General features: G+C 33.1%; 5 protein-coding genes and 1 long non-coding RNA gene across 7 annotated transcripts; 3 read left to right on the plus strand and 3 right to left on the minus strand.

Moving 5' to 3' along the window:
* Nucleotides 1-314: 314 nt before the first annotated feature.
* Nucleotides 315-4,391, minus strand: LOC122579151 (30S ribosomal protein S6-like). Its single transcript, XM_043751263.1, has 5 exons — nucleotides 4,076-4,391; nucleotides 3,124-3,178; nucleotides 2,949-3,005; nucleotides 1,678-1,755; nucleotides 315-955 (listed from the first exon to the last, which is right to left on the minus strand). Exons 1-5 carry the CDS (start codon nucleotides 4,352-4,354, stop codon nucleotides 510-512), a joined length of 915 nt encoding a protein of 304 aa, XP_043607198.1. The 5' UTR covers nucleotides 4,355-4,391; the 3' UTR covers nucleotides 315-509.
* A 5,670-nt stretch (nucleotides 4,392-10,061) lies between these two features.
* On the minus strand, nucleotides 10,062-18,165 carry LOC122579226. Its single transcript, XM_043751348.1, has 10 exons — nucleotides 18,043-18,165; nucleotides 16,752-17,696; nucleotides 15,946-16,075; nucleotides 15,406-15,857; nucleotides 15,204-15,284; nucleotides 14,980-15,078; nucleotides 12,882-13,040; nucleotides 12,711-12,797; nucleotides 12,554-12,625; nucleotides 10,062-10,555 (listed from the first exon to the last, which is right to left on the minus strand). The coding sequence occupies exons 2-10, from the start codon at nucleotides 17,571-17,573 to the stop codon at nucleotides 10,238-10,240; spliced, it is 2,220 nt and encodes a 739-aa protein (XP_043607283.1). The 5' UTR covers nucleotides 17,574-17,696; nucleotides 18,043-18,165; the 3' UTR covers nucleotides 10,062-10,237.
* Nucleotides 18,166-20,560: 2,395 nt separating this feature from the next.
* Nucleotides 20,561-28,024, plus strand: LOC122578298 (26S proteasome non-ATPase regulatory subunit 2 homolog A-like). Its single transcript, XM_043750227.1, has 25 exons — nucleotides 20,561-20,808; nucleotides 20,898-20,998; nucleotides 21,911-22,031; nucleotides 22,116-22,175; nucleotides 22,404-22,471; nucleotides 22,636-22,678; nucleotides 22,860-22,925; nucleotides 23,049-23,087; nucleotides 23,169-23,251; nucleotides 23,407-23,521; nucleotides 23,975-24,049; nucleotides 24,149-24,307; nucleotides 24,447-24,554; nucleotides 24,634-24,738; nucleotides 24,835-24,975; nucleotides 25,063-25,167; nucleotides 25,307-25,528; nucleotides 25,619-25,732; nucleotides 26,146-26,361; nucleotides 26,588-26,647; nucleotides 26,731-26,844; nucleotides 26,936-27,021; nucleotides 27,109-27,217; nucleotides 27,307-27,485; nucleotides 27,565-28,024. Exons 1-25 carry the CDS (start codon nucleotides 20,689-20,691, stop codon nucleotides 27,638-27,640), a joined length of 2,685 nt encoding a protein of 894 aa, XP_043606162.1. The 5' UTR covers nucleotides 20,561-20,688; the 3' UTR covers nucleotides 27,641-28,024.
* Nucleotides 28,025-28,620: 596 nt separating this feature from the next.
* Nucleotides 28,621-30,099, plus strand: LOC122609892. The gene is made up of 4 exons (XM_043782843.1): nucleotides 28,621-29,262; nucleotides 29,358-29,450; nucleotides 29,821-29,888; nucleotides 29,973-30,099. Exons 1-4 carry the CDS (start codon nucleotides 28,621-28,623, stop codon nucleotides 30,097-30,099), a joined length of 930 nt encoding a protein of 309 aa, XP_043638778.1.
* A 4,159-nt stretch (nucleotides 30,100-34,258) lies between these two features.
* On the minus strand, nucleotides 34,259-35,478 carry LOC122580668. The gene is made up of 3 exons (XR_006320834.1): nucleotides 35,251-35,478; nucleotides 34,880-34,925; nucleotides 34,259-34,455 (listed from the first exon to the last, which is right to left on the minus strand). It is a non-coding gene; the product is annotated as an uncharacterized LOC122580668 (long non-coding RNA).
* Nucleotides 35,479-37,312: 1,834 nt separating this feature from the next.
* LOC122579698 (2-hydroxy-6-oxo-2,4-heptadienoate hydrolase-like) lies at nucleotides 37,313-40,854 on the plus strand. Of its 2 annotated transcripts, XM_043751919.1 has the most exons (5): nucleotides 37,313-38,036; nucleotides 39,898-39,990; nucleotides 40,193-40,260; nucleotides 40,349-40,479; nucleotides 40,602-40,851. In XM_043751919.1, the coding sequence occupies exons 1-4, from the start codon at nucleotides 37,320-37,322 to the stop codon at nucleotides 40,473-40,475; spliced, it is 1,005 nt and encodes a 334-aa protein (XP_043607854.1). In that variant the 5' UTR covers nucleotides 37,313-37,319; the 3' UTR covers nucleotides 40,476-40,479; nucleotides 40,602-40,851. The 2 variants fall into 2 exon arrangements, with proteins under 2 accessions (XP_043607854.1, XP_043607855.1); XM_043751920.1 differs by lacking the exon at nucleotides 39,898-39,990 and having other exon boundaries at nucleotides 40,602-40,854.
* The last annotated feature ends 11,171 nt before the right edge of the window (nucleotides 40,855-52,025 follow it).

Consider the following 52,025-nt stretch of genomic DNA (forward strand, 5'->3'; position numbering starts at 1 on the left):
ACGTACGTAAAGACGAGACTATGAGAATTTGAAAAGGATGGTTGAAAAATGATTGGTTTAATATCTCATTATGCAAAAACTATCCTGATATAGAATTCCTATAGGTTGGTGAAATGGTACTATAATGAAAGTGATGCTTATTGATGGGGAGCTATGAAATATGAACATACGTAAATTCCATTATAATTTTTACTAAAATAGTAAAAGAAGAAAATTAATATATCAATAGTTTAGCTTCACCTCGTGAAGAAAGACACCCTCCGTTTACCTTCGCCATGTGAAAGGGGATCTTATACAGATGTACAAATCAGAGAAACTTCAAACATATCTAGTACATTCTATTTAAACACAAAAACATAGGGTCTCAAACCTGAATAGTTTGCTAGTTCTTTGATTAGTACATTCAACTTTTTTTTTTCCTGAACGTCAAGTACATTCGACTTAAAAAGGTCATAAACATAGGGTCGCAAATTTGATTGATGTTACAATACAATAACCAAAATCATCAATCAAAATTTGCGAACCTTTTCCAATTTTTTTCTTCCGCCAATCTTTAAATCCTCAGGTTTACGATCTTTATCGTTATCTTGATCCTCATCTGCATCGACGTAAATGATACCAGGATCATCACCATTGTCAACAATTTCATCACTCTCATCGTCATCATCATACTCATCATCATCATCATTGTCATCCATGTCTGCACGAAGTGTGTGGAACTCAGGAGGAGGGGTGCACTCTTCAGTGATGGCCTCGTCCTGTTTCATAACTAGGTGTCGAATAATTCTCTCATCTTTGTCTAGCATACTCTTGAAATCATTTATCCATTTTGCTTCAATCTCAAAGTTCATCAAAATATAATGTGCATTTTTTGCTTTTTGTATTTTGTAAGCCAGCCTTCGAAGCCCCCAATCACTGAATCTGTGGACTCGGCCCTTTTTCTCGCTTAGAAACTCTGTAGAAATAGTCAGCAAAGAATGAATGCAACCATAACTTTCATAAATAAAAAAATTGTTATCTTTAGTTTTTGCAATAAGAAAACCTATTACTATGTTGCATAAAGAACGATATGTATTTTGATACAAATGTTGATAATTTATAGTTAGCAAACAATCTCTATGCATGTCAAAGGTATCGGACAGGGCTAAACAGGTCAATAATCACTATACATGTAGTCAAGTTCTTACTACGTATAATTATTTAAAAACAAAAAATATGGACAAAAATCATGTGGCAGGTTGACTCAACCTACCCTAACCCATTTTTATTATTATCCAACCCACCCATTTTTGCCATCTCTATGTGACTTTGACACTAATAGAGTCCATTGCAGTGATGCAGAAATTGCGCATAATAATCTCTGTAAAGAAAATAATGTAAGAGGTGCAGGCGTTCAATAGGTTAAAACACTTGATGTCAAACCTGCTATGCCACAGATTCAAAATATGTTAACGACTTTTTAAGGTAACATCAAGATATAGGTACTTCCCCGATATCTGCAAAGCTTAATTTAGACACGATAAAAAAGGAATATCATGTATTAGTCGATGCCCAAAGCATGTATTTTCACTTTTCAAAGTCATCACAACGTGCAGAGTTTTATTTAGCTAATATATACAGCGTTCATATACGAGTAACTTAATATAGAGATTTGAGTCCAATGAGACGAAGGATCACCTTGAATTTTAAGATTTACTTTCTCAACTTCTTCTTCGAAGTTCTCATGGATCAAATAGACCACTTCATAGTGACGATCTACAAGAATAAGGCAATAACATAGTTAGACACAATTATGTGAAAATTTCTTATGAATTTTTAGCAATAAGATAAAGATTTCTCGCATTTAATGGAAGATATTCGGGAAATTAGTTGTTATAGTTTGACTTTTAAAGCCAATATGCATGCTCAATCTCTAAAGAAGACTCAATAACTACACCAAGAAGTACAAGTAACTGGAAATAGAAAACATAACATAACTATACATAGTCTAAACATACTTTTACAATCAAAAGTATAGATTACCCTTTCACAACGAACATATATCAGTAGAACTAATAACTTGCTACAGGTGTTAATATCTATCCAATTGCTTATAAATCGGTTGCTTTGGTTGTGATTCATCTCAAATGATTGTAATTCAACATTTCATTCTATGTAATCAAAATGTTGTTTTTGTGAAAAGAATTAATGCATTAGTTACTTCATCTATATTGCTGAAATGTACAACATATGTTTTACGAGTCAACTCAACCAACCGGGCTTGTAGTTGACCCTTACCAAGAAAATGAGCAGTTCCAGCCCCAACCCATTTGGATTCATTACACAACCCCACATTTTTGCTACCTCAAATAACTTGTAACGAGAACAATCAAAAAGGGGGAAATGGTCAAATGCAGCAAATGGGTCGCAAACTGCCAAAATTTTGTTTATAACGCATACAACCTATATTGTAGTTCAAAAATTCAGATCGTGTCATAAAAAATTTATTTTCTGAAAAAAACTAATGCGTTAACTAACGGATGATGATAAATCAACCTAAATTATATGTCTAAAAATCAAACTAATTATAGAATGATAACATTTGGAAGAATCAAAGGATAAGATTAGGTTAGAGACTTAGTGAAATCCACGTGATTATTAAAGTTATAGGTTGATTTTTAGGCATATGAATTAGGTTGATTTATCATTTTCCATAACTATATTATCTATTTCATGAAATGTACAAGTGTTTAGTCAACTGAACCTGAACCAATGTTGACTCGTACCCAACCCACACATCTTGCCATCTCAAATAACTTGCAACAAAAACAATGAGGTCGGTAAAAATTAGAAGAAAAAAAAAAAAAAAAAAAGCACAAATGTTTCAATTTCCTTTGGACAGAGAAGGGATAAAAATTATGGAGTTCCAATAATTAAGATAATGTAAACCAAAAGAAAAGAGAACATACTCTGTTCAGCATCCAAATCGCTTTCCAGCATTAGATTTAGAGCTTCATAGAGTTCCTCTACAGGTAACGAAACATTACAGTTAGGCCTAAATTCACTTCATGTTGCAAAAAATTACAAATTTAAACTGATAATGGTGAAAAACCATGCTATAGTCAAAGCATAGTTTAGACTTACGCTCATCAGCATCTGCAAACTCAGGAAGAAGTTGACCATCTTCTTGAACTACTTTCTGAGATAATAATCAGCCCAAAGATTTTAACTTTATCATTATGATCTAGATTCATGTAATGCTGGTCAATTAACTTAAAACAGAAGATAATTCAACCTAAAGAATGAATGAGTGCACCTATATTACACAAAAGAATAGATGCATACATTTTATAAGAAAAACTGAAAATCAATCTGTAAATGATCGGAATCAAATAGTCAGCTGTATATAGATAACATCACACAACTAATTTCTTGATGTATCAAAAAATCTAACTATATTCACCCTAAATAAGCATAACTTCATAATCATAATTACGCCTACGCAAACACTCGAACCAAATTATTAGTTCATACACACATCCAAAAACCTCCGTAAACGACACTGTTATAGAAAATTGTTCAATTTTCTCTCATACAAAAAGAATGTGCAGCCACATGAATGCAGAAACCATTATAAACTACTACAGTTTACTCTCCTTAAAATCATAAAACTGGTTTAAGAAATAGTTGAAATTTATTCATTCTAAAGAATGTGTAACCAACTTAATCTAGAAATATCATAGGAAAATGTTCATGAAATGTATCATACTTGTCGCACTTTCCTACACTATATTACTATGCATCAAATTCTCAAAACCTCTAATTTATGTATCAGACTTTCAATTTTTCCTGTTGTGTATGTATGTATGTATGTAATCTCTCAAAACTTCTATTTTTATGTATCAGACTTTCAATAAAATGACTATTTTTTATGAACTTTATCCACCGTATACAAAAAATTAGTCTCAAAAACCAACTATTCCACCACAAGTATAGCAATTAAACAAAAAACACAAGTTAAAAAATCACAAGAAACATAAAATACAAAAATAAAAGACACCAACCAAAAAAAACAAGAAATGAAAATAAAAAGTACCTGTTTGAGTAAAACTGATTCAGGGAAAACACCAGTAGTTTCATCTGGTTTTGCCACAAAACTATGTCTATCTTCTTTCTTTTTTTCATTATTATTATTATTTTTCTTGGAAGCCATGATTACCATTGATGATGATGGTTTTTTACTGAGGTTAAAGCACAAACTTTGTGAAGAAAATGGTAAAAATAAAGTAAACCCATTTCTTGAAAATGAATTTAATTTGTGCCCACTAAGTCTGATTGTAGAAGAAGAACAACATGAAGAAGATAGAGTCTCCATTGAGGTTTTAGAAAAACCTTTTTATTTTTTTATTTTTTTGTCCAAAGATAACGAAGTAGCTAATTTAACATTTTCTTTATTTTATATCTCTATAATAATATAACTAAAATACGGTTGGGGTACCCTCGGTATCCTTAATTTTCCTCATTTAGCCTAATCTTCTATTCTTATAAATTCTTTAATTTTTTAATATTAATGTAAATTAATTTTTTAACAATAAAAAATATGACCACATTAGTTCATATTAAAAATCTTAAGCCAACACATATTAACCATCATTTAAGACTCCATGTTGTACATGTATGGACTGTTTCGGGATGGATCAACCCGAAGAAAATCAAAACGTTCGAGATGGTCTTTGTTGATGAATTAGTATGTATTTTTCAAATTATATAGTTTACACTTTTAGAGTATAAGAAACTGTAAATTTTTTATTTAACTAAAGTTGGAAAAAAAAAGGGGTAAATTGGAATCAATATTTATATGGAATTAATTTTCGTATATTTTTTCTTTAACTTTCGTATCAATTAAGATGTGATATATGACTTAACTAATCTAAATATTATATATTAAATTTTGTATTTGTAACCTATATTAAGTCTTAGGATTTACGATTATATCTTTTTATAACCTTTTATATATAAAGTTTAAATTTGCTATAAGTAGGGTTTTGATTACTTTGAAATATTGATTTTGATTATTTTGATATCGTTTTGAAAGTAGTTTATTAATGGTGTATACATAAGACTTACAACGTAGAAGAGTTGGCCACCAGTTGCCACTTTCTAGGAGCAACCTATGTTCGAATCTTTCCAGAGGCAGAATTAGATTTAAATGGTTGACTAACCTTGACATTATCCCTGCTGGGGGCTATGTGGGTACCAATTCGGTACATCGGATCAAACGGCTCCTATCGATTTACCTTTTTTAAGCTTTTAGATAAAAAGTCAAATTTTGCTATGAGTAAGATTATGATTACTTTAATATATCGACTATGATTATTTTGAACTTGTTTTGAAACTAACTCATTAATGGTGTAACTTTTAGCCGATCTTATTCTATCAGGGGAAAATGCTACATATTGAGATGATGTTGAATGTTTTAGTATGATTATTTAGCATGGTGGAACAATTCATCATTATAGTTTGTGTATGACAGATATACTTCGGATCTTATGAAAAGCATGATATCAATTTTAAATAATACTTTATATAAAAACCTTTGAACCACATTATGTTTAAGATTTAACTCAACAAGAGATAGCTTTGCAAGGTTTTTTACTCGACATTTTTTTTTATCAAGAATTTGTTTCCCTGTCTTTCTTGCATTAGCCGATAAAATCATTTGATCCACGTTTATAATGTCCTTGGTTGGGTTCGTTTTTTATCCTGAATAATTTTCCTGGATCTGTATGCAAAGATGTTTATTCGATTTTTATGGTTAATTTGTTTGGGGTCTATTTTTTAAAATTGGATTAAATACATAGAAACACACTAAGAGAACTTACCAGTTTTTTCATTTTTTTTGTTATTTGCAGGGTTCTATCATACATGGCTTGGTCAATGGTGAATGGACGAAAAATTTTAGGAGTATTTTAACTGATGGAGTGGCTATTCAACTGGCAAATTTCCAAGTTGATTTCGGTATGTCTATTTAATATATTTGAATTCTAATTTTTTAGCTTTGATTAATATATTTTGAGACTACCCGGACGCTTTATATTTTCTTATGTTAAGTATTATGGGCTTAAGAAGACAGGCCGTGGGCTCATGGCTCAATTTTATCATTTGATTTGGTGAGTCATATTGGCCCAATTTCGCTAATCTTCAAAAGCCAAGACAATGGAATTGTTTCTAGGATGGAAAATAATATCTCTCTTCTAAGATCAGCCTAATTATTCTTTTAACAAATTTATTATATGATAATAATGATAAGTGTAATTCATTAATTTTCATAGGTTTTCTTTAACATTATTAAGTGTTTGATCAAACTATTAAACAATCATTAGACTGATTTGTTAAAAATATATCATTTTTTGAATCATATAAAATACTTTCTAAGTTTGTCTTGTGCACGTACTAATCATTATATATGTGTAGAATAGCAGGACAGTAACCTTATCATGGATAAAAAGTTATGTATTAGGTTTGTCCTACTCCTAAGAGGGAGAACATTTGTTATGGTAAGTATTAACTATGTCATGTAAATCAGAACGGGTATAGTAAGGACGCATATCGGATTAATTATGTTATAACTAAATCAAATTAAAGATAAAACTAAAGAATAGCTGAACTGTATAATAAATCGCTTCTAGAAATTGAAAGTTAGGTTTCAGCGCAGAGATTGGGGGAAGACATCTACGTGACTACGTGTATTTTTTATTTTTTTGTGGTGAAATAGTGAATACATCAGGCGGACCAGGTTTTGGACTATAAAATTGGGCTAAACCAGATAAAAGTTTTAGTATTTTAGTTAGGCATTTTTTTTCTCTAGTAAAAAAAAAGAGGGCAAAATGCCCAGAAACCCCTTAGTCCCGTAGAAGAATTTTTTCTCTAAGTTAGCGACCCTGCAACACTGCCTGAGGGTAAGTCCCTAGAAAATTCTTTGGACCCGGTAACCAGTGTCGGAAACAAGAATAAAAGGAAAAAAAGAAAAAGTTATATCACTAACCTTATGTCAGCGTAAAACAACGATCATCACTAGATAGTCATGACTTTTTTCTTTTTACAATATTTAAGAATTATTAACGATCTTTAAAAGTTTTTTGCACTTTGCTAATTTACATTTTTCTCATTTGGTTGCACAAATACGTCTTTGAAAGTTTTGACTTCGATAGTGATTAGAACATTAGTCTTATCATGGATAAAGAGTTAGGTATTAGGTTTGTTATCTTACTCTTAAGAGAGGCGTACCATTTCTTATAGTAACGACTAACTATGTCAGATTAATCAAGACGGGTATAGTAGAAACGCATATCGGATTAACCAGGTTATAACTAATTCCAATTAAAGATAAAATTAAAGTATACCTCAAATGTATAAAATGAATCCCCATCTGAAATTGAATATTAGGTTTCAGCGTAGAGATTAAGGGAAGACATCTGCGTGACTAGTATTTTTTGGATGTGAAATAGTGAATACATCAGGTGGGCCAAGTTTTGGACTATAAAATTGGGCTAAACCTAATGAATATTTCACTATTTTAGTTTGACATTTTTTTTTCCTTTAGTGAAAAAAAAAAGCAAGGGGTCTAAATACCCAGAAACCCTTTAGTCACGTAGAAAAAACTTTCCTCTCAACGTAGCGACCCTGCAACGCTGGCTGGCAGTGAGACCCTAGAAAATTCTTTGGTCCCCATAATTAATGGCGGAAACAAGAATAAAAGGTGTTGGGGGGGGGGGGGGTTCATTCTTCTTTGGCGACAAGGAAAGCTACCCCTGGCTAAAAGTACGCGAACATAATAATTTCTGGTTGACCATGTTCCCAGAAAAAAATATATTTTCGAGGGGGGGGGGGGGGGGATTATATCACTAGCCTTATGTCAACGTAAAATAACGATCAACACTAACTTGTTGTGATTTTTTTTAGATTTTTAAGAATTTTTTAACGATCTTTAAAAGTTTTTTGCACTTTGCTAGCTTACGTTTTTCTCATTTTGCTGCATAATACGTCTATATAAGTTTTGATTTCGGTAATGAATAAAACGGTAGCCTTATCATGGATAAAGACTTAGGTATTAGGTTTGTTATCCTACTCCTAAGAGAGGGAGAACGTTTGTTATAGTAACTACTAACTATGTTACGTAAATCAGGATGAATATGGTTGGGCCGCATATCGGATTAATCAAGTTAGAACTAAATCAAATTAAAGATAAAACTAAAAAAACGTGAATTTTGTATAAAATGAATCGATTCTCGATATTGACAATTAGGTTTCAGCGCAAAGATTGTGATGGTATGAGCACTTACGGTAATGGGTAAAAAAGCACTCAAGCGACTGACTCAAGTCACTCAACTATATATCTCGATCTCGTTAAGCAAATTAAGCCAGAACGATTGGCCAATAGAGGTTTATCCATAAGTCATGAGTTCGAATCATAATGTTGATATGACTGAATTTTTTCTTTGGACAGCTACTATGCAGTTATGTTGACCCATTAAAAGTTGAAACAATGTGTATTATCTTGAATTACGTTCACCCTTTTATGGTGGGTTGACGAAAAATTGAACCACACCATTTCAAAAAAAAAAAAAAGAAGTTAAAATTAAATAAAATCCACAATGAAACAAATCTCACTATACAATGTCTCCCCCAATTTAAACTTCATATTTGCCACTAAGATGGTGAGGGAGGTTGGTAAATGTTATATATTTCATTTTGATGAAATTTGATTACGACAAGAGGCAAATTTCTGGTCAATTTGTGTGTTTTTGTCCATCTGATTGCAAATTGTGCGTTTCTCCCGCATCTACATCACTTTGCCATAAACAAGCAATTTTACAGAGATAAATACAGAAGTCGTAGTTTCTTTTGAATGATCTGTAACTAACTATCATTTGTCGCACTTTGTGTCGGGAGAAATCTTTATACAATCTTATATTGTCGTCACTCGTCAATTCATATATGTTTAATTATTATAGTTTAAAATAAATTAAAACTTGCTTTCTATGAACAATAAATAAAAACTTGCTACGAACAGTAATTGTTATACTAACCTTAATATGTTTTACGCACTAAACCACCAATATTCTGTTTGTTGATTTAGATTGTCTTGGTTTGTAATTTTGCATATATAGAATGGAAGGTTAGAAAAGTCCAAGAAGTTACTGCTAGTTTGCTTTTTGATATCTAAGGGTAACTAGCACGATATCCGAACAATGCGACGGTCGTGGCCGTAACATCAGTCTGGTGGGGTGGTGATTGCGGCAACTATTAGTGGCGGTGTCGATGTCGAGTGGTGTAAGTTGATATAAACGTAACTAATGTAAGGCTGGTGGTGAAAATATTTCAAAAGATAAAAGGATAAACGCACAAAGCGACAGTGATATGGTGGAGGCAGCACCGGTGGTGATGGTGACAAGTGGTGATGTCAGCGGCAGCGAGTGGTGGAAGTAATGATGTAAAGGTAATTGATCTAAAGAGGTAGTGGAAATATTCTAGAAGACAAGGGACTCATTGTGTGAATTAATTCATCAAGAGTAGAATGGTCATTTTATAATTATATTTTTCAACAGGGTGCATAATCTTTATATAGTACGAGTAGTATAGATAGATGAAAATAAAGTAACTAGGGGTTTAAAGTCTAAACCGTCCGAGTTGTGGGTTGGTTCCTTTCAAAAGACGTGCTTATGCTAGTCCAAGCCCGATCGCAACCATGTTGTAAAAGTAAAACATTACCATGCTTACTCCAAAACCTCAAACATCAGCCTAAAACAACAGCACGAACTCACTAACAGGTCAGACAAGTAACTTTTAGTCAGCATCAGTGGTTCGGGGTTGACTAAAATACTTCTTAACTAGAAAAAAATGCAACTTATTTTCTGATGAGGTATTGTCTATCATGACACAAACTACATTATTACAGGGAGAATATAACCACCTTTGTTCACTGTATTTGGGTAACTTTCGGGCTGTTCTACCTTTTTTTCAACTAATCTTTTTTCACTGTCCTAGCAATGTTTAGTTAACAAGTGTAACACGTATCGACATATCGAAATTGCCAACTATATCTCGGAGACATCTACAGTCAGAATCCCTTTTTCAAGTAATATAGTTGTCAACTCAGTTAACAAATGTTGAAAAACGAAACTATTACCTGTGACTCAGAGCTCTCATTTTAGTAAAGTTAATTCATGACCATATACATTACACCAATTTAAACCTCTCACCATTTCTTACCTTTCTTCTTTTTTTTATTGCCATTGCTTCCACCAGCGCTGCCACTGTTACTAGAGCTCCCACTCTTGGAGCTATTCGAAGGGATATCTGAGCCACCATTGGCTGCAAAATTTTCAAACATGCCTGATTGAACCGCGTTTTGTAACCACTCCATGAATTCCTCTTCAGTCATAGTTTCGTCCATATTTGGCATCCCGCCACCTCTATGACTTGAGCTTGGTCCCTTCCCGTTAGTGTGCTTTGACATTACAGTCGTGTTTACATGAAAGCTTGGTTTATGAGTGTTTGCTGGACATCTCATTCCCTGCAACCAAAATAGTCAACAATGGATCACGTAACAGCATCTATAAAATAACCTTTTTGTCAATAACACCAAGTAACGCAGCGACTTGGGCGGGTTGGAATAAGTCATTCTTTATTCCCAGTTTAAAAGATCCAGGCTGACCGACAAACATGTTTTTTGTCATATCTTTTATAATAATGAATGGGTTTTTTAATTCTAAAGAAAATGTTTTAATAATAATGCTAATAAACCATTCACTAAAACGATCTAAAAGGTTGTATAGCATTTGAACCATAGATAAAAACAATTTATCTGAATCGACCAACTCATAAGTAAATGGGTCAATTTACCATCGAGCAAAAACTAAAAATCTTCTTTGGTCATCTTACTACTAGTCTACTACAACTATTAAACTAGCCACTGTGTCTCCTTTTTGACAACTTCTGGACACCAGCCCTACGTATTGGCCAATAAAAGTCAGTTGACAATTTGATGGTTTTAAGTTGAAATGTGATTAACTTGACCATTTTGTTGGAAAGCAAGGGCAAACAAGACTATTTATGCCACTTCAAACAAAAAATGAAAATCAAATAAAACTGATGATCAATAAATGATTGGAATATTAGCCTCTTAGAGTAGCAGTAGCATATAAGTTGAAATAGTAGCAAAATAACCAATACATGGTCCAACAACTATTTTCTTTCAGAATGCAAAATGATGATGCTTCTTTTATTCCAAAAGAAGTTACGGTACAAAACTTTAGGTCAAATCAACTTTTTACAGCTTTACCAAAAAGAGAACATTTTTGGCCAATATGAGTGTTAAGACATTTATACCCTCACATTTTGTTTGATGTGTATGAAACAGCATGAGGGTTAAAATGGCCAAACACATTAATGTGAAGTGTATGAAGTAAAAAGGTCCATGTACAAATCACCTTTCTTTTGCAATTATTAAAAACGTACTTCATATATATCACTAAAAGATTATTATAAGTCAAGTAAAGCATTGCAATCCCATGAAACTGAGAATATCAAAGTTGATATACATTCCAAGTATCCAACTCCTTAACCTGGGTGATACCGATAGACTCTCTTTAAGAGTATACTCCTGTCTTTAGTTTGATTTCTTCTGAGTTTTTAGCCAAATGTGTGAGCCTTACAAACATTATTGCTAAAACCTTTTGTCCTTAGAATTTTATCCATACATTCTATTTTTCTATTTTATTCAATAAACTTGTAAAATATAAAACAAACTTTATAATGTGTTTAACGCAGATAGAAAAAACTGTCATGAACCCAAACTTTGAAATTCACCTTATGTTTTTACTGATTTTAAAATTTCCTCTCCTATACATAGGGGTGATAATTTCTTTTATCCATATTAATTTGGCTTTTCTAGTTTTAGATTTCAATGTCAATTTGGTTATTTCAATTTTAGTGACATCCAAGTTCTTTACAGAGTTGTAGATATCCTTCGAGGTATCAAAATCAGTGTTGTGAGTAACATCCAAGTTCTTTTCAATAGCTTATATATAATTATAGTTTTAGTGAAATAGAAAACTATTTACATGTGTTCTTAAGATGATAAATGTTAACTTAGTTTCATAATTAGTTTTTAGTGATATGTGCGTCTTAAATAAAGAAAAACTGTGTTTTCATAAAATAAATGACAGATAAACTAATTATATTATGTAATCGTGTATTAAAAAGGATCTGTTGAAAAACTGCACAAATCATTTGTGAATAGTTCTTATGGTTTTTAATATATGAAGGCATGGAGTAAATTAGAAGTAAAAAATACTGCAATATTAGAGAGTTGAAATGGGTTTATTGTTTATAAAAAAAATAAGAGAGAGAGAGAGAAATTAAGGATATATATATATATATTTAGACACAGCAAATTGGTATTTACTTTTTTTAAAACACTGGTTTGAACAAAAACTCGATATTTCACCGGTATAAATGATATAACATCTTGTTTTGGAACATCAATTCTAAATAAAGCTGGTATATTTACCTGGCACATATACCATTCTGTAGCATCATATATCTTGCTATCTGCACAAACATATGCCCGTGGGAGATCTACCTGCATATTATTAACAAAAATAAAAATGAGTAATTTTCCGTACAAAGATGCTAAACGCAAACACTAACAAAGGATGCTCACATACCTTCTGAAACATTCCAAAAAGAAGCGGTTGGGATGATTGTTCAACCCACCCGTCCCCATCTTTGGCTGGATGAAAGTCTTTACAGTCCTTCACGGTTAACAGAAACAGAAAAAAGATTCAAGCAATGATACATCTAGATCATAACTAAACTAAATTGTGGTAAAGAAATACCTGGCACGATCTGGCTCTAGATTTTGTCTTTTTGGTGTAAAACCACATGTGAAAACTGCCACAGTTTTGGCATGCAATTCGCCTAGACTCTCCTGAGGGATCATCCACGTGAACCTCCGTGCCTCCAAATGTAGATCCAAAAAATCCATGTCGTTTGTTCTGAAACACATGTTTTTTGTCAGATTAACAAGTTAGGAAGGGTTAATTGACCGAGAAAAACTGCATAGCAAGAGATGCTTAACAAAATCAAACCTTTTAATCTTTTATAATGTCTTCAATTAAATAATTTCAATAAGCAGCAAGTCAACAGCGCGGTATAGTTCAAAAAAAATAATGAAAACAAATACTATATAGAAACAAAGTTCCATGTACCTAGGTTTTGGTTATAATAGCAAATATAGTACAAATATTACATCATGGTCACAGCCTTCATATTGTGTGATGATTATAGGATAGTAAAGAATTTTAACATATGAAAAAGGAGACTGCAAAATACAATTCCAATACATCTCCTTTAATGAATAAGTATAGTTGAGCTACTCTTTGTCACATGCTTTATATGTTCGTTGTGAAAAGTTTCAACTTTGTAACATATGAAGATGACAATGTTGTCGCAAAGTATACAGGTCAACTATTTCCCCATTCATTTACTTTCTTTTATCAGATCTTTAAAAATGATAAAAGCACAAGGATTGAGGGTTTTATTGAGCAGAAATTGATGAGACTCTAGTGCTTAACCTAATTCTTAGTAAAGTAGTCCATAAACGGTCTACAGATGCACAGAAAAAAGGCATATAAACAAATACCTTTAATAGTGTATACCAAGCTTTATACAGTTATAACATCGTTGAAATGGTATTGAATATAAATGTGACAATGTCAATGATAAGCACAGTGACATACATAATTAGCCAACACTCTAAATATTGGTCTTCTCTAACACAGTTATGCTGTAATGTTTATTAGGAATCATTGTTTTTTTTTACTTTTTCCAGCACTTGCAATGGCATGGTAACTAACACTCCTATCCCAAAAACCATGAGCATATCCTATTTAAAATTACCTTAAATATACGACACTCCCGTTTTACATAGATTCCGGTCATAGTTCACCTATTTGCCATCTTTTTACATAATACATGTATATTGATTCGGCTATATAAGTTTTCTAGGCTTTGTCTTGTTACAGATTATTTATAGGTATGTGATCATTAATCAAAGACTCTTCTTAAACTATGAGTCAACTCGGAACTTTCCTTTTGGGAGCGTAGGGACTAAATTTTTGATAAAACATATGAACTTGAATGCAAGTATTAACCAGAATTATTAACAGCAATACTTTGCCACTTCTTGATATTTTTTGAATTTTTGAAGCTATATGCATACAACTTGTCTTTAACATACAAACATATATACAAAAGAGCAAGTGTAGCCTGATATTACACCCTGCACTTGTTGTTCCTTGTATACTTATAATACTGTAGGACTTCTGGAAAAAAATTATAGAGTCCAGTTGCCATAAAGTCGATAAATTCTTGTATGCTTAATATGGTTAGTTACACATATCATAATACCAATATTTTATGATTATTGTATCTAACCATAAACATCCTCATAATGGACTCATCCAAACAAGCAAGTGGAATTAACTTCTGTAGGTGTGTGAACTTTGCCATGTGCATTAAGAGAACTTTTACAAGGAATAACATTACACAGATTTATGATTCCAGGAAAGGACTGCATGCAGGGCACAAGTTAACACCTATTTGCTTAGAGAATCAAAATAATTACTTATATAATTATGTAGCTTTTCAGTAATAAGAAGTTTGCATATTCGGTACACTTCCTCGAAAACTAAATCAAGGATTCTACAGTTAGATAAATGCGACTAAAGGAACCAAAGGGTCTTTGACCGAGTTGTATTGGGGTGGCCCATCAACTTAGAGGTGGTGGGTTCAAATCTCTTTTGAGGCGGGTAGTGTAATATCAGGTTTTAGGTGCGTAACTCTTTGCCTTTCCAGAAGAAAGTAACAAAAGGTTTCATAAGGACAATTAACTTAAGCAGACCACACATAACTATAAAGAATAGATAATCACACCTTTGGAGTAGCATCTTGAAATCTTCGGAAATAATTTAATAGATCTTCCCTTCTCAATTCATCATCATATGTTTTTTGCTTAGAAGTATCTAACAAAACCTTAAGAAAAAATAAAGAGTTCCAATATAGTCAAAAAAATTAAAAAGAAGAAATAAAAGAAGGCATGCACGTGTAGCAAGATAAAAATAGCCGTCGAGAGAAAAGTTGGAAACAAGAAAAAGTACCTCGTATGCGTTTTGGAGTTTCTTAAAAGCCTCTGCCGCTTTTTCATTACCCATATTTTTATCAGGATGGACCAGCATTGCCTAACATCAAGAACCAAGAGGGGAAAGAGAGTTAACAAATCATCTTATTTTCCTTCTATATGTTAATAATACACACCAAATGGGACTCAGCCAAAAAGTGACAGCATAATATTATATGAACCTTTTTTCTGTATTCCCTCTTGAGAAAAGTGATATCTATTTCTTGGAATCTAGATAAACCCAATGCTGAATAGTGATCAGCTGAGTTTAACAACCGAACAACTTCTTCTTCCGATGTTAATTCAGCATCAGACCCACTTGTTGAAGGTACCCCAGAGCCACGGTCAGCTTGTGGATTGGTCCCACCATCAGTGGATGAAGCACGCGCTTCCTCACCATTGAACACACCTGTTCCACCTTGCATCCCAGCTGTTTGCTCAGGGACACTATTGGATCTTCTATGCTCACTCATGTTATTCTTCAAAAAGTATATAAGAGCGTCACTTGAGAAAAATGATAAATTCAGAGTTACAATAATGCCAAGCCAGCCAGTCAGTGTCCATGCAGAATATACAGAATACACAGTCATGATTAGCAGTGCCACGCGCTCACGGCTAAATATGAATGTCGCTCCTGCACATTACAGTATCAATGATATTAAACAAACACATAAAAAACATCTATATAAAAACAATGTAGAAATAAAGTGTTAAAGACTGACCACTGAGGGAGAAGACAATTAAAGTTGTCCAAAAGCTTCCATACATCCACAAGAAAACAATTCCAGAGATAGCAAGCAACAAAAGACCAATGGTGAACCCTACAAAAAGTGCTACCAAAGCAACTATGGCCTGTAAAAATAACCATGAAAGTTAATTATCAGAAGAGCAAGAATAAATCTTTATTGTTGATATGCATAATAAGAAGTTAAAGAACATTTCCAAGCACAGTTGCTTAAGTAAATACTGACCCAGGTTGATGGTATTTGATAAACATAAATGACAATTCCTTTCGATAGCATATTGGCATTTAAAAACCAGTAATTAGTAACCATTATGAAATTACTGCATAATAACCCTATCACTCTCACACCCATTAGGTGTCTAATATTTATTCACATATAACTGAAACTTCTCGGAATGTTTAGTCGATGTTCATATACCGGTTATGTTAAAACTAACAGCTTTGAGTAACACCTAGTCACCTTACTCAATCTTAGTGTCAGTGCTGCAAAGATTAACCCATCTATACTTACTAGAGCCACTACAAACACACAAGTAGTCGAGTTCCTGGTTAGATTGTAACCTATTGATCTAGATAAGTTCACTGTAACTACTCATGGATGGAACACTTACAAGACAGATACTTAACATGACAGAGCTGTATGGGACTTATAGAAAACACACTGTATATTTCTTTTTTTTTTAAAAACCGGCAATTATGAACAAACTATATATAAAAAGTAAAAGCCAAGAAGGAAAATAAAGATGCATGATAAAGGAAAGCTTACAAGAGCAAGTAGCTTACCCCAACAGTAATAAACTTAAGTATTCCCATCATTGCAACTACCGAAAAGATGCTGCACCAAATAACTGTGAAAACTGATGTTGTCCCCATGCGTATAATAGAGTCTATACCTCTAAGGGAGCAATCTAGCCAAACCATAAAAAGGACAAGCAATATGCTGGTGAATTGTATAAGCCATTTCAAGACAATCGGGTAAGCACGCTTGATTTTCATTTTAACATAATCACGAGATCTCAATATGTTGGTTACTACAATATCAAACAACGGCTTGTGTTTGTGCAACCATTCAGTTGAGGCCTGCGAGACAGATGACACAAATGTTTTCAAGTACCTAACAACCAAGGTTTCCGGAAGCTCTACAATTTCAGGTAGGCCATCCTCATCAAATCCATTTAAAGAGGGGGCAGACCTACGTTTTCGATTCTTAAATCCAGATGTACCATTAGCTGATGCCCACTTCTCCTCTTCCAATCTAGAACTTCCAGTTGTTGACATATTATTACTGCAATCTTCAGAAGTACCGTCACGAGGTTCTGACTGCTCTGCAGTAGATGTACCTCGAATATCCACTTTATTATGTTTTCCAGATTTGTTTGTTCTTTTCTTCTCATCTTTAATATGATCGAATTTGTGAACGGGCTCCGTCACAGGTACGCTTTGTTGCGTATCACTAAAAAGTTCTTCCTTCACGACCTTCACATTGTTTACACTTCCTTTTCCCTTTTTATGCGGCATTGCTGACCCCGATTGGATACCTCCTTTCTTGTGAGTTGATGGGCTTCCATCCAAACCATTCTTCTGATGGTTCCCTTTCCGGGCCATTTTAAATTATGATACCAAACCAATCCAAACCCAGTTTCTAAACAAGTGAAAGCGAATCGATTTCTAACTGTTTACGGTCATCAGAGTCTTGAAACGCAGATGATTTCGCGTAAACAATCAGAGCTGTAAATATAAATAACTACCATATGTAAGACTTGGTAAGCAATAAGGATAATAACACAAGTGGATCAGTCTATGCTCTTCATACCAGGGAATATGACATTATTAGTTATATACATACATACACACATACATATATATAAATATATAAAGATCACATAAGTGAACAACAAATAAAATTCCCAGCTGAGTCAGAATGAAAACCCTAAAGATTACATTAGATTAGACTAGATTGGCAGTAAATCATGTGGTTTAGGGGGCATGTATAAAAACAAACAAATTGTATTATAATATAGATATATAGATAGATAGATATAGAGATAGAAGGAAGGGGGATATATGAGCTGACCAGTAGATATGAAGAGGAAAATGGAATGAAAAGATACGCGCTGCCGAGTGTTGAAGAAGTGTTTATATTTGATGCTTCGTATACATACATGAATCGAATGAATTTAGTCTGGGTGGGGCGGATGTTGGGTTATTATGGGATAGGTATCCGATGTGGTCTTTTTATTCCCCCATTACCCAAGTACCAACATCATCATCATCATTCATTCATATGTACTTTTCTTACCATAACAAACATAATTTTGTATTCACCTCCTTTTTTTGTTTTTTTTTTTTTACGATATAATGGTGAAACCTAATACATACAACAACAAGATAATTACCATGGGTCATAACAAGTATTATATCGAAGGAAAAAACCCTAAAATTTGTTATTCCTAAGGATCAAACTCAAAACCTTTTAACTAAAAATAAGAGTATTTTTAAATTTTTGACCAGTTAGCTAGTCATCATTTATTTTACTTTAGTGTTTTACATACAATAAACATTATTTTCGAGTTGTTTACATACAATACACACAACTTTAGTTATTTCCTACTATAGACATTCGTTCAAAATTTGTTACATTCCAAGATACTTATCCCTATACAAAACATAAAACTTGGAAGCATATTAGAACATATTAAACATCACAACGTGCATTTATATCAAGCATACACAACTATCATGTTAGTCATACAAACCACTTCTTACCCTCAAGCATGATATATAAGCATATAGGAATCACATCATGCACACATATATATAAGCAAATACAATACTTAATAAACATAAGATCTAATTAACCCATATCGAATAAAGATTGTTAATCTACCGATGTACAAAGTAACATAGGGTACATGCTAGTCCTAAGTTATTCGAGGACAGAATAGTCAAAAATTGCCCACTATCAAATTTATAGTGAAATGACCTAAAGACTTAAAACATTATCAAGTTATAAGTCAATTCTTATTTAATAAATTTAATGCTTTAAATTTAAAAACCGAGGAAATGAACTTCTAATAAAAAGTTTCATGTTGCCCGTCACCTTAAATGAAAGATTTGTACAAAGATCATAATAGTCAATATTAGCTAAATTGCTTAATTTTCTAAAAACCTCTTTAATTACAAATAAGTATTTTAAAATCATATTAAAAGGATTATAATATTTAAAAATGATGGGTAGTTAACAAAAATTTATACATTCATAGTGAAAAAAACCAGACCTAAACCAGGGTTAGTATATTGAACGATCGACCGGTGCCCGATTTTACCGGCAGAATTGGCTGATACGTACCGATTTTTAAAACATTGATAATAATATAAAATACTTATATTACTATTTATTTATTATGTGTTTTATTTATATCAGTGTGATCTTTACTTTACTACTATATAAAAATTAACCGCTCTTTTATCTTTAAAAATAGTTATAAAAAAGTTAGTTACAAATTAATCAAACTACCTTATATGAACCCTCTTTAGAAAGGGAATTGATATTCGTACCACATGTTGTGATAAATCTACCACACATGTGTTTTAATAACTTGTACAGTGCATTCAGAAAGTTGTACTGTGTGGTAGATTAATCAAAATTTATGGTACGAATATCATTACCCCTTTAGAAATGATTAGAGGTAATGGCGGCACCACATATGGGGCAAAGGGGCCAATTCCTCAAAATTTAAATTTTGCTATGTTTTTTAGAATTTTTTTAGCGACTTTTAATAATTTTCTTTAGGTTTATAACATTTTGACCCGCTTTATATATATATATTTCACGAATTTTTTTATTTTGTCTTTTTTAGATTTTTTTTTTTTGTACCGCCTCTAATTAGATGGTAAATGATTATTTTGCCATTCATAAATTAATTTACACCACCACTCTTTTATTCTTTAAGATATTCCTCTTTAGATTAATTATGTTTATTTCGATTATCTACACCATTAGTCACCACTACCATCACGAGTCGCTGCTACTATGTATGAGCAAATGAGCCAGAAACCCGAGGCCTGACTCAGTCCCGCCCGAAAATAACCCAACCGTCTAAAAGTTTAACGGGTCGGGTTTCAATTATGTTTTTTATGCATCACCGGTTTTTGGGTTTTGTAGGTCAGGCTGAGTTTTGATACGCGATGCAAAACGATGAGCTGATATCCCAAAAACCAGACACTTGAACCGATCCGCGCAAGAGCTCAACGAGTTAGGCATCAATTATGATTTTCGTGCAGCTTCGGGTTTCAAGTTTTGTCGGGCCGGATTTTGAACCATCAACATATGTAGCCGTTACCATCACACCACCGTTACAGTTGAATTACGTGGATGTTATGCTAGTTTTTTAATACCGGGGGCATAAATGTATAATACATACAAACGAAATAAGGATCCAATAAGATATGGACTTGTAAATTTCAAATATATATAGCTCCATGAGTCCATACTTTTCAAGTATTGGGCCTTTAGCTGCTTTTCAGACTTTTCTCCATCTCCAATAATAATAATAAATATAAAATAAAAAAGTAAATAAATAATTAAATATAATAACTGTGCTGGGTTTCATCGTTTCGCTTGCTTGCTTGGAGAGAAAGACTAACAAAACCCTCCATTAATTAGGTTTTATCATCAAGGTTTCAATTTCCATTCTTTTCATTAATATTTTAATAAACTATGGATCCAGAACAAAACAACAACGTTAAAAATAATGGTGCTGCTGCTGCTAATGGAAGTGTAAAAGCTCCTACCAAAGATCCCAAGAATAAAAAAGATGACAAGAAGGATGAAGATCTTGTAAGTATTTTGAAAAAAATTATACCTTCTTTGAAATTTGTTTCTATTACTGAAAAATAATGTTTTGATTTTTTAAAAAATTATTATAGTCAGAAGAAGATTTGGAATTGAAACAACAATTAGAGTTATATGTTGAAAGAGTTCAAGATGTTGATCAATCCTTACAAAAAGTTGCCCTTGAAAGCATGAGGTAATTTTTTTTTTTTGTATTATTTTTTTTTTTTTAGTATTTTTGTAGGGATAATGCTAAAAAAGTAGGGTTTTTTTTGTTGATAGTATTGTGGGCTCTGTTTTATTGACATTTGTTAGCTTACAGTAGTTAAAAGTTTGGATTTTTAGGTGGTTACTAAAGAATGGTTAGGGTTCCTTGTTAGTTTTGGTCAAGCAACAATGGTTTATAGTGAAAAAGGGAGATTAACCAGGTAGATGGAGGGTGGGCGGCTTTTCTGTTCAGGTTACCCGAAAATTTGCAAACTACATATATATTAAAGTGTACCCGGATGTTTGTTTGAATGGCAAGGTGTTGTTGGTCACTGTGACTCACACACACACATTAAAGTGTACCCGGATGTTTGTTTAAAGTGAAAGGTGTAGTTGGTCACTGACGTTATGTTTTTAGTCGTTCTTTGTTCATTGTATGTGTGTGTGTTCTTTGATATTTTTAATGGTTTTGATCAAATATCCTTGTTTCATTACAAGTGCATCATGCATGTTCTAGATTGTTTCATATAGTGATTTGTTATTCATATATGCTCTTGGAAATTCGCATAAACTAAATCTTGAGTTAAATTTTGATAAAGATGGATCCATGAGTGGATATATGGGGAAATATTCGTAACTTAGGTGCTGAGTCCTTTTGTCAGCTTACTTGTGTAACCACTTTCCTCTAGTGATTCTTTGCATGCTATAGACCAGGAGGCCTGCTCTATTACAAGCTAGTGAATCTGTGATATGAATTCCACATTACAGCTTGTCATTTTAGCTCATTTGTTGTTTCATTCAATGTTAGTTTTCCATTTTTATGTGAAACCAGTTAGACATGTATATCCAATAAAAGGTAATTTAGGTTATGATTCTGACAATGTATATTATGTATTTGTAGGCAAGAAATTAGGACATCTACCAGTTCTATGACTTCGGTTCCAAAGCCATTGAAGTTCTTGCGTCCGCATTATGGAACTCTAAAATCATTTTACGAGACAATGCCAGAATCAGATATGAAGGTCCTTTTTCTCTATTTGGAGCATCGTACATCTTTACTTTTTTTTTTCTTAGACTTTCTGATCGTTGTTAATTTTTTAATGCAGAAATTGCTTGCTGATATTCTCTCAGTGTTGGCTTTGACAATGTCCGCAGAGGGTGAGCGGGTAAGTGAACCATGCACGTATAGTAATTTCTATATTTTCAAGAATCTATTAGAAATCATCAGTGGTTGGTTTAATTTCTGATACATGTTTCTAACCTTTTCAAGTAGTTTCTGCTATCTGTTGGTATATAGTGATCATTTTGCTTGCAGTTTTGAAAGTGTTCTCACTTTACGATATATTGCTCTTTTACTAATGCCTTTTTACATTTTTTTTTTTTTTGTATTTCAGGAGAGTTTGAAGTATCGATTGCTGGGTTCTGAAGGTGATATTGGTTCCTGGGGTCATGAGTATGTTAGGTAAGCACTTGTCCTTCGTATCTAAACCCTAGTAATCAATTCATTATTTACGACCTCCATAAATAACAAAAAAGGCAAGAGAACCGATATGTCCTTGCTTGCTCTACTATCATAAATGAAATTTTTTGGGCTCATGTTATTACACGATTGTCTCGTCTCTTCAGGAATCTGGCTGGTGAAATTGCACAAGAGTATTCTAAAAGAGTGGTACCTTTTCTTCCTTAACTTTATTTATTATTATTTATATCTTCTATGAATGTTGGGCCTTTGTGTCTTTTGAGTTGATAAGGATGCTTGCTCTTAATTGTATTTGTTTTGTGTTTCGGAACTCCATTATATATATGTGTGTGTGTGTGTGTATAATATTTATGACTTTGTGGCAATTCAGAATGAGGAATCACCCGTTAATGAAATCATAGAGCTTGTGGAACAAATTGTAGCTTTCCACATGAAGGTATGGCTTATTTGACATTGTATTTGTAATGTTGCCTAATTTTTACATTTGCCATTTTCACCTGTTTTTCTTCATGTTAGTGTATTTTATAAACATTATATACCACTTATTTCTGTATTGCAGCATAATGCTGAACCTGAGGCTGTAGATCTACTGATGGAGGTATTCCACTTTACAGTTCTTGACATACTTGATCTATTGGTTATAAAGATGAATAAGAATTTTAATCTCGATTAAATTCAGGTTGAATATCTTGATCTACTAGCAAAGCATGTCGACAAAGCAAATTACAGAAGGACTTGTCTGTACCTAACAAGTTCAGCAAGGTAAATTACATATTATGGATTAATTGTTTTCTATGTTCGGCTTAAAATTTATTCTTGTATATTTATGTGTAGTCAATCCTTCTCTGCTTTTATATATCATAAATTAATGTACTGCATTTAATTGTATTCACCTTTTATTATCTAAAATTGTGTAGATACCTCGCTGGACCAGATGACATATCAGTATTGGAAATCGCATATGCAATCTACACAAAATTTGAAGAGTACCCTAGGGCACTTCAGATTGCACTTTATCTTGACAACATGCAGGTTAGGAATCCAGGTTTATTTTGATACATTTTTTCAATAGTATGCATGATAATATAAGCTTTAGATCAACAGATTTCTAAGCTTCCATGATGTGGTGTTGTCCTTGATGAAGTGTTGTGGTTTTTGTGGGTTATATTATTTGAACTATGATGCTTCCTACAGTTTGTGTCCGCCCAACTTCAGTATTATACTAAATTAGGAGCTTACTAAATATTGATATATCCATGAAGTTCAGATAGACGCTATTATGTTATTGCTATTGTTAAGAAAAGCCCTAAAGAGGATTCACAATCTTGATAATTTTAGTTTAAAAGAATATTAGAGCAGGAGTCGACATAACCTTTTGCTTGTATATTGGGATAAATTTGAATAACTTCATGCCGGGTTTGACTGGTTTTTTTTCTTCTTTGGTGTATGATTTCTGTTCTAATACGACATTGGATTTTTTGGCAGCATGTGAAGCAGATTTTCACTTCTTGTCCTGATCTTTTGCGGAAGAAGCAATTTTGCTACATTCTTGCTCGTCAGGTAAGTTGTGATCCTTTTTCCCCCTTTTCGTTTTACCATCATCTAAAGCTACAAATGATGCATGGCGTTTTTAATCTTATTGGTACTCTATATATGTAGGGAGTAAGTTTTGAGCTTGATGAAGAGATGTGTAGTGATGATGAAGACAGGGAAGTCTTGCAGGAGATAATCAACAATACTAAGTTAAGTGAAGGCTTTCTTACCCTTGCGCGAGATATTGAAGTCATGGAGCCCAAATCTCCTGAAGATATATACAAGGTTTGGATCATTAATGATGAAGTCATGATATGAGAATAAAATTTTAGTTATGAATTAATCTTATTTACAAGTCATAAGAGCATGTTCATGATTTACCATAACTAAAGGTCATCTGATAGTTCAATCTTTCATCATCTAGGCACATCTGCTTGATGGCCGGGCAAGTGCGGGTGCAAGTGTTGACTCAGCCAGGCAAAATTTGGCAGCGACGTTTGTTAATGCATTTGTGAATGCTGGTTTTGGTCAGGTAGATTGTTTGCTGAATATGCCTATTCAAAGTTTGTGTGCCGTTTTGTGTAATGCCTTTTCTTTTTATCTCTTTAAAGGATAAATTAATGACGGTCCCAGCAGAGGCTGCAAGTGGAGGCTCTTCTGGAAATTGGCTTTTTAAGAACAAAGAACATGGGAAGGCCAGTGCTGCTGCAAGTTTGGTGTGTAAAGCTGTTCTAGCTCTCTTGTTCAAATGTAAGATGTATATGTTCAGATCATTTGTTAAGCAGCTGAAGTTTTTGTTTGTATCGCTTTAGGGAATGATTGATCTTTGGGATGTTGATGCTGGACTTGCCCAGCTTGACAAGTACTTCCATAGCAATGATAATCACGTAATATCTGGTGCCTTGTTAGGAGTTGGGATTGTAAACTGTGGTATCAGGAATGACTGTGATCCTGTGAGTACCCCTGATCTTTAAATGTTTATAGCAGATTGACTGTGAAATTCTTTTTTTTTTTTGAATAAAATATTGTTTCCCTTTTAGGCTTTGGCACTTCTTGCTGATTATCTCGACAAAGAAGATTCTTCCATTAGAATCGGCGCCATAACTGGTCTGGGCCTTGCATATGCGGGAACTCAGAATGAACAGGTTTTCCTCTACTCGTTAAGAGGACAACTTATGTTTTCTATTTTCTACATATTTGGTTAAGTAACTTGAATTTATAATTACTGCTTCTCTATAACATTTATCTATTCACTTTATGTTAACTAGATCAATTCTTTTTCAGATTCGTGACAAATTGACTCCCATTCTTGGAGACCCGAAAGCACCACTAGATGTTATTGCCTTCACGGCAGTTGCATTAGGTTTGGTATACGTCGGTTCTTGTAACGAGGAGGTTGCTCAGGCAATTATCTTTGCACTCATGGACCGAAGTGAGTCAGACTTGGGGGAACCACTCACCCGACTATTACCTCTTGGCTTAGGTCTTCTTTACCTTGGAAAACAGGTAAGAGGAATCACAATCAGTAGATGAAAAAAATCTGTTTTTGTTGTAAAATATTAACAAGTGGTAAATTTGAATGTGGTTGAGTAACAGGATAGTGTGGAAGCTACCGCTGAGGTATCAAAGACATTCAATGAGAAGATCAGAAAGTATTGTGATATGACCCTGTTATCTTGTGCCTATGCTGGAACAGGAAATGTTTTGAAGGTAATATGCGCTTAAAGATATCGGTGGCAATTTAGTTCCGTTCACTCATGGTTATGGATTATGTTATTTATCTCAATCGGATTAAATTTTAGTTTAGCTAAAGGGGAACTGGTAAATGGGCTAAAGCTATTTTTACTACATACAACATCCAAATTTTATCTAATTTTTTTAAAGATTTGAATAATTCATGTAACAATATTGGTTCTGCAATCATAATTAACGTAATCTTATGTAGTATAAAATCATAAAACTGGAAAAATAATTTGGCTTGGCACACTATGAATAAATACATTGTATCAACACAATCCTGGTTTGAACCGTTGCAGGATTACCCAACCACCCTACCCACAGTCTTACTATGAAGTGCAATTCCTGCAAAGTTATCACTGATGGTTTTCCTTTTTTTTCCATAGGTTCAACACTTTCTTGGTCAATGTGCCCAGCACCTGGAAAAAGGTGAAACATTTCAGGGTCCAGCTGTGCTGGGTATAGCCATGGTTGCAATGGCGGAAGAACTAGGCCTTGATATGGCAATCCGTTCATTAGAACATCTTCTACAGTACGGAGAACAGAATATTAGAAAGGCGGTTCCATTGGCTCTTGGTCTTCTCTGCGTATCAAATCCAAAGGTGATTAATTATGTGACATGCTTGTAGTGTTAGTACTTTTTGTTTGTATGTGAATCTTCATAATAAATTTAATTTATTTATTTTGAATGGCATATCTAGTCTACTTAAATTTACCCATGCCAGGGATTGTACCCTGGACTTCACCCCAAGAGGCAAAAACCTCCTATGAAATGGTCTACATTGATGAATCTTCATAATTATGGGTACTGTTTCTTTTGGATTATAGGTTCATGTTATGGATACGTTGAGCAGACTCAGTCATGATGCTGATACAGAAGTTGCAATGGTAGGATATTAGCTATTACTTGCTTAAATGTCGCATATTTTTTTGTCAACTGCATGACTAACTCGACGTGTTGTGCTGTACAGGCGGCAGTCATATCTTTGGGGTTGATAGGCGCAGGAACCAACAATGCTAGAATTGCTGGCATGCTTCGGAATCTTTCAAGTTATTACTACAAAGAAGCCAGTCTTCTCTTCTGTGTAATCCTCTCTACGCTGATCAACATACACTCTTCACTTCTGACATTTTAGGATGTACATTATTTAAGTCTTGCACCTTTGAATGTTTCAGGTACGAGTTGCTCAAGGTTTTGTACATATGGGGAAGGGACTGTTGACTATTGCTCCTTACCACTCTGAACGCTTCTTATTATCCCCGTATGTAGAAGTTATACCTGTACCCTGTATATGAAAAGCATCATCATTTCAGATGTGCCGTATTCATGTATCCACCTTTTCCTGCAGGACGTCCCTGGCTGGACTTGTAGTACTTCTGCATGCATGTCTTGATATGAAAGCTATCATTTTGGGGAAGTACCACTATGTTCTCTACTTTGTAGTATTAGCAATGCAGGTTTGTCATCTGTGTCATTAGCCTATCTGCTATTCTTGTTTCCTATAACACGAGTTGACTAACATAACATTTGTTATTTTACTCAATAGCCTAGAATGCTGCTGACTGTTGATGAAAACCTGAAACCATTGTCGGTGCCTGTTCGAGTGGGTCAAGCTGTCGATGTTGTAGGCCAGGCAGGTCGACCCAAGACAATCACTGGGTTCCAGACCCATTCTACTCCCGTTCTTTTGGCTGCTGGGGATAGGGCTGAACTCGCAACAGAGAAGTATGAGAACGATCACTACTTTTTCTTTCCAAGATTATTCAAGAATTTTCTTTAAATCTTCCAATTTCTTTCTATGCAGGTATATTCCCCTCTCCCCAATTTTGGAAGGATTTGTTATTTTAAAAGAGAACCCAGATTACAGGGAAGAAGCCTAGACACTTGGATCAGTTCTGGGTCAAGATTTATGGACGTCTAAAGTAATATGTCGCCTTTAACCCGAGTTTGAAGTTACATCTTGTTTTATAACCGGTGCTTGGGCTTTCGCTTTCTAGGCGTTTCTTGACATGTTGGTTATGTAGCTTGTGGATTTTTTATATATTTTAGTTTCAACCTTATGTTTGATGTCGATGTTAAAATAGACGTACGTTTTGTTCACGACTGATGGCGGGAAAGCTGTTCGATTTATCATGGACTTGTACAATGTACACTCATTTTAAATAGTTCTCCCACAACAAAGGAGAAGATAGACCCTCTAATTAACCATCTGTATTAACATCAATTACATTTTTTTTATGAAGTTATTTTTGATGTTGGACGTAGACCCTAGTAAGTTCCGGTTAGACGACCATATGATTGATTTTTAGGTGTATGGTATTCCATGGGAAGTGAATTTGGCCAATGAAAACTTCTGTTTGTAGCTTGTATATTCGTGATCAATGTCAATTCATTAAGGCAATCTAACATAAATAGAAAATAGTTAGCGTGAAGAAACCTTGTATGATTACTTCGCTACTCGTTTGAAACACATTCACCGACAGCTTTTATCAGTTAGCACCCTGAAAGTCAACTTGTGTCGATCAAACACATTACATTACATATATAATATAGATATAAAAATTATTTCGTTCATATTCAGCTACGTATATATGTAAGAAAATATACTACTTAAAAGTCAATAGCAAGATTGTACCACATAATAAAATTGCAAAACGTGTATAACTAAATTATCTTAACAATAAATTAATGTTTACATCAACTTCGAATTTGCTTAAGTCAACAAATTGATCGAGGAACTAGATCCTATCATTTACTTATCGGTATAAAATAAAATATACCTATATGTTTTTTGAACATTATTCATTGCAAACATATATCACCATTTCATTTCAGCTATTCAAGGTTCAAAAGAAGAGAAATGGGAAATGTATTTATGGTGTTAATCCCTTTGGTTCACGCTCTCGTGAAACTAGCAGGATTAACACCACAAACCATAGAAATAGAGCCCGGAACCTTGATGAATATATGGGTTCCTAAAAATATTGTCACAAAAAGTGATGGAAAAACTGTTTACTTGCCACCCACCAAGCCTGCGGTTGTACTCCTCCATTCTTTTGCATTGGACGGTATTTTAACATGGTTTTTACAAGTTTTTGCTTTGACCAAAGACTATTCCGTATACGTGCCAGACTTTTTGTTCTTTGGTGGCTCTATCACGGATAAACACCATATTTCGTCTAGTTTTCAAGCCGAGTTTGTGGCCAAAGGGTTGGAGAAGCTAAAAGTGGATAAGGTCACATTAGTTGGGTTAAGTTATGGAGGGATAGTTGGGTTCAAGATGGCCAAGTTGTACCCGCAATTGGTCAAGTCCATGGTGTTGTCTGGAACTGTCATAGAGCTCACTGAATCCATTAGCCATGACTCGTATAAGCGAAATGGTGTCTCTAGTTGGTCGGATCTTGTACTCCCCACTACCTTAGAGGAGTTGAAGAGAATGTTTTCGGCTGGCTTTCATAAAGTCCCATGGATTCCCGATTTTGTTTATCGGGACATGCTTGAGGTTGGTTTTTCTTTCACAAATTTTTACATATTTAAAATCATTAGTCTTACAATATACACATATTGATTTTTTTTTAACAACTTTGACATTTGTAGACTATGTTTTCTAACCGAAAAGAGAAGAAAGAACTACTGGAAGAATTGGTTGTTAGTGACAAAGATGCAAGCTTCGATACAAACTACCCTCAGGTAGTTAAAAGTTCTAATCCCAAACCGATGATGATAAATTTACAACAATTTGTGGCCACATGCAATAATTAGTGTTTTAAACGGTCGTACATTATGCAGTAACATGTTTGTAATTGTATATGGAAAGAAACAATTGTAGATTTATCATTAGCTATTTCAAACAAATTCATGCTTAAAAGCGCGCTTACTTTTTCAAATATTTTTGACACTTGTTACCTATCTTTAAACAAAGTAAAACAAAAATGGTAGCTAACTATATTAAAATGGGAGTATATACCAACACAATGACTCTTATTGTAGATTTTTGCCACAACTATATATCGATCACCCAAATGTTTTATAAATAACTTTAGGTATATTTTCTTTGTAGACCATACAATTGTTGTGGGGTGCTAATGACAAGTTCTTCGATCTCGGCCTTGCTACGTCCATGAAAACGTAAGCATCTTTTCCTCAAAAAATTAAGGAAACATGATCTCATACGCTTAATATTAATTTTATGATTAACCTTTCTTTACTTAGGCAATTGGGCGAGAAGACAACGTTGGAATCGATAAAGGATGCAGGGCATTTAGCCCCGATAGAGCAATCATCTGCATATAACAAACGCCTTAAATGTGTTCTTGAGCGTATGACGAAAGATCAATGAATTGGCAATACGCGAACGTATAAGTGCATTAAGTGTTCATTGTCATATCTTCGATCGTTTATTTGCTCAAAGAAGATCGATAATCGAATGCTTTAATAAAATTGCGCTCCTAATAGCTATTAACTTTGGTTTCATAGTATTCAAACAGCTCTGTCCCGTAAATCCTGGAGTCATAATTGCAAGTAAACTCTATATTAATTTAATTCAACTTTAGAGATACCTTTTGACTTTTTAAACTTTAGAGTCCTTAAACTAAAATTGTAAATGTCCAACCATATTAAAATTTAAAATGTCATATTGCAATGTTTATTCTATTTAAGAACACATCATGATTCGAGTAACAAAAACTTATATTGAAAATTTTGGGCAGGTTTGTCATTCTTTTTGGTAGTATTTTAAAAAAGGTTTTAGCCGGAGTTTTATATGCTAACCATTTTTGGTCAACTGAGTGGTGCTCACAAAAAGGGAATATTGGATATGTGTACGTTATAGAAAATGAATCTATATCATCGTGTTAAATAATAGGGTTTTGTTGCTGACAGCCCTTAAGGTTGTCAGTAAAAACTAATTGGGTGCATTAAAATTTGTACTTTGCTGTTAGAAAAATTATGGGGCGGTTTTTAATATATAATGTACAAGTTTTTAAGCATGTAATATGTTGTTAGTGACAGCCCTAAAGGCTGTCATTATCATTTTCTAAATAATAAATATCATACAATTATTACAATATTATGATGATCGGGAAAAATGCTTTTTTGAAAAAAACTGACTGGGGATAACTTTTGCTGGATATACTACGGTTTGTGGATTTCAAACACATAGCTATCCGTTAGTTACAATACAATGTTGAAGATTCAACCACCACCAACATGATTAGTCTTATATAAGGTTTTTCTTGAAAATCTTACCCTGCGGTAGACAGAACATGATGCTCGTGTTTACTAGTAGTAGGTGTTCATTAAAAGGAAAAAAATAAAAATAAATAAAATAGTTAGTGTGAATTGGAGCTCTTGACATGCATGCATATATTCTAACTAGAATGATGGATGGAAATGTATCAAATGCATGTCAAGAGCTCCAATTTACACTAACTATCTAGTAAAGGTCCTCACTTTTGAAGTAAATACGAAGGTTCAATTTTTCGTAATAAAATAGTTTAAAAGTATTTGTTGTATTTAAATTCAAAGTTTGTTGTAAAAAAAAACTAGAATGATTGATCATCATAATAGAATGAGTAAATTTTATCTATACTACTATATAAAATTTATTAGTCTTCAGCCTCGTCCAATGAACGGGTAGTCTCAAATTCTCAATAATATATATATATATATATATCAAAAGAAATCATGAAAATTGGACGAAAATCGTGTGAAATGCATAAGGAATAAATAAAAACTTACAGATTAAAGAACGAAACATATTAAGATTAACTTCATATCAATATTGATTTCAGTTAACCTCTTTTTTCAACTTCTTTTTTATTGACAAATTTGTTACTTTTGTTTATTAATTTGTAATAATTAGTTGAATAAAAAATTTGCAGTTTGAAGAAAGAAAGAAGAAAAGATGTCAGATGATTGAAAAGGTGAAGAAAAGCAGTTGGATCTTTCGATCTTTTGAAGTTGTAACCAATACAAATTCTTACCATTTTTTCTTAAGTTATATATTTATATGTGTGTCCAAAGAAAGTATAGAAGCCCAAAAACAAATATGTTTTCATAGGTTGTATATATATAAAAAATTTAGGGAAAGTTCTAAGGATAAAAAGATTTGTTTTTTTATTTTTTAATAGAATAAGTATATAGGCTATAAATTTTAATTAAAAATTATAAAAAATTAGCGGATTAATTAGGTTGGAGATTTAGACTCAAGGAGGGGGATTAAGGGTGCCAAGTGTACCCCTAACTTCCTCTTTTAGTTATAATGTAGATAACCCCTATATATGTTGAAAGTTTAGAAAAAATGAGACATGCGAATTGACCAAACTACCCTTAATAAATTAAATCACCACCAACCTTTAATATTAGATTACATTAATTATCACTCCCTTATATTACAAAATTATTACCCCATTTAAATCAAACATCTTTACATCAGTTACTTACACCATTTAACGCCGCCACCACCATCACCATCCGTTGCCGCAATCACACCGCCATTATCGCCACCGCATTGCGTGGGTACCATGCTATTTATATCAATTATGATATAAATAATTATATTAATCTTAATATATGCTAAAAGACAGTTAAACTAATAATTTATTGACCAATCATATTGTTCGATTTTATCAAGTTGACACTCGCTTTTGTCATCAATTAGTTTAACTATAAATATTAATCGTCATCAAAGTATATTATTATATTAATATTTATAAAAAAATTCTCACTAATTTACAATTTTTTATTTTCCATCAATAACTTATTAGTTTTTTCCCTAAATACTTAATGTATATTTATTACAAAATTTAACCATCAACTTGAGATTTTTTATTTCTTTTTTCATCATTCAACTAATTAGAAAAATTTCAATATATGAAATATTGTCTACAAAAAGTATTTCAAAAGATAAAATATAATAAAGCAAGAAAGAAAGAAACTGCTCAGTGCCGCCTTCTGTAGGTTTTAAGCTATAATACCTCGATGGTGTATGAGGGAGGTTAAGATGTAGACAAACATTACCTTTACCTAAGTAGAGCGGTTGCTTCCATTTTCTACCTAAATGGTAGAAAAGACTCTTCAACCTTTGCATGTGATGAGGATTGAACTCATGACCTCTGTCTCCTAAGGCCAGAGTGTTTACCATTAATCCAACAATGCTGTTTTTAAAAATATAAAATACTATATATGTGTTTAATGTTCTAGAAGTATATATTTTTTTAATTTTTGTTTTCACTTCAATCTTTTACATTTAAATCTATATATTTAATAATTATTTTTATTTTAAAATATTATAAACAATTCGTGTACACGGAAATCATGTTAGTAATTTATTAAAATCAAGGATTTTAGTTGGTTTGAATAAATATTTAGAACAATCTTAATCTACATATACAACTAATTTAATTAAATATTCTAGATTATGAAATGCGAATATCAATCGCATTGAAAATTTGAAATACCGTCTTCTAAAAACGTTCTATAACCCCATTTGATTCCCAACCTTATGACGTATACTTATTAGGGGTTGACATTGGATGGATTATGGACGAGTGGTGGGCGTGGCACCATGTTGGAATACCGTCGCCAACCCCTCACCACGAGTGGTGGCGTCAAAATGAGTGATCAGACCACGCACTCCTTAATCCATTTTCTTCCAAACATTACATTTGATTTGACTTAATTTTTGTTTTTAAGTTTACTTTTTATTAAATAGTAGTGAGTACTGAGTGGTGAAGTGAGTGGTCGGATGCCAACAAAATTCGGATGAGTGGTGAGTTAATGGTGGAGTTGAGGTAACATAATATAATTAATTAAAAATGAGTGGTGAAAAAGGAAATGAGAGGTGGGTTGTGATCCCAACTAACAGATTTCAACAATATCTGAAAATCTAAAATGAAAGTGAAATCCCTCACCCAAAACACATGGACACAGGACACGTACCTCTTTCCAGAAATGAAAGTGAAAATACTAACAGAAACTGATGGCATGCCTATTTGTTTTCCATCTTATCTACTTTAAGTCATTGATTGTTAAAAAATAGAGAAATGATAAATATAACCTTTAGGGTTGTATTTAATGTATATAAAAATTTATATTTTTCATATAAAAAATTTACCTCTTATCTAATGCATCTTAACTTTAGCCTTAAGGGCTGCTTTTGGTAAAACCAAATAAATAATTGGTCACTTTTGAAAGTAAAACATGTTATTAACAAAAACTACTTTTAACTTTTAATACTATCATTGATGTAAGCAGCTTTCTATAATTATGTGAAAAGTACATTTTATAGAACAATTTTGTAAAAACGATTTAAGAATGTAATGTAAAAAAAAGGAATTTGTGTAAAAGAAGGCAAAAAAATTATAAAGAGATAATACTAATTATCTATATTATAAAGCAAATATCATTTTGTTAAATTTTAAGTTTTAACATTGAATTGCAATTTTCAACAATTCATCAAAACTACATAACATCAATAAACTATACTACTTGCCACTGCCATCACACCACCATCGTTGCTACTACGGCCTCTTGCACCACCACCTGTCACCACCACCATCTCCGTCGCCATAACAGCACCACCACCAGCCCACCTCCACCATTGCTGCTACCGCCACATGCTATCGCCACCCGTCACTGTCATCATCTCGCCACTATTATATAGTGGCATCGTGCGGGTATTATTCTTACGTAACTATAAAAGAAATCATTTAATAAATATGAAACAAGTAAGAAGTTCATTGATTAGGTTGAAACATAGAATGGGGTGTAATTTTTCTTTTTAGCTTGTTTGCATAATTTTGATTGGGAGTTTTGTTTAGGTTGTAACTTGTTTGCTACCCATCATATTTGGTAGGAAGAATTTTAAGGAAATGAAATAAAACAGAAAAATGAAATAAAGAAAATAAAATTGATTAAGAAATTTAATGAATTAATTTGTTTAGTAACGACAAATAAATTGATCCGAGAAATGAACATAATTCATTTCTTATGTTTGGTAGAAAAAATAAGAGAAATAACAATAAAGTTTATAATCATTGTTTCATGTTCGATAAAAACAATTTGCAAGAGGGCAAAACACAACAACACAAGTTTAACGACTTATGTATGATCCTTACTTCTTTCAAATTTTGCCCAACAATTTTGACTTGTGAATTCAAAAACCTGCAAAACACTATATATAATTATATACATATAAAAAAAAAAAAAAAAAAAAGAGAAGAATGGCAATAGAAATAAATTAAAAACTATACGAAAATTGAGTTTTAGTTACAAGACTTTGTAAACAATTTTTGACCAGATAATGAAGCTAATGGAGCCATTAAATTCAATAGATACAACAAGATATCTACTAGATACGTATGTGTTGAAAACATAATCACCGGAGGAGCAGGCGCGTGAGCAGCACCACAACCAAACCCCGAAATGTCGAAAAAATACATATGTTGGTAAAGGGAAGCAAGAAGGAAGGAAGAAGATGCCATGTTACCAGAGACAGCTGCAATTAACAGAGGAGCATCATCATCACTGAAGCCCCCAAATGGCAAGGGTTAGGACTTGGTTGATTGTAGAAAGTTTTTATGTAAAATGTGGATGGCACGTGATACAACATATTTATATACCTCATAATTTAGTAAATGGGGGCTCTTTTCTCCGATAAAAACACGGAAAAATCTTTAGTAATAAAACTAATTTCTCTACACATTTCTCTACAATATGGATGGAAATCAAAACAAGAAGCAAAGTATTTCTCGGGAAATCACATTTTTTCGCCCATTTGATTTCCTTGTCTACCAAACATGGGAACTAAAATCATTTTCATTTCTCTACTCACATTTCCCTTTACCAAACTCACGTTTGCAAGTGGTTTCGTTAAATGAAAATAAAAAAGGTAAATGCTTAGGAATCCTTTAGTCCTGTAGAGGAATTTTCTCCTTTAAGCTAGTGACCCTGCAACACTACTTGATAATGAGACACCACAACTTTGACTAGTTAAATATAGTTATTTAAAGGTTTCTTTAAATGAGAGTTGTGTTCAAAAGAAAAGGAGACAAGGAAAAAAATGATTGCGGGCCAGTCTCTTAATTGATTAACAACAAGAAATATTGTTGATCTTTAAATACATGATGATGATCTTTTAATAGTCTTGAGTCCATTATGCCTATCTTTGAGCTACACATGCATTGTATCTGTCCTGACGGGCCACATCATCGGAACTAAAACAAAATCTTGTTCTCTCTACCTCATGATGTAAATAACTTACATTAAACGATCGAACTTCAATCATGTGTATTGTATCTAATGATTTTAAATTATGTGCATTATATATATTCGACCAATTAAAAACTTATAATTGACAGCTTATGTAGTTGTCACATTATCCGGATCCATACAATTAATGCACATGTTTTGAAAGTAAATTACATACCATACACATAATTAACAATCGATATACAATGACAATTCATATAAAGTTGGTTACATTCTAATGCATTAATCCCTAATAAAAATATACTCGATGGAAATAGCCAAATTTAGCAAGGACTTCTCTACCAGAAAAAAACTAGAGATACTTAATTGTCAAAGAGTGCTGTTATATCCATTCAAACTATAGGACAATAAAAATTCTTTTAAGGCATCAATATTAGGAGTTGTTTTCAAAAAAAGAAAAGAAAGTTTAACTGTATTTAAACATGGGTTATGCTAATATAGTTGTATTTAATGTGCTTAATATAGTTATACATCTTATCTCTATCTCTACTCTCTAATAAAACAAATCCCTTCCCCCCTCTTATTAAATATTTATGTCTTTGAAATACCTTATTTGCCTTTGAACTTTTTTGTTTTTTTTTTCTTTACGTAATTACCCAAAATCCCTAAAAAAAAAGACCGTCTTCGCCACTACTGCCGCCGCATTGCGCGGATACCATGTTCGTACAAAATTAAGAGACGAGCTTCTATTTCAAAAATATATATATATATACACGTTAAATACAGATTTACGAAACAAATATTTATTATTTAACATTTCCCTTTAAACATATATATAAACACCAAAAATTGCTAAAAATCTCCAAAGTCAACTAATGCGGAACAAACGATTAAACGTTGCTCCATATTATAATTGCACATGTTCCAGTCGTTTATATATATATATGCAAGTAAATTCCAAGATTTCTACAGGTCATCAAAATATCAAATCCCAAAACGTGTATAACTAGATTATTAACTTCTTAATATAGTAATACGACTAAATGTGTACTTTACATAATACATTGAAGCATATAGTTATATCCTTATCCTTATAAATATATAAAAAAAAGTAATTAATTGGATGGCAACCCCCAATGCCATGTACCGTATTGATATCCACTAATCCCCCAGCTGGGCTAGTGTCCAGGTGATTTTAAACCAATTAATATTCTCTAGAATATCTCGAGTTTTAAGACTCGAACCCGGGGTATTCCCCCCAAGAATTGGCGGCTGGAATGGTGTATATCCTAGCGACCACTACGCTATTAGTTGGAGTAACTTATCCTTATAAATATAACAATATATATGAACATAACCACACTACAAACATATATCATCACCTCAATTTCAGCTCTCCAAAACAAGCTGATAAAAAGAAAAATGGGGAATGTATTTGTCGTGCTAACCCCTTTGGTTCACGGTCTCGTAAAACTAGCAGGATTAACACCACAAACCATAGAAATAGAGCCTGGAACCCAGATGAATATCTGGGTTCCAAAAGAAATTATCACAAAACATGATGGAAAAACCGTTTACATACCACCCACCAAGCCTGCGGTTTTACTCCTCCATTCTTTTGCATTTGATGGTATTCTTACGTGGTTTTTACAAGTTCTCGCCTTGAACAAGGACTATTCGCTATACGTTCCAGACTTTTTATTCTTTGGTGGCTCAATCACTGATAAAAAAGAAAGGTCAGCTAGTTTTCAAGCTGCATTTGTGGCTAAAGGGTTGGAGAAATTAAAAGTGGATAAAGTCACATTGGTTGGGTTAAGTTATGGAGGGATGGTTGGGTTCAAGATGGCTAAAATGTACCCGCATTTGGTCAAGTCTATGGTGATGTCTGCAACCGTCATCGAGATGACTGAATCCATTAGTCTTGACGCATATAAGCGACTCGATATATCTAGTTGGTCAGAACTTTTAATTCCTGCAACCTTGGAGGGACTGAAGAAGATGTTTTCGATTGGCTTTCATAAAGTTCCATGGCTTCCTGATTTTGTTTATAGGGACATTCTTGAGGTAAGTTGTTCTTTCACTATATTTTATTGCACTCTACATACTTAGGCCATCTATAATGGACATGGCTTTTTTGCTTTTAAAAATGTCTTGAAAGCATTGAAAAGACTTGACGAAAGGCTTTTTTGGGAAGACTTTGTCTCTTAGCTCGATCATACCAATTAAGTCTTTGAGAGATATTATGGGGAAAAAAAGAAAGTAGACAGTAAAATAAAAATAATAAAATTGAACTTGTCGATTCACATAAATATCAAGGACAAATATTCATAGATGTGAGTAAATTTGCATATATTTTTAACGATAATATAGAGTTCGGCAACATGCCTTTTTATATACCTAAATCCAATACAGAGAAAATTCAATCTAAATTTTTTTTTTTTTGTCTCCATTAATTCCTGATGTCTTTCTTATACTAAGATTTAAACCTAACATGTCTCAGCCTCGGACCCCTATGTACCAATCCATCTATCGATGGTTGATAAAAAGTTATGTTAAATATTTTCTTTAACATCCAATGTTTAAGCAAAATATTTTTATTTCATTACATTTATATATAGGGATAAGGTGAATATAAGGTTATCCGGTATTTAAGTTTGGGTGTGGCTTTACATACAAAATTTTTAGTTAATGAATAAATGTTGGGGTCCCCATGACTTTTATGAATTAAAAAAATAATACACGAGCGTTGTACAAATAAACTTAAGTACATAACAATCTTATATTACCATCCTCCATATATATAGTATACGAATAACATATATATATATAGTGAAAAGTTATTTTGAGAACCTTTTTTTGCGAGAACCTTTGAGAACTTTTCAAATCAAGCCCAACCGATGATTATTTTTTACAAGAAAATTATTTTTTGATTGTTTTTTTAAATAACTTATGTGTAATTTTGAAGTTTATAATTGTGTGGAGGCATGGATTAACATCCGTTATACAATTATATGGAGATTTAGATACTTGATCACATGTGCACGAATATTGCTATGATTACATGTGATCGACTTGAATACATGTGATCATAGCAATATTCGTGCACATGTGATCAATAATTCAAATCTCCATATAATTGTATAACGGATGATAATCCATGCTCCACACAATTATAAACTTCAAAATTACACATAAGGTATTCAAAAAAGAATTTTCATGTAAAGAATAATCATCGGTTAGGCTTGATTTGAAAGGTTCTCAAAGGTTCTCGCAAAAAAAAGGGTTCTCAAAATAACTTCATCATATATATATATATATATAGGGTAACACTCCGGTGAGAATAGTCTTAAAATAAGAACGGTAAGAACACTTAAAAACATCATTTTGATATATTAAAAGTCCATAAAACTAAAATAGTGTATAACTAATTATCATTATTTAAATGTTTAACAACACATTGATCCGTCAAAATCGAAAAAATCACGTTTTTTGTTTTCTGCATCCATCTTGGATGCTTATTCATCAAAATGATACATCCAACAAAAAACGTGATTTTTTTCCAATTATGACGGATCAATGTGTTATTAAACACTTAAATAATGATAATTAGTTATGCACTATGTCAGTTTTATGGACTTTTAAACCATCAAAATGTAGTTTTCAAGTGTTCTCACCTTGTACTTATTTTAAGACTGTTCTCATTTGATTGTCCCCTTATATATATTATATATATATATATTCATGGGGCCGCAACATTTATTCGATAATTAAATAATATTAAAAATTTTGTATGTAAAGGGTTCCAAATCCAAGCTTAAGTGTCGAAAAACATTATATTCACCTTTTACCTATATATATAACACATATCAATCATTACGCATAAACAAAATAGTGATTGTTTCCCCACAACTTTTGACATTTGTAGACCATGTTCTCTAACCGAAAAGAGAAGAAAGAACTATTGGAAGAATTGGTTGTTAGTGACAAAGATGCAAGCTTGGATACAAACTACTCTCAGGTAGTTAAAAGTCTTGATAAATAGTTAAACATATGAAATTTATTGCATATATATATATTTCCAAAACCATCACTTAATTAAAAGTTCATTGTAAGTAGCTAGTTTTTTTCAACTAATGAGTAAACGTAGATGTTCGGATTTGAATCTGAAACCTAGATCGATTAATAGTTTCTAATTAAACTAAGTCTTTGTACGTATGTAGATGATACATTTATTGTGGGGTGACGACGACAAGATATTTGATCTCAACCATGCTATGACCATGAAAAGGTAAGCCATATTATTTTTAGTTAAACATAAAAACAGTTTTATAGACCTAATTGACGTAGTAATTGTAATTAACTTAATTTTACCATAGGCAACTCGGTGACAAGACAACATTAGAATGGATAAAGGATGCAGGGCACCTAGTACCATTAGAGAAATCATCCGAATATAACAAACGTCTAAAGAGTGTTCTTCAACGTATCACCAAAGATCAATGAATTGGTAACATATATATATATATATATCTAGTCTAAACATATATGTGTGCATGTATTAATTATAAATGTATACATTGTTATTTTCCTATTTACTATACTAATTTCTTTTCTGTTCTTTCAATCCAGAGTCAAAGAAGATTAATAACCGGATTGAAATGTTGCTTATTTTTAATTTAGTTAGTGGGTAATTAGGCACGTAGACACGCGGGTAATTTATACGGAGTCAATTAAGAATTTACAAATAATATCTAATAATGACTACTAAGTAATATATATTAAAAATGTTGTTTGCGTATATAACACTTTATATTATGTTCTTTAGTTTTGTGAGTCACAGGATTTCTGTATGAATGTATGATTATTGGATGCATGATTTTTACTTTATCGGTGTTAAATTTGTTAATATCCCATGTAATGGTTATTTTCACAATTATTTTGGTATTCTCAAGTACTCCGTTAAATTTTCAAAAGTAATCCGAATATATTTTTAATTAGTTGTCAAGATAATTTAAATAATAATGCAGTTTTCGTAATGTGTATAATAGATTGCAACTAATAAAAAGAACACAAATACTAACGAACAAAATTATTCGCTGCTGTATCGTGAAAGCAGATGGAATCCTAGTTGGTAATTAACTTGGTAATTTGGAGAGGTGGTATTTGACCAAATTACCATGAGGGGGTCCATTTATGGATAAACTAAAAGCTTATTGGCACAATGTGATGGTGTAATGATGGTAACAGCAGTGGCGTTGACGGGCGGTGACAGTGGTGGTGGTGGCGTCGATTGACAATTTCAACAAATTAGTACAATTAATTCTCAGAACTTCACATAAATTTTTTAAAGGTAGTTTTGGTAAAAAAAAAATTGAATAAAAAACTTGAATTAAAGAAAAAAAAGTATTTTAAGGATAAAAATAATGTTTCAAGTAGTTTTTTATTTTTTTATAAAAAAAAGTATTTTAAGTATACATGTTTAATCTCTAACATGTGGTTAGTCTTAAAAGAAAACGTCTTGGTCGATAAGATACATGTCTATAAAGTTCTTGATGTGGGATATGATACATGTCGTAGCACACAAATGCCAAAACATGGATATGGAATGCTTTCATCAGCGACGGAACTTGAACATCACTACATGAGGGATCAAGTTTTTCTAAATCTGATACATATATATATTTTAAATTTTTGAGGGGGTAAATACATATAATTTTTATTTTTCACCATAAAATATTAACTAATTACTAATTATATCCTAAAATTCTGGAGGGACCAAAACCCCTTTTGGTCCTACTGCTCTTCCGCCACGGGCTTTCATATCTTGGAAGTGTTGGGTTATATAAGTATTTATCACATCAAATCACAAAGCACGCAACGGAAGACAAGATCTATGCAGTTTAATTAATTAACCAAAGTATAGAATATGTACCTTGTAATGAAGAGATTAAAACAAGAACAAGGTTTAAATTAACCTCTCTACGATTGCACACTCAACGTTGGAACGTACGTATGCTAGTACTTGATCACGAACAAACAACCCTTTGTTAATACCCTTTCACACGAACCAAACAAAACCTGAAACCCTTTGTTTTTGTGAGGAGTGGCCGAAACCAAGAGAGAGGGAGGAGGAGAGAATTTTAGGGTTTTAGAAAACCTAAATAATTGTGTGTGTAAAACTTAAGAAAAGGGTTTGTATTTATAGCCAGACTTTTGCTTGAAAAACAAGTTTAGGGTTTTCTAAAAAACCCCTATGTTTAGCCGTCCCCCCTCTAGGAAGATTCTAGAGGGTTTCTTAATTTTTCATTTAATCACAATTGTCTCCTCTGTTAAGTCCGTCAGTTAAGTACCGTTAACTATTAACATTTAACAGACAACCGTTAGTTTTTCGTGATCAAATTAATTAATAAATTACATTTAATATAATAATTAATTATAGTTACATTCACGTTGAGGTGTGACCCCGTAGGCTTAAATATTTTTCGGACATACGTTCATTTTACGTGATCATATTCTAACAGCTCCCACTTGAGCTCGTAACGACTGAAGGTAATAACATTGGTAAGCGTCTAGCAACACGCCAATGCTCCCGAAAACATTTAAGTATAGTTTTAAATGGTTAAGGTATTTATTATCCCTTTGTTCCAATACCTTTGTTAAATATGAATATGGATCGAGATCATTTCATAATTTAACGATTATGTTTCTCATTCTATAACTAATTAATGATTACCAAATATAATCGAGAACTATCTGGATTTATTTGGGCACGGCCATGCAAACATCTTAATTAGTCCTAATGAGGGCGCCAAACGGTATCATACTTCAATTTCAAATTGAAGGAACAAATCCTATATTGACTACACGTGTCAGTCATCATATTTCACGACGTTTTCTGAAAATAGCCCTTTATGTACCCCCTTATTCAGGTAAGTTAGAACTATATCTAGTAAGTGCGATTCATATATGCTGACCTACTTGTATCTCAAGTCAAAGGATCAATAAAAGTAACCATTTGCAAATTTCACTTAATGACGTCGATCCATAAAGTGATAATTCGTTAGTGGGGTAGTCCGATATGCATCCGCTATGGATATCATGTGAGTTTGGCGGGAACCATCCATTACATATTCCAAGAATATAACCAATCACTCACATTTGTCTTAGTTTAATTATATTTTCATATAATTAATTGACAATGGACAATTTAGAATATTTAATAATATATAAAAATATTAAATTAAATATTCAAGGATTAAACATGCAAATATAGGACACAATTTAATATTGAATGAAATCAAACATATCAAGTACTTTATTTCATTATAAAAAAATATAAATTGTTTAACATCCCTTATCCAAATACCGAAACAACAGATTTACATGAAATAACTAGCTAATTTAAGACCTCTGCCCTTGGCATGCCTTTCAAGCTTGGGCCTAGACAAAGCTTTTGTGAAAGGATCAGCTAAGTTAAAATCTGTCTGAACTTTGAGTAAATTGATCTCCCCTAGTTCGATGAACATATTGATATCGTCTAGCATAATGTCTGGCACCTTTCTGAACTCCAGGTTCGTTGGCAATGATTAATGCACCGGTATTATCACAGTACAAATCAGTGGGTAATTCATTTGAGGGGATCACGTCAAGCCCGCTAATGAACTTCCTTATCCAGACTGCTTCCATTGCGGCTTTTGAGGCGGCAATGTACTCAGACTCTGTTGCAGACATGGCGACTGTGGTTTTTAGCTCATAACATTCCACCGTCCCTTCATTTTAACAATGAAGACGTATCCCGACTGATATTTTGAATCATATTTATCAGTCTGAAATCCAACATCACAGTATCTATTCACTTTGAATTCTGGATCAGGATTTCTTCCATACACCAAGAAGAACTCTTTAGTAGCACACATGTACTTAAGAATAATCTTTATAGCAATTCAGTGATCCTATCCAGGATTTTGCTGATCGTGGCTAACTATATTTTGCGCGAACGCAATATCAGGTCTAGTGCATCTTATCACATACATAATAGATCCCACAATCGAAACATAAGGGATTTTTCGCATACGCTCCACCTCATTAGGTGTAGAAGCACTGTTCTTGCTAGATAAGTTAAGTCTTTGCATGAGTGACCTTATCAATATAAGCACTTTGACTTAATCTAAACAACCGCTTTGATCTATCTCGGTAGATCTTGATTCCAAGAATAAATGCCGCTTCTCCTAAATCTTTCATGGCAAAACACTTTCCAAGATGGGATCTTGCAACATTGGAATGTGTTTTCCTATGATTAATATGCATCGACATATAAGACAAGGAAAGTAACATTACTCCCACTAGCTTTGCGATATACACATGGCTCATGGGGATTTTGAACAAAACCAAACCTTTTGATTTCTTCATCAAACCGTTTATTCCAACTTCTTGATGCTTGCTTTAGTCCATAAATGGACCTTTGAAGCTTGCATACTTTGTTGGGATGTTTTGGATCAATAAAACCTTCCGGTTGATCCATATAGACTTCTTCATCCAAGTAACCATTTAAGAAGGCAGTCTTAACATCCATTTGTCATATCTCAAAGTCATAGTACGCTGCTATAGCTAAGAGAATCCTAATAGCTCTAATGTCCACAACTGGAGAAAAGGTCTCATCGTAATCTACACCGGAATGTTGAGTATAACCTTTCGCCACGAGACGAGCTTTATAGGTGTGTACATTTCCATCCATGTCCGTCTTCTTCTTGAAGATCCACTTACACCCAACAGTTTGAGCATTTTGTGGAAGATCAACAAAGCTCCAGACTTGATCGTCTTTCATGGATTTTATTTCCACCTTCGCAGCTTCAAGCCATTTGTCAGATTCCGGATCTGATAATGCAGCTTTGAAATTCGGAGGCTCATCGAGATCTCCAACAACGTCTTCTTCTACCATCAGACATAGTCTTTCGGTAGGATGTCTTGTCCTTTTGGACCTACGAAGTGGAATCGCTTCATTATCATCGACTTGAGGTTCATCACTTTGAACATTTCCCCCCCCCCCCCCCCCAAGTTGATGATTGCTAGTATCTTCAGAAGGTGACACATCTTCCTCTTGAGTCTCATCAAGTTCTACAATCCTCCCACTGTTCTCTTGAACTAACTTCTTTTCAAAGAACTCAGCATAACGAGCATCACGAACAGTGTTTTTGGCGGGATCATTGTAACAACCGCCTTAGAAATAATTTGAATAAATCCATGATATGTTCTAGTTTCGAATATGTGCTCACATGAAGGTCTATTCACTCTTAAATCTTAAATTATAAGACGCGTCTATGGTCTATTATGATAAGAATGTTAGGTTTCAAGACGTAAGCGATTGTATTCAAGAAATTCTAGTCCAAAAATGTTTTATTTAGACCCTACAATTATTAGAAACATTAATTAAGGGAAAACTTTAAAAGGGTTAGAAAACCCCATTTTCTCTACTTCTTCACCATTTTTCCTTCCATCTCACCTCTCTCTCTCTAAAAACACACACATACATTCACCATCTTCACCCACAAAAATTCATCATTTGATTTTGAGTTGTTAAACCAAGATTTCTTGCATTTTTAGCTTCCTTGTGATAATCAAAACATATTTCTAGTATCGATTTTCAGGTAATGACAGCAAATTTTGAGATTTTCATCAAAATAAAAGTTTACTTTTCAAGTGTATGTTCTTGATGATTTGGTCCATTTTTGGTGTAAAAATCGTGTTAAAAGTTAGTGGGTTTGTGTCTAAAAGTGTTTAGTAACCTTTTCGTGATCAAATTTGGGTCGTAAACATGTTTTAATCTTCAAAACCCTCGTTTTTGTTAGAACAGTCCCAAATTCGTCCTAAAAACACTTAAAACAAATTTAGTATCCTAGAAACGAATTTAAGCCTTCCAAAACGAAGTTAAGCTTCAAAACAAACTTAAGTCCTCTAACGAATTTAAGGTTTATCTTCGTTCAGATACACCTAACGAATTTAAGGTTTATCTTCGTTCAGATACACCTAACGAATTTAAGGTTTATCTTCGTTCAGATACACCTAACGAATTTAAGGTTTATCTTCGTTCAGATACACCTAACGAATTTAAGGTTTATCTTCGTTCAGATACACCTAACGAATTTAAGGTCTATCTTCGTTAGTTGTAGAAATCAGATTTTATACTTAGTTGTAATCCAAGTCTATCATGTACAAGGAAACCCTAATTAAGGTATAATCAAGACATATTCGATCTTGTTTATCAAAGTGCGAGTTTAAAGACGTTCATTACGAGTCTAGTGTATGAAAAACACTGTTGAGTCAAACGTTTAAGGATCTTTAGTGACCCAAATCATCAGTACATCAAGGACACTTAGTAAATAAATAATCACGAGAACTAATACATATATCCATCTATGCTCAATGGTTTGTGATTAGGTTGACATCAAGACATACTTGGATTCGAGTAGATATATTTTACTATATCTGTGCTTATACCCTGTGCTTGTAGAACTACGCTTGTAGCAGATCACTGTGAGTCTTCGTAGCCCCTTTTTCTTTACTCATTTCGGGGTGAAAGGAATATTACTTAAGCTTTTATACATGTCGTAACAACTTTTACTACTCTCTGGCTTTTTGACTACTTGTTACGTATTAGCCGGTCCTATTAAGGATTGTGTGTGCTCTATTGATACTATTAGCCGGTCCTATTAAGGATTGTGTGTGCTCTATTGATACTATTAGCCGGTCCTATTAAGGATTGTGTGTGCTCTATTGATACTATTAGCCGGTCCTATTAAGGATTGTGTGTGCTCTACTGGTACTATTAGCCGGTCCTATCGAGGATTGTGTGTGCTCGCTTACTTATGTGCAAGTTGGTCACTAGCCACTACATACTACTTTACACTTGAGATCTATTGACGGCATAAAATGGTTTTATACTACTTGTTTATACTCAAACCTACGAACTCACCAACCTTTGTGTTGACTCTTTTAAGTATTCCTTTCAGGTAATCAGGCTAATCGTGGCTAGGTGTGGTAGCATGGGACTATTAGCAGACTTCAGGATTTAGGGTTGGAGTTTGCATGCTTGTAATTTGTGGTTGGTGGCAATATGCCCAATCGTATCCCCTGCGTGGGACTTTTCATACTTGATTTGATCATCTTTGTTGAACTTGTGTGTAATAACTACTACTATGCTTGTTTGGTTGTGAAATTGACTATTTATGTTTATTCTAAGCACTCATTTAGTATTCCTATGTAACATCCATGTGCGCGTGTGCTTTATCTTACATCCCGAGTTTTCCGCCGCTGTCGGGGTGTTACAATCATAGAAGTCGTAACCCATCGTTTCCTTAAGGTATCCGACAAAGATGCACTTAGTAGTCCTGGTTCAAGTTTGCCAGGCGTATCGCGCTTCACAAGTGCCTCACATCCCCAGACTCTTAAGTAAGACAAATTAGGGACATCACCATCCCATAATTCATACGGTGTCTTGTCAACCTTCTTGGTTGGAACCATATTGAGAATGCGTATAGCAGTCTCTAGAGCATAATCCCAAAACGAAAATGGGAGAGTTGTACGGGTCATCATTGATCTTACCATGTCTAGCAAGGTTTGATTTCTCCTTTCAGACACTCCATTATGCTGAGGAGTGTATGGAGGAGTAAGCTGTTGGACAATTCTACATGCTTTAAGATAATCCTTAAACTCTTGGCTTAAGTATTCACCACCTCGATCTGAACGAAGAATGGTTTTACCGAGTTGATTTTCTACTTCATTGTTAAACTCTTTGAATGTTTCAAAGACTTCATGTTTATGTTTAAGCAAGTAAACATAATCATAACGACTGAAATCATCCGTAGAATAATGAAGTAGCTAGCATTTTTCCTTGACATATGTCTAAAAGGGCTACATACATCAATATGTATTAGTCCAAGTAGTTCCTTAGCCCTCTCCGGTTTTATGCGGAAAGGGTATTCTTGTTATATTGCCGAAAATACAAGATATGCATTTTTCAAATGATTCATCATTTCATTGTAAGATCCCTTCACGTTGAAGTTTTCAATGCTTTTCTTGCTAACGGTAATTCGAAAGACACGCATTTATCAAACGATTCATCATTTGATTGTAAGATCTCTTCACATTGAAGACTTTTAATGCGTTTCTTGCTATTTATAATGCCGAAGACACGCATTTATCAAATGATTCATCATTTGATTTGTAAGATATCTTCACATTGAAGTCTTTAAATGCGTTTCTTGACAAAAATTAAACAAGATGACCATGTCAAAGATAGAGTCCAAGTTAACTTGACTCTTTTTCTATTGAATTATCATTTGAATCTCATCAACACTTATAATTCAGTTAAGAAGATACTTGAAGAACTGGTTAAACCCACTTGCTTCTTCTTCTTGTTCAACTCAGCTAGATACTTAGGACAATTCCTCTTCCAGTGTCTCACTATAGCATAGTGATGACAAGCCTAGTCTTTAGCCGTATGCTCCTCTTTCCAAAGGGTTTCTTAAGGTTTTGAGACTAAACACTTTGTTTTCTCTTACCCAAGTTCTTGCCTTTAGCTTTACGGTTGTTTTGCTTTCTAAACCATTCCCCCCTTGATCATAAGAACTTGAGGTATCTCAGATTTCTTGAAAGGTTTTCTTCATACTCAATCAACTTGATATGAAGTCCAACTATGCAAATCTGCAATTATCTCTTATACCAATAAGAATTGACAGAAGATACGCATAGTTTAATCCTTTCCATAATGCTCAAAGTGACTCTTCATCTTGAGTACATGAGCATTTACCGTTTTCCCATGCTCGTGTTCAAGTTATGGAGTGACTCAATTAGCTAAAGTAATTAAACTCCAACTTGTTTTTCGTACATACACTTGAGTTATTTGATCATATCACACGGATTTTGCAATCCGAATTGCCTTTTGAAGCTCACTAGACATGCTTCTAGCATCAAATAAGCAACCTCAATATGTTTATTGTACCGAGTATTTTATGCTTTCAACTGCAAAGCAGTGGCATTCGCATTAGGAATAGCGGTATCTGAGTTTCAATGACATCGGTTTTCTTTTCAACTCTTAGAACAATTCTCTATTGACAAAAACAGTCATTGAAATTGGTTTTAGAAAGTTTTCTCTTTCTAGCATCGACCTGAAAGCCGATTGGTGTATGTTTTGTGAAGGATTTGTTGCCATTTACAAAACAGATTTAAGTTCAAAAATCAGTATTTTCGATAATAAATCCTTAAGAAATTAATTACCCAATGTTTATAGAATAAACAATTAATTTCATTAAGGCTATGATCCAATTGACATACAACCATTTCATCAGTTGATCTGCTAGAAATGATTGCACTCAAAAGGTAAGTAACGAGCAATAATTGCATTACAAGTGCAATTCCTAGAAAGTATGGGACCTACGTAAGACGCTCGATTCATCAAGTGATCTTTTGTAGTCATGTTTTGTCCCATCTTTTGCCACGGGTCAAGGTCTCACCGCTTAACTCGCTTTAAGTCGTCCAACTAAGAACATGCAAAATTGACCACCACTGTGTACCAGTGAATGGGTTTCGCCATGCAATCGCCATTTCACCACTGTGTACTAGTGAGTAAAACAACGACCCCATGTGTCCTTGACAAATTGGATGGCAAATGACTTAAGTTTATTGGGTCATTCAATTTGATATGTGATCAAAAAGTTATGTTTCGAAGATTCATGCATATCTTCTAAACATAATATTTAATAAAATCATTTTTACAGTCTTAACAACACAAGAGAGCTCGGTAGCTCCATTTGAACGCACAAAGAAGCGCAAGGGCAAAGGTTTGCAATGAACGCAATTAAAAACCCGCTCTTTTAGAAGGCTAGCGCACTCCGACTTATACCTCTCTTAGAGTTTGTTCAAATGGGTGAGCCGGTGTATCTCAAGGTTGTAAGACTCCAATTTTATTAAAAAATCTCTATTTCGATATTGCTTAGTCAAGTTTATATTTTCTCAAAAACAATTTTACATCACAATAAATATGTAAAATCATAAACTTACTAAAAATACAACTTAACAATTTAAGGTAAGTTACTAAATATACAACTTAACGATTTAAGGTAACTTACTAAATTTACAACTTACCAATTAAGGTAATCAACCTAATTTTGGTCACTATGGTATAAGATTTGGCTCCTCTTTCATAAGGAAAGAGACTACATACATCAAGTTTCCTTGATTGCGTAAGCCAAAAATCTAATAACAAATTATCTACCATAAATAAACAAGTTGCTGATCTGGAAAATCCAGCAGCTTCACGACCAAATCTGGCCCTGAAGAAGGCCGAAATGGGCTTAGCACAAAACACGAAAGTTGTAGCCCTATGAGTCAAGCATCTACTGTAAAAAATTGAGCTTCAAACTCCTTACAGTTGATTAGTTATGATTTTTTTAGTGAATTGGTGTCAAACAAGAAATTTCACAAAACATAATCACATTGTCACACAATTAATTCTTCTAGCATAATCAACCCTAATGATCAAGATTTCATATCAATATATCTAAGTAAGAATCATGAATGATTTGCATGAAAAAATTAATGATTTTACTTCTTTTTAACAATTAAAATTAAAGGTACATCATATAAACATGCAATTTATCACATAAACATGTTTAGTTAATCAAAACTTGGATTAGGAACCCTAAAAAAAACAAATTTTTTTTTATTTTCTGTAAAATTTCGATCCATATATATATATATATTTAAAACTTTTTTCATATTTAAATAATGTAATTAAATTACAAAATCAATTTAACAATATATATATATATATAATCGAAATTATTTAATTCAAGAACCCTAACCCCCCTTCAAGTTTTGATCTTTTGGTAATTAAAAAACATACATAGTAGGCTCGTGATACCACTGTTGGGTTATATAACTATTTATCACATCAAATCACAAAGCATGCAACTGAAGACAAGATCTATGCAGTTTAATTAATTAACCAAAGTATAGAATATGTACCTTGTAATGGAGAGATTAAAACAAGAACAAGGTTTAAATTAACCTCTCTACAATTGCACACTCAACGTTGGAACGTACGTATGCTAGTACTTGATCACGAACAAACAACCCTTTGTTAATACCCTTTCACACGAACCAAACAAAACCCGAAACCCTTTGTTTTTGTGAGGAGTGGCCGAAACCAAGAGAGAGGGAGGAGGAGAGAATTTTAGGGTTGTAGAAAACCTAAATAATTGTGTGTGAAAAACTTAAGAAAAGAGTTTGTATTTATAGCCAGACTTTTGCTTGAAAAACAAGTTTAGGGTTTTCTAAAAAACCCCTATGTTTAGCCGTCCCCCCTCTAGGAAGATTCTAGCGGGTTTCTTAATTTTTCATTGAATCACAATTGTCTCCTCCGTTAAGTCCGTCAGTTAAGTACCGTTAACTATTAACATTTAACAGACGACCGTTAGTTTTTCGTGATCAAATTAATTAATAAATAACATTTAATATATTAATTAATTATAGTTACATTCACGTTGAGGTGTGACCCCGTAGTCTTAAATACTTTTTGGACATACGTTCATTTTACGTGATCATATTTTAACAAGAAGATCATTTGTTTTGCATAGATATATTCTAATCTTTAGAAATTATTTACTTGTAAGTATTCTTTATTAGAATTTTAACATTTCATAGGAATTGGTTGCCTTTGAGGAGCAACATTATTTATAGTCTTTCATATATTAAAAGTAAGGATAGACGTTTTATTTTTATTAGTGAATTTTGTTCATTGAACCTTATGATTCTTTTTGTAGCCTTTGATTGATCTATTAGCGATTGAGTCATTTGATTAATTCCGTAACTACACCAGTTCATTGTCGTATCACTGTATCAGAATTAAATTGTTTACTTGAATTTAATTTTTGTTCTCGCGAGTCAAATTTATGGCACAAAGAAGATTGATTAAATAAAAATGTTGCTTATATTATACGAGTATCTTATTTAAAGCAAAGTTGGGAACTTATACTGTCTTTTTGTATAAATCCGAAC

This window comes from Erigeron canadensis, chromosome 8 (assembly GCF_010389155.1).
Source record: "Erigeron canadensis isolate Cc75 chromosome 8, C_canadensis_v1, whole genome shotgun sequence".
In the NCBI taxonomy this organism is placed as follows: Eukaryota; Viridiplantae; Streptophyta; class Magnoliopsida; order Asterales; family Asteraceae; genus Erigeron; species Erigeron canadensis.

Coding starts and splice junctions, on each gene's coding strand:
- LOC122579151 (XM_043751263.1), bottom strand. CDS start 4,354: ATGGAGACTCTATCTTCTTCATGTTGTTCTTCTTCTACAATCAGACTT. Junction 3,179..4,075: donor AATCAGTTTTACTCAAACAG/GTACTTTTTATT, acceptor TTATTATCTCAG/AAAGTAGTTCAAGAAGATGG. Junction 956..1,677: donor AGTAAATCTTAAAATTCAAG/GTGATCCTTCGT, acceptor CTATTTCTACAG/AGTTTCTAAGCGAGAAAAAG.
- LOC122579226 (XM_043751348.1), bottom strand. CDS start 17,573: ATGGCCCGGAAAGGGAACCATCAGAAGAATGGTTTGGATGGAAGCCCA. Junction 15,079..15,203: donor AACTCCAAAACGCATACGAG/GTACTTTTTCTT, acceptor TTTTTTCTTAAG/GTTTTGTTAGATACTTCTAA. Junction 12,626..12,710: donor TTTTTGGAATGTTTCAGAAG/GTATGTGAGCAT, acceptor AATAATATGCAG/GTAGATCTCCCACGGGCATA.
- LOC122578298 (XM_043750227.1), top strand. CDS start 20,689: ATGGATCCAGAACAAAACAACAACGTTAAAAATAATGGTGCTGCTGCT. Junction 25,529..25,618: donor TTCTTTACCTTGGAAAACAG/GTAAGAGGAATC, acceptor GTTGAGTAACAG/GATAGTGTGGAAGCTACCGC. Junction 27,218..27,306: donor TTGTAGTATTAGCAATGCAG/GTTTGTCATCTG, acceptor TTTACTCAATAG/CCTAGAATGCTGCTGACTGT.
- LOC122609892 (XM_043782843.1), top strand. CDS start 28,621: ATGGGAAATGTATTTATGGTGTTAATCCCTTTGGTTCACGCTCTCGTG. Junction 29,263..29,357: donor TTTATCGGGACATGCTTGAG/GTTGGTTTTTCT, acceptor TGACATTTGTAG/ACTATGTTTTCTAACCGAAA. Junction 29,889..29,972: donor CTTGCTACGTCCATGAAAAC/GTAAGCATCTTT, acceptor TTCTTTACTTAG/GCAATTGGGCGAGAAGACAA.
- LOC122579698 (XM_043751919.1), top strand. CDS start 37,320: ATGAACATAACCACACTACAAACATATATCATCACCTCAATTTCAGCT. Junction 38,037..39,897: donor TTTATAGGGACATTCTTGAG/GTAAGTTGTTCT, acceptor TGACATTTGTAG/ACCATGTTCTCTAACCGAAA. Junction 39,991..40,192: donor TGGATACAAACTACTCTCAG/GTAGTTAAAAGT, acceptor GTACGTATGTAG/ATGATACATTTATTGTGGGG.